The sequence below is a fragment of the Haliotis rufescens genome, unplaced genomic scaffold (genome assembly GCF_023055435.1).
Source record: "Haliotis rufescens isolate VD_foot unplaced genomic scaffold, xgHalRufe1.0.p SCAF_1, whole genome shotgun sequence".
In the NCBI taxonomy this organism is placed as follows: domain Eukaryota; kingdom Metazoa; phylum Mollusca; class Gastropoda; order Lepetellida; family Haliotidae; genus Haliotis; species Haliotis rufescens.
The window spans coordinates 35,245,879-35,306,826 of NW_025963779.1; the positions used below are offsets into that span (position 1 = coordinate 35,245,879).

At 38.1% G+C, this 60,948-nt stretch overlaps 1 protein-coding gene and 1 pseudogene across 8 annotated transcripts; one reads left to right on the plus strand and one right to left on the minus strand.

The window, feature by feature from the left end:
• Positions 1-1,434: 1,434 nt before the first annotated feature.
• On the minus strand, positions 1,435-6,276 carry LOC124139520 (annotated as a pseudogene).
• Positions 6,277-13,788: 7,512 nt separating this feature from the next.
• Positions 13,789-59,363, plus strand: LOC124139494 (protein argonaute-2-like). Of its 8 annotated transcripts, none has more exons than XM_046506593.2 (23): positions 13,790-13,940; positions 18,757-18,789; positions 20,813-20,902; positions 24,115-24,162; positions 24,680-24,890; positions 26,053-26,173; positions 27,115-27,296; positions 27,580-27,716; positions 30,321-30,455; positions 30,943-31,042; positions 31,827-31,910; positions 32,506-32,569; positions 33,364-33,435; positions 35,537-35,584; positions 36,539-36,661; positions 37,888-38,021; positions 40,243-40,427; positions 41,218-41,377; positions 42,445-42,535; positions 45,268-45,462; positions 46,140-46,376; positions 47,449-47,648; positions 52,679-59,363. In XM_046506593.2, the coding sequence occupies exons 1-23, from the start codon at positions 13,919-13,921 to the stop codon at positions 52,785-52,787; spliced, it is 2,781 nt and encodes a 926-aa protein (XP_046362549.1). In that variant the 5' UTR covers positions 13,790-13,918; the 3' UTR covers positions 52,788-59,363. The 8 variants fall into 8 exon arrangements, with proteins under 8 accessions (XP_046362552.1, XP_046362549.1, XP_046362547.1 ...); XM_046506591.2 differs by lacking the exon at positions 42,445-42,535 and adding an exon at positions 42,986-43,076 and having other exon boundaries at positions 13,791-13,940; XM_046506592.2 differs by lacking the exons at positions 36,539-36,661; positions 42,445-42,535 and adding exons at positions 37,015-37,137; positions 42,986-43,076 and having other exon boundaries at positions 13,791-13,940.
• Positions 59,364-60,948: the final 1,585 nt, after the last annotated feature.

Genomic DNA, 60,948 nt, shown 5'->3' on the forward strand with positions numbered 1-60,948 from the left:
GGTGTGGGTTAAAGGGGGCGTTAGTTTGAGATCAAATTGTTTTCAACGTTTAGGAGCTCAATCATAAACAGGTGCTCAATTGTTTAAGCTATATAGAAACAAGAAAACAGGGTTATTATTTTTTAGGAACTCCAAAACATCAAAAGGCACCAGTTCATCATGTGTTTAATACATATGCAAAGTTTCATAATAAAATATTAAATGCTTCTGAGTAATGCTTCGGAAATGAAACGTGACGGATGGACAGACGGACAGACAGACCCCATTCCTGTATCCCCCTCCCACTTCGTGGCGGGTATAATAATTAACTGTATTCTTGGGACACAATATTGCCCGCAAGAAAAGGTCACATTATGTTTCCTACAAACCATGGCATAGGTAAAAAGAAATCAGTTAAAAAAAAAAGGAGTCTGATTTGTTTTTTAGAAAAAAATCCCCCATTTGGAGAAAAATACACACACAAACACTTTGGTAATTACAAATATACTCAATTGAAATTAAAGAACACCCATGACAGATTTACTATGAATGGGAAAGAATCAGGTGTTCTCTTATTTCTTTTGAGTAGTATATATTGTGTCATCTGATGGGTAAATGACAGGAACTCGATCCAGTAACACTCCTTGTTCTGGCACACAAGATTTAGTCAGACTTAGTCACAATTGCAAGACAGTGCATAAAAAATATTCTTTTATTACATGGTTATAGTTTTCATGTCATAAAACACCCTGATATAAAATATGATATTCAACAACAGCAACAAATGTTCAGTCAATATCCAAATACAATTGTATCCATAAACAACAAACAATATCACAGTTGGACACAGCAAGGAAATTGTGCAATGAAGTATATTGGGCCTTCTTTCAGAATTTTGCCCACATGACACTGATAGGTTTTTCGTTTGGTTATTGTAGGTGCTCCGGCTTCTACTGGCATAGCTCTAATACACTAAAAGGTGTATGACAAACGTATATGTCTTGCTTGATGGCATGCTAATATACATTTATAAGCTATATCCAGTGATGTTTAGGTCACTCTGCTGAAAATAGACCTTTCTTTGCCGTTCAGGAAAGGAGCGAGGTTGGCCGATTGATATTTACGTATCACTATTAATGAAAGTAAAAGTAACTGAAATGCACATAAAATATACATCACAAAATCTTATTCCTTTAACCATAGTTTACACATGCTTCCTCCATCACTCAACCCCACTTGCAGAACAATAATGTCAGTGGTCTGGGCCAGACAAACCCGTGATTGACATGATGAGAAACAATTCACACCATCGGGGACACACTGACACGCTATCAATCAAGTCACCGAGCCTGAGCAATAAATTCATTTAATCACTTCTTAGGACCAGCATAGGTTTAAATTCTAAACTGGAATCCCCAGAGTCATATCACAGAAAGTTCTTTATCAAATGAAGATCTACCACAATCTTGGCAGCAAGCTTTTGAAAGTTGTAACCGTCCCCTTCACATCAGATGAGAATGTCCAGGGTTTCTTGTCACTATTTGAACCTTCCTGGGATGGAGCCTTATCAGTTTTGTCCTTCGTTTTCCCAGTTTCAGATGAATACCAGGACTGGAACCAGTAGCCAGACTTCGGCACCAATTCTTCACTCAGCCAATCCAGTGCCTTAAGCAAGTCACCTTGACCCTCAGGCGTCACTGCTGAACATCCAAATATGTTCATTTCTGAAAAAGAAATGTCACTTTTCCATCAATATTGACCAAAATATGATATTCAGTCAGCATGGACATGATTGTCATTGTTGTCATGAGCACTATTTGTCATAAGCATTTAAGACATTACAAGTTTGTTTGCTTCTTAATAATGGTTATTCCAGTTAGATTTCTAGGGCCCCAAGTACCCGTGGATACTTGTACATTATACGAGAGACAAGATGGACACTGAGAAGGCAGAATATTCAATTTTAAACATTTAACGGCTCAGTGTAGATCATATTTAGCACTACATTGATTAATTGCAGATCTACATACATGTAGATAATTTTTATATATACACATCCAAATTTATTTATTTTTTTATTGATTGCTATATCGTTATACTTTTATGTCAATACTAATATTTCAGATCAATGACCACCCTAGATTCTGGGGAAGAATCGGTTCACAGTGCCAAAAGCTTGTCTCCCTTGGGTCACCAGAGTCGAAAATTCACATTTTGACAGCATATATGAGTAAAACTTAATTTCTCAGTTAGTGTGCACATGTTTTAGCAAAGCGATGAACATGTGTGCATTTAATACATACTTCCCCCAATTTCTAATATATAGCGACATTCTAATGAAGACGTCTCAGAGCTATGATGTCAGCTAACAAGGTCACAATGCAGCAAAGTCATAGTAAACGGAACACTGGCACTGTTTTCATTCATGGCCCATGACATCATACTGCTTGTATCACAACCAACAGACTTAGACAACACCCCACACTGCTTGTAAGGTAACCACCAGGCTTAGACCCATGACATCACCCCACACTGCAACATAACCATCAGGCTTAGACCCATGACATCACCCCACACTGCAACATAACCATCAGGCTTAGACCCATGACATCACCCCACACTGCAACATAACCATCAGGCTTAGACCCATGACATCACCCCACACTGCAACATAACCATCAGGCTTAGACCAATGACATCACCCCACACTGCAAGATAACCACCAGGCTTAGACCAATGACATCACCCCACACTGCAAGATAACCACCAGGCTTAGACCAATGACATCACCCCACACTGCAAAATAACCACCAGGCTTAGACCAATGCCATCACCCCACACTGCAAGATAACCATCAGGCTTAGACCCATGACATCACCCCACACTGCAAGATAACCACCAGGCTTAGACCAATGACATCACCCCACACTGCAAGATAACCATCAGGCTTAGACCCATGACATCACCCCACACTGCAAGATAACCACCAGGCTTAGACCAATGACATCACCCCACACTGCAAGATAACCATCAGGCTTAGACCCATGACATCACCCCACACTGCAAGATAACCACCAGGCTTAGACCAATGACATCACCCCACACTGCAAGATAACCATCAGGCTTAGACCCATGACATCACCCCACACTGCAAGATAACCACCAGGCTTAGACCAATGACATCACCCAACACTGCAAGATAACCACCAGGCTTAGACCAATGACATCACCCCACACTGCAAGATAACCACCAGGCTTAGACCAATGACATCACCCCACACTGCAAGATAACCACCAGGCTTAGACCAATGACATCACCCCACACTGCAAGATAACCATCAGGCTTAGACCCATGACATCACCCCACACTGCAAGATAACCATCAGGCTTAGACCCATGACATCACCCCACACTGCTTGTAAGATAACCATCAGACTTAGATCCCTGACATAAGCTCATACTGCTTATATGACAATGGACAGACAGACCCATTCTAGACCAATGACATCAGCTCACACTGCTGGTAAGATAACAATCAGGCTTAGAGCCATGACATCACCCCACACTGCTTCTATGACAATGAGCAGACTTAGATCCCTGACATAAGCTCATACTGCTTATATGACAATGGACAGACAGACCCATGACATCAGCTCATTCTGTTAATATCACAACCAACAGAGACCCATGACATAAGCTAAGCTGACATCGCCTGCAGATCTTGAATAAAACTAAAACAGAAACACACTCACTTTTCCCAGAATGTCTTTGCTCACATAATTCGTCGTAGTTCATTTTTTCCTTGATTTCCTCCACACTCATGGCCGAGCCCATGCCGGGCTTGTTGGCCAGGAGCAGAATCACAGTCTCTCCCTGATCTCTTCACCTCATCAGCCATCTCTTCAAGCCTGTCCTGATCAGTGCTGTCTATGACAAACATGAGTGCTGATGCTCCTGGGAAGTAGTGTCGGTACAAGCTCCGCTGGAAAAGAGGAAATGAGGAGGATTGAACAAACAACTGCTTCTTTGGTATCTTCAGACAAGGACAATACTTGATTAGGAGTGAATATTGGTCTGGAAATCACTATTGCGATAACCATTGATATTGAAAGAAACTATTGCGATAACTATTGATATTGCAAGCAATATTGATAGTTTTCAGTGTATCATTCTAGATGGATTTAAGTGTTGAATTAAACCTTGGGACTGTAGTTTCCTTTGAATGTGATAACCATAACAACAAATAAAAAGTAAAGTTTGAGATATGAATGATTTGTTTTTTCTTTACCCTAATAATTTAATAAAAAGAAACTTCAACATTATCATGTGTAAATTACTAGCACTCATAATCAAAAGAAAAACAAATTTGAACAGCATTGCATGTACAATCAAAACTATCAATATGTCTAACTGAAATCGATACTATTCATCGGAAACTGATTTAACAATAGATTTATTTCCTTACCAATAGCAATTTATCGATATTTCGATTTATCGTGGCACCCCTATCCTTGATACTGTAAATCTGGACAGTTTTGCGAACAGGAAAGTATCTAAATAGTTTGGGCCAGGGCTGCGGTAAAAACAATTCCAAATCAGACATTTTGTTCCCAACTCTTGAGACCTGCAGTGGGTACCTGAGTAGGGACAGGTAATAGGGGGTTGGGTACCTAGGTAGTAAATCTGGACTCGTCCAGCCCTATCAGAAATCAGTAACCTTAACAGTGAAACCATCAAGTCTTTCACTTTAGGCAAGGAAAAAAACAACTGCCTTGTCAAAATGGATTACAGTGAAAACCTAATTCATTCAACAATCTACACATTCCTGAAAAGCAAACTTTTTACTCTTTTTACATGGTAAATGTGTTTGACAATTGTCCAGAGCGATGTTATTAAAACTACTTACAGCTTTGTCCCTCCCGCCAACATCCCACGCTGCGATACTGATATTCTTATGTGTAATATGCTCCACATTAAAACCTGAAATAAAACACAGCGTATAAATTTGCATGGTTACGTCATGGGTTCTTACATGACATGCAAAGATTAGCACTAATACCTATCATCACTGATCATGTCAACATACAATATGTACAAGATAACATGGGCGTCACAATAGAACATGCTGTGTAGATGCTCTGTTAGGATCTGCTTTTCTGACCCAGAGTCATCATCACCCGTGAAGATTCGAATTGGTCTTCAGCAACCCATGCTTGTTGTCAGAGGCGACTGAAGGGATTGGGTAATCAGACTCGCTGACTTGGTTGCTGCATGTCATCGTGTCCCAATTGCGTGGATCGATGCTCATGATATCAATCACTGGATTGTCAGGTCCAGACTGGATGATTTACAGACCACCATATAGATAGAATATATCCGAGTGTAGCATTAAACACCAAAAATTAACATGATTAAACCAAACTCAGTCTCCAACATAACCAAAGTCATAACGTATCTACATAGCGTTATCATGATTATATTTACACAATAAACATAAATTGTACTTGCCTACTGTTAGAGTGTTGATATTCTGAGACAAAAGTCAAGTTAAAAGTTGAGTTAATCAATATCAAAGCTGCTACTTACCTATGAAAATAATATACAAACAAGACAAAAACTGAGCAGGGCTCACTAATACCCTCGACTTCGATACCAACATATTTCTGAGTTCAAAACATGAAATCAAACTTTGCACTGCACCTCTCCTATTGGCATAGAAACTGTATCCCCAACTGAAAAGAATCCATGAAGTATTTTTTAAGTTATAGCTTGCATAAATGTAAAAGTAAAAAAAAAATTCTAATTTCAAAACATGCAAACACTGGTAAAGAATCATACTTTTTTCAGAAAATACACATATCAAAATTAAACTTTGCACTGCATCTCTTCTATTAGTATGGAAACTGCTCCCTAAATTTGAAAATAATCCATGCAACAGTTTTCTAGTTATGGATCACATAAATGTGCAAGTAAAAAAATGAATTAAAAGCTGCACCTCTCCTATAGGTATAAAAAGTGTTCACCAAATTTGAAAAAAATCTATGAAGTAGTTTTCAAGTTATCATGGTTATAGGTCACACACAAAAATGTCCTCAGAAGGAGGGAGGAAATTCCTTGATATAACAATATACCCCCGCCCTTTTAGGTCAGGGCACAAAAATATCCAAACAAACAGACATACCAATTGTAGGAATGGTTGTCACCACTTCTCCTTGCGTTAGGACGTACAGAATGGTTGTTTTTCCAGCAGCATCAAGACCTAATGCAAGAAAGAAGATTGTGTTGAACATGTTAAAGATGACAGACCGAAGCAGATATGCATGGAATGCACTTTTCTATTCTACAGCCTCATGTTGAACTTCAATGAGGTGACTTCTAGTTCTATTTGTAACCATGATAATGTCCCCAGCTTTGAAGAATTCCAAGGGAACATGGTTATACAGTAGTGAAAAGCAGCCAATTAGAGGTTGGCTTAAATTAAATTAGCAATCCTACCCTTATTCTGTTCACATCTGTGACAAGAAGGGATAGGGATTAGCTGAGTTTGGTAAAATGTATGGTATTCAAATGCAGTGGGGAGAAATCATTGCCTGTACCTGACATGAGTGATGAGGTTCAACAGTAGCCTAGTCAATATGTTATTGTCTTGCATGTTAATTGGGTCGGAACAGAGCTCTCAGCTAGTCAGACACAATCACGGGCGGCTCTGGCTATTGTTCACCCAGCCCTTATTGGAGGGCGTAGCTCATTTAAAAAACTTACCCTCAGATTCAGCTCATAAAGTGCAAGTATCATCATGGTTAGGTACAACTTTGCAGAACTGGATACATTTTGTAACACTGGAAATTCAAATATCGCATTGGCACGTAAATAAGGTTAATTTGCTCCTTAGCCCTGGCTATCAATTTTAAAAAATCAACGTAGGCAGGGGCTTTATATATACATGCTCGATGTACAAAGGAAATACAGTAGGGTAACGCAAATATTAGCACTATGATAATGAACATTAAAATCAGCACACTAACCATTCCAACTTATCTTGATTTTTTTTCGTGTTATTTCTGAAGTATTCCGTGTATAATGTTGACTATACCAATAACTTTGATTTTCGTAAAACTATGAGCAGAGATTATAATGTCTCGGGTTCTGGCCGACGATGTAATGAAGTGGACTGAGGTGGTGAAGATGGCTTTTAAACGGCTTATTCGCTGTAAAAGATAGCATCAGTATTAGATGTTTCGTCGAGGGAGCAAGAAGAAGATCATCGCTCGGCTGTGGTGTGACAAAATGAGCTAATTAGCAAATGACAAAGATATCGGAATATATTGAATACACGAGTTGCTAAATACAATATTCTAACGCTGTTACTTTATATACATTGGATGTAACAATGAATGCTTTTGGCGGCATGGCCGAGTAGGATACTAACAGTTGATTACAATTATGATTTAGACTCTACGATCTCGTTACCTATTCTATTGATTAGTTTACCATAGAGGAAACAGATAGATAAAGGTAATACCTGTAAACGATATAATTGCATCAATATTAACTGATGTTCAGTGGAGGGATCATTTGAAAGTGTCCACGTCACACCCCAAGTATACTAAATTTCTGGCAAGTGAGTGAGTGAGTATGGTTTTACGAAGCCTTTAGCAATATTCCAGAACTATCACGGCGGGGGATTCCACAAATGGGCTTCACACATTATACCCATGTCTGGAATCGAACCCGGGTCTTCAGCGCGAGGCGCGAACGCTTTAACCACTAAGCTACCCGAACACCCCAAATAAGACAACCAGAAGTAGGAGTGAGAGAAAAAAAGAAATAAGAGATACGTCGTATTAAACAACTTTAAATATATCCGGCGGCAATAAAATACATTTAATGGTCTCTGCTATGAGCAAACGCGCTTATTACTGTCGGTGGAAGCGTTTGAGTAGAGTTCTGTTATAACGCGAGAGGGAATCAAAACAGTGCAGAACTTTCCCGTCGACTAGGTGTACCTGTTATCGTCATCGTCTTAACAGCACGCGGTCACTCGCTCTGCTTTAGTTATACAAATTACATTTTTTATTATCTATGGTGTCGCACCCAATTAGTTTTTTCACAAAAAGTTAATAAGAAATGCTTTAACCAATTTGTCGTTTCCAACCAATGTAAACCAATATTCCCCAAATATGGTCTCTAGATCTTCCCATAAGAGATTACTAGGCGAGTGTCTGTCAGATATCATTTATCTAACAATGATTATCCATAACCATTTACTTTGGATTTCACGATATATTCAGGTTATACAATATTTGTAAAATAGATAAAATTAGGTTTTAGAATTGTATTTTGGGGGATGACAAAACTAAATCATCGTGGTTGAAGTTTTGTTTACACGCGTGTCTCTTCTGAAGTTGTATTTTAGCAAGGTGCTTATATGGTGTTTTCAATATTTTCTAACACGAGTCAGTTTTGTTATTAATGTTCGTATAAATATTTCTCTCTTCTAATGAAAACAAGGGGGCACGGGTGGCCCAGTCGTCTAAGGCGCCGCGATTCGCTGTGAAGAGTTGCGTCCCTTGGGCACGCCGGAAACCTATTTTTATGGGTTCGAATCCCGATTCGCCCCGATTATGTTTCTAGGTTTGTCAGCACCATACCCGTGCTCGTGGGTTTCAGCGAAGTGGTAAACGTCTGAGACCTGCATCACTTTGGGCTTTCCTCCCACATTAAGCAACGACACTTAAAAGCGCGTTAAACCCAACTCACCCACTCTAATGAAAACACGCGAGTGAGTAAATATGGTTTTGGACCCCTCTTAGCACTTTTCCAGCAATATCACGGTGGGGGACACCAGAAATGGGCTTCACATATTGTACCCATATGGGGAATCGAAACCGGGTTTTCGGCTTGACGAGCGGACGAACTACCCCATCTGCTCTGTTACTATAATATGATGTCGTCCGTGTGGCGTTGTGAATGAATACGTAGATGATTGCATGTGATGTGTCCTTACATATCTATGAACGTGTATATTTATTTTGAAGTTTATGTTTCAGAGTGTTTGTTCTGACTTCCGTTCAAATAATCCTCATTACACTACGACATGTGTGTTATCTGTGCACTAGACCGGACACGAACAATATATTTTAAAAACTTAACAGACGCTACTTGCATACATATAATTTTAAGGGGAAATTAATTTATTCACTTCCAAGAGTTGCACCTGGGATGAATCATTATATACCCACATAACATTGACTAACTTGTCATGTATTGCACGTGCATTGGTTAAACCATTCGTTGCGTCTAGGCGGATGGTTTTGGAGCTCTTTCCATCACCATCAATTAATTTTGCACTTTTCACCGTATGTAAATGTCGTCCATTATCCAGTTTCATAAAAGCTACCCAATCAGTGTGACATAGGCAACATTTTCTTCAACTGTGAATCACATTGTCTATATACTCAGACCTATTGCCTCTTGTTGGCATATGTTCATGTGCCATGTTCATGTCAACTATGTCAGCGAGCCTGACCACCCGATCCCGTTAGTCGCCTCATACGACAAGCATGGTCGCCTTTTACTGCAAGCATGGGTTGCTGAAGACCTATTCTACCCCGGATCTTCACGGGTCGACACCCTACATACCTAGGTGACCCTTTAATAATGAGGCTGAGGATGTATTGTCATTTTGAGGCATAATCTAAACTTTGATGCCCTCTTTGTATACATTATTATGCATTTATTAAGTTTTCTTCAGTTTTTATCAAGACCGCCTCCAATGTCTAGTGGTACGAGGGCTGGCTAAAAAGTTCTAAGCCTAACTGTGAAAGACCCGTACCAAGCCGATGGTTTTCATTTTTTTCTCTACATAGTCCCCTTCCAGGTTTAAACACTTTTGCCAGCGATGCTGCAAGGCCTGGATGCCGGTCAAGAAGAAATTTTCTTCAGCCACCCTAAAACAGTCATTCACAGCGGAAATGACGTCATCATTACTAGGAAAATGGCGACCGGCTAGTTCCTTTTTCATTTTTGGAAACAGGTGAAAGTCTGACGGGGCCAAATCGGGTGAATAAGGGGGATGGTCAATGAGTTCGAAGCCACATTCATGGATCGCTAACATGGCAACCACCGATTTGTGAACAGGAGCATTGTCTTGTTGGAACAGGATTCCTTTAGTGAGCATTCCCCGTCGCTTAGCTTTGATAGCTTCACGCAACTGCCTCAGTAGGTCAGCATAATATCTTCCATTGATAGTCTGGCCTTTTTCAAGATAGTCAATCAGCAGAATACCCTTGGAATCCCAAGAGACTGAAACCATCACCTTTCCAGCAGAAGGAACCGACTTGGCTTTTGGGGGGGCTGGTGATTCCGGATGATTCCATTGTTTAGACTGAATTTTGGTTTCTGGTTGAAAGTGAGGTCTCATCCATGGTTACAAATCGGGCCAAAAAATCATCGGGATCTGCTTCAAAACGGCATAAATTGTCACGGGTCGTCAGGAATCTGACACGTTTCTGATCCGCTGTCAAGTGCTTTGGCACCCATCTTGCAGAGACTTTTGTCATTCCCAAAACGTTGGTGATAATGTGCTCAACCCTGTCATGAGAGATGCCCACAACATTGGCAATATGTCGAGTGGTCAATCGTCGATCAACCATCACCATGTCATGCACCCGGGTAATGTTTTCCGGAATGGTTGCTGTTGAAGGCCTTCCTGGACGCGGGTCATCGTCAAGGCTCTCTCTGCCACGCTTGAATTCCGCAATCCACTTCTTTACAGTGGGGGGCGGTCGGGTAGCCGAAGACCCGGGTTCGATTCCCGACATGGGTACAATGTGTGAAGACCATTTCTGGTGTCCCCCGTCGTGATATTGCTGGAATATTGCTAAAAGCGGCGTTAAACCAAACTCACTCACTCACTTTACAGTGGAAAAGGAAGGGGCATCATCCCCTAAAGTGGAGACCATGTCAGCATGTATCTGTGTTGCCCTTTCAGTTGCAGGTACTTGATGACTGCCATATAGCCAGTTTGGTCCATTTCTGGTGATTTCAATGGGTAGGTTCACAAGATGGTCTGGTACAAAGACAGTTATAACACTACAGTTGCAGTTCTTATGTCTATGATTCATTAAATGATTGTACTTGTTGGTGGCAAAAGTTTGTTTCAATCCGATTGAGATATCCCACTTAGGCTTAGAGCTTTTCAGCCAGCCCTCGTAGGGCGTCCGCCCGGAGAGGGGAAGGTCCAGGGTTCGATCCCCGTGTCATACCAAATGACGTTAAAATATGGTACTTATGGTTACCCTGTCTGGCGCTCGGCGTTAAGGGGCTCAAACAAGGACTGGTTGGCTCGGAGTCAGTATACTGTGTCTGAGTGTGGGTATTCATGTCAAACTGCGGCATGGTATATCAGTGGGCAAGCACTATAAAATTAGTCCGGACTAGTAGACAAGCAGACACACACACACACACACACACACACACGCACGCACGCACGCGCGCGCATGCAAATCGTTATATAAATGCAACAAGCATGAAATACTCATATCCTCCGCCAATATTACATCTCCAGTTGTGCGCAATGCATAAGCTCCTGTGAACTATGTTCACTGGACCTTTTTGTAAATGACCTAATTGCAGCACTAAAAAGTTATTACTTGTGTTGTTTTGCAATCTGCAGTTTATGATAGAATATGTAACTGTATTAGTAATGAGTTTTTTTATTACTTAAACAATAATCAGAGAAGTAAGGGAGTTCATACTTTACTTAGAGATCAATGAGAACAGGGTCACCATTAGGTGTACTGAGAAGTACAGCACCAATCATCTGATGATCTGAGTAGTAGACTGGAGTCTGGAATGCTACAGCACTGGCATGATCAGTAAACAACAAACATAATGGCTGGTTCGGGGGCACCTGTTCATATTACCGTATTAAAAAAAGCTGTATCCGCCCATGTGTCATACCAAAGGGCGTTAAAAGATCGTACTTGTTGTTACCCTGTCCGGCGCTCGGTATTAAAGGGCTAAAACAAGGACTAGTCGACTCGGAGTCAGTATACTGTGTCTGAGTGGGGTATTCATGTTAAACTGCGGCATGGTATCTCAGTGTGCTAACACTATAAATCGGCATCAGTCTGGACTGCTACAAGCACACACACACACACACACACACACACACACACACACACACACACAACAACAACAACAACAACACACACACACGTCGCTATATAAGTGCAATTATCTTTGACGCGACGTTAAACCCAATTTCACTTCACCTCACCGTTTTCGGTTGTCAGTTATATGCATACTACCGACAGAAAATTGTGTTTGTTGTTTAACGTAATATTTGGGATAACACTTTCCCGTCCGAAGTCAGCGATCTAACCCACTCAGCCACCGAGGCTTCCACAAAAATGAAAGTCCGACAACTTGTAGTCTAGATCTCGCACTTTGTGTACCCCTCCGACAAGTGTAAATTGGCACGGATCCAGTGACCGAAAGCTAGGAACACACAATGCCATTTAGAAAATGGTCAAATGTAACAAATGTTATATTTGGGATAACACTTTCTGAGTAAAGTACAGATTCTCGCACTTTTTGGGGTTATCGAACCTAATATCACCGGATGATATGCATCAGCGAGACTGACCACCTGAACCCGTTAGCCGCCTCATATATACGACATGCATGGATTGGTGAAGGCCAATTCCAACCCGAACCATGGAGTGTAAATAAGTTCACCAGCTTTTACTATTGTGTATAGTGGATAGAGCGTCTGCCTTGACTGCGGAAGGTCGGTAGTTCGATCCCCTGCCGCGTCATACCATTAGTGGTTAAAAGATTGTACTTGTTGTTACCCTGCCTGGCGTACAGCATTGAGGGGATACAGCTGGTACTGGTCGACGCCGCACTCAACAATATTCCAGATATATAAAAGAAGTCTGTTCATGTTCATGAAGTCACTAAAGCCTAACATCTAAACAATTTACACGACGCCCCGGCTATTCAAATATATGATAGATTGTTTTGTTTGTTTGTTGTTTAACACCGCACCTAGCAATATTCCAGCTAAATGACGGCGGTCTGTAATAATCGAGTCTGGACCAGACAACCCAGTGATTAATATCATGAGCATCGATACACGCAATTGGGATCGAAGATATATGCATCAACCAAGTCAGCGAGTCTGACCATCCGATTCCGTAGGTCGCGTCTTACGACAAGCATAGTCGCCTTTTACAGTTAGCATGGGTTACTGAAGACCTATTCTACCCCGGATCTTCACGTGTCAAATATATGGTCGATGAAATATCAATCAATTAAAAGTTTAAAATGACTTTATTTTCAAGAGAAAAGTTTATTTTGATTTTAAAAATAAGGTCGGTTGGGGGAAAATTGTTTTCTAATTCTTATCGTATTCGATTATCAACTCCACGAAATGAGCACGTAGCCTCGGGGGCGACTTAAATAGATAACGATTCAGTTCGCTAATCATATATTATGTCATGAACATGTGTCATCATTGTAGTCATTAGGATATCCGTGACCGCCCGTTAAAATGGGCAGGGGAGCTAAACCCCTTTCTGTAGAAATTCAAAGAAATATAAGATCCTGCTAACACAGGATTTTACTTCATAAATCAATATTTAGGGGTAGTTTTCTTTCGTATTCCTTAGCAATGATGATTTCATTATTTGTTTATTCTGCCCAGTAATCACACGTGGTCAGCGCTTGGGGGTACTCAAGGTATTAGTCACGCCTGTGTTATTCGAGTTGTAAACGCGGAAGCGCTTGCCACGAGCTCAAAACGAGGCTCGTGACCTCTCAGAATCTCGCACTCGTCCCGCCGCCATGTTGTTTCTATTCCGGTGTTGGTGAGGTGATATCTGAGATAATTAACAACGATACACGGCGAACTGGGTCATAGCATGCAAAGATGTTTCCCATACCACCACAGGGTAAGCTCTCAGATATGTTGTAACGTATGAAAAGTATTCAATAAATGAATATGGAGCAGAATTAATGTTTTTCGCGTCCTCGTTTTCCCACCACTGTCGGAAAACACAAACGATTAGGCTACTCCTCATATTTCTTTATGGTTCGCATATCGACTGCTACACATCTGTGCTAGTTGTGTATTATTCATGGACCATTACACTTATCAATAACGATATTAATGCAAATTTTAAATTCGTTTAAAGTCAGATAAACAGTCCTTTTTCCGAAACGTGCTCATACATGAACCTAGTGGCATGCATCATCACATTCGCAACAAAGGTGTGGGTGCCGATGCTGAACGCTGAACTTTGAAGTAAATATATAAAGCGAACCGTCTGCCACAAGTGAAACGACGAATATTGCTTTTGCAGTTGAACTAGCAACGAATACAAAATGCCAAACCAATCAACGACGGTGAAATCGTGGCCCTTTTTGCAGGCGTTTAGAGGGGGTGGACTAGGACTAAGGTGGTAGTCTTTAGAAGTCAGTACTGTGTTCTCCGTGTCCCAACACTGAACTCATGAATATTTAACATAGGTATGATGGGGATATATGTTTCTACTTCAGCTGAGGTTCTCACCTTTTTTCACAAAAAAGCTGGGCTGGAAATAACTGTAATTGTTCATGTCAAATGTTGAAGGTATGGCAATTTTCCACACGTTTCCGAATTTCTTTGTGGGAATGGTCTTCCACTAAGCAAGGTCATGGCAAGTACTTCCTCATGCAGAACCAAATAGTAATAACTAATGTTATGGCCTGGCAGAAGTGACTATCATTTCACTCACCAGCTAAATAACTTCTTTTTTTTAAAATTGCCTGCCATAGGCACTTTGTTTGGAATCCTGGTGAAATCCCTTCGGGGATCATCTTGTAGATTTGAATAAACTATTGTGGGAATATTCCAATGATTGGTGACTAATACTCACTTTAGCTAAATAACTTCTTTTTTTCAAGATTGCCTGCCATATGTACTTTGTTTGGAATCCTGGTGAAATCCCTTCAGGGATCATCTTGTAGATTTAAATAAACTATTGTGGGAATATTCCAATGATTGGTGACTAATCTCTTACCCAGTATCAATGCAATGAGAGAAAAATAGTAACTGTCAGAGATAATTACAACCAATTGCCCACACTGGTTGATTGTATCTAGACACATTTACATTTGAAATTTTCTTGTCATTCATGTTGCATTGATCATCTTGGGTAAAACAGAAAGACATCCATCTTTGGTGTACAATTATGATAAGGAAAATATTGTTAATAAGATGTTGAAAAGGGTGCAGCTCCTGTTGCTATCTCGGTAGCCTAAGGCTAGTCACATGCTGTTGGGTACTATCCAGATTTCTATCCAATTTCATCACACAATTGTGTGTTACATTCATCCTTCAACTTCGCACAATTTCCATCAATCACATTTCCATAGATGGCGTTTCATGTTACATTTCAAAGAAACAATATTTCATTCTTATTCTAAGACCATCATATAGCAACATGTTAATGCATTTTGGTATTTATCATGTTGATAGAGCCAGTGAAATGTAACAGGGTCTAGTTGTACAGGTCAAACTGATATCCAGCCGATACTAGTTCATTAAGTACCCAGCTGTCTTGCACTGCAGTCCTTACCTCATACTTGTTTTCCATATACTGTTTGTATTTTTGTATGAGATGGCTATGGGAAGCTTAAAACATTTTGCAATTCCAATTGCCAAGACTGATACCCCCTTTTTTATAACTTTGTAGGAACAGTTACATTTCACAACTATTTATCAAACTTAGGTTCAATTCTTTTTCAAGGAAATTAAGTTTTCCTTCACACGTTTGTCTTTTGTAGTCTCGTGGGCACTACATTTTTTTATGTTGAATGTTTATGTGCAGTCCTGTCAAAAGAAATTGACTTATGGAAAGGAAATGAGTGCAATTTCAGAAACAATGAGTGATTCAAAAGCCATCTGACATATTCAAATCTCGGTAGACTTTGCTCGCTATAATTAGGAACTGCATCAAATCAGAGGAGATCCTGTGATCAGAAAGATGCGGGTATGCAGACTCCTATACTCGACTTCCTTCATGGACATCTATCCAAAACATTCCTATTTCAACAACCCTGTGGTAGCATTTTCAACATATGAATGGCAGAGTAATGGCTAGAGGTTTGTTTAATCAACACAATTTTTTATTTTAAATGTGATTAAAGGAACATCATGCATCATGATGGTGCACATGTATGAAATAAGTAGTCCCATTTTTTTCGATGCAAATGCATATAGTTAAACATTTTTTGGCCTGCATGGTAAACTATTTTTAACAATTTCTCGCATTTTCATTCCATGTGATAATCATGCCGAAGACCCGGGTTCGATTCCCAACATGGGCACAATGTGTGAAGCCCATTTCTGGTGTCCCCCGCCGTGATATTGCTGGAATATTGCTAAAAGCGGCGTAAAACCATACTCACTCACTCACTCCATGTGATAAATGTCTTTGACAGCCTAAAGTGTATCTTGTGTAATGCATTACATTCTTTTAAACTGTTGATTAAGCTGAAACCTAATAATTTTGTTCTCTTTCTAACGTAAATTCTTGTATGTATTCTAACAAAACTCTCAACATAGTGCATGGGTTGAAATCAGGTTAGATATTCAGAAAATAAGTTATTTGCTGTTGCATTTAGCAATGCATGTCTTTAGAACAGACATTGTGTAATTTGTTTTCACAGCCACCCTTTTCAACATCTTCAAGGAACATTTTTCTATATCCTCACTGACACACTTATATATGACATCTTTCTATAAAATCAAATAAATATTTGCTTTGGCCTGGACATTATCACTGATTATCATGATGTATTAGTGTCCTATTTATACCAACGGCATGCTCCAACTAGTCCTGGCATATCTAACACTTTTTAATCCAGATTAAGATGATACCAGCACAATGTGCATGATTATTGTCTTAAGTATGGTGTCTTGTGTCAAAGTGACAGTAACATATCATCAGATGACATTGTGCTGCTGTCCTTATCAAAGAGCTGTGATGTGGTTGCTGACTATGAGTATGATACTTGTTACTGCAGGTATGCAACTTTAAATGCAATGTTTTCATGCCCAACATCTTGCCTTTGCTATATAAGTACAATAATCTTGGATGGGACATTAAACCCCATTTCACCTCTTGATAAAACCATGAAGATCTCAACCATAGAGTAAGGATTCTCATGTGAAAACAAACTAGGTGCTACAGTTGTGTAGCACACGAAAATGGCGTGTACACTGCACCTCTTTTTCAGACGCAAATGCAATACACAAATCTTTCTTTAGTTTATGCAATGAAATGTTTGCTTTACCGACTCAGAACTTATCTTATATTATTCTTATATATTATTGACTCTGTAATCTTTCTGTTGAAAACTCATGGGAACTGATTTCTACCCCTGCACTGTTTACTTTTCAGCTTCTTCTGTAGTAAAACCATGTCTGCTTGTCATGCTTTTTCATTGATGCTTGTCTCTAATAAAATCTGATGTATATATACCATGTATACTGTTGGTGACTACCAGTGTCCACTATGAAATAAAACATGATTGTTATCCATTTGTTTTAGGCTTGAGATTTAATTTTTTAAGCAAAAATATAATTTCATTTGAAATGAATGTTTTTAGTTTCATCAATGTCCAGGTACAGTCAAGTTGGTTTTTTATCTAAAGAACTTATGTATCAACCACGTACGCTCTATGCAGAACCTTTTCACATACTAGCCCAACATGTCCTTCAAAATTATTTTCACTAAATTTTTCACAACGTTAAACAGGTTTGTCCCATTTCCACAAAGTTATTTTACTGCAAGGATGGTCACAACTCTTATACTTAATGCCGGCAGTCATAGTGCTATGGCCACTTTGTGGAATTGGTGTTGAAGTCAAACAGAAATATTTGTGAGAACATCACATCATCATGTACGTTTGTCGTTTTGTCATCTTATTCTATTTACATATCACTTGTATCCATCTCACATCATTCTTCACATCCACGTTCACATTACTGTTCACACTTTGGTTGACTCTGACACTTTAGTTGACTGCGAAAGTTGAAATCAAAAGTTAACATGATTTTAGTTCATGTGGATGAAATTTGATTTGTACAATCAAATGATTGTGTTACACACGTAGGCATCACTTAGGTAAATTCTTTGGGACTGTGTGATGTTAGATGTAAAGTATAAGTTGTTGTGTAATGCTGATAGACCAGTGGATTAAACATGTTAAAGAGACATTTTGAGACAAATGTTGCATATAGTTGATTCAGTAATATTATGTTTTCATACATTTCACCATCATTGTATGCTTACTGCTGAAACTGCATCACCCCCAACCACTGCTCTTTCACTGATACCAGTAGGCTTTAGCCAGGAGAGTTGCAGACATATTAATGCTTCTTCAGCTTGCATTGGCATGTGTAAGTGTGCTTTAGGCTTCGGACATCTAACTGTAGTGTTAATTTTGAAGTAGTAATAAATCAATCACTAATGTCATGTGACTTCACTGCATGGCAGAACTCATGAAAGTTTTTAGAGTTACTTCCCTTGTTACCTTCTTGACCTATTTGACCACTTTTTCTGAACTCTGAAAACTATTCATGGAACTAATTATAGACTGAAATAACGAATGGAAGGCAATTAACCATTATACAGGCCCTGGGACTTTCATGAAGACAACATCCCCCTTCTCTATCAAATCGAACAAAGTTTGATTCTCTTTATTTTTATTTTTTTAAAGGTGTTTCTCCTTTTCTGAGTCCACAGCTCAACGGTAGGTATCTGTTTTGTTCATTGAAAAATTTGGGTCAATTACCTCAGTTAGTTTAGTGTGTGTATGTGAAGTTTGTAGCACATGTAATTGTGACATTTTTTTACAAAGAATCTGAAAGAATATAGATGGTTATATAGTATGAACTATTATGATATTATGAGTTCTGCCATTTTGTGGTGGTCCACCACTTAATTGGTTCCAAATGTGTTTAATGAAATGCATGATGTCAATATGTTTTATTCAATTCACTTTAGTTGCCATGTTTGGTTCATTCATTGTTGCTTTTAGTTGTTGCATTAACTGTTTGATTGAGACTTGCTTATCTGTGTTGTTTGTCAACTGGCATATTTTACTTGTACTAGCTTCCTACTTAGAAGACCTTTTGAGAGTGACTTTGCCAACAAGCTTGCCTGCACAATGTTACCATCAACATAATGGTATCACAGTATCACTAAGCTTGGTCCTATTATTCAGTTGGAGGATTTGTTTATTTTGCAGTCAAACAGATAACCATGGGCCTGTGTCATTGACCCCCCCAGAAAAATACAGATGGCAGCAGTAGAAGTCCACTAGTCCTTATTGTGATAACATATAGCAAAACCGTTATACTTGGCAAAATTTTACTGGTCCTTATGATACCTGAACTACTGGGCAGTTCTGCAAGGACTATAGTACGAGTGCCAATTTCTATTGCTGAGATGGTCCTCCATTTCTCAACCGTTGGTCTACTGCCCATGTTTCCGAACACTGGCTCATAATTTTTCTAGTTAATCAGTCAATTTACCTGTAGATGTCTACATCAGTCTCAAGTCCTTCTGGGGGCACGGGTGGCCCAGTTGTCTAAGGTGCCGCGATTCGCTGTGCAGAGTTGCGTCTCTTGGGAACGCCAGAAACCTGTGATTGTGGGTTCGAATCCCGATTCGCCCCAATTATGTTTTCAGGTTTGTCGGCACCATACCCGTACTCGTGGGTTTCACTGAAGTGGTAAATGTCTGAGATCGTATCACTTCGGGCTTTCCTCCCACATTAAGCTGACACGCCGTGATATAACTGGAATAATGTTAACGTGTTGTTAAACCCAACTCGCTCAACTCCTTCTTTGAAGATTATATTTTGAGATTCATTTCAGCATGTTCAGCTTCAGGTGCTCAACATCACTTTTGTGATTGTCTGTGTAACTGTTCTGGGCCCTGTTCCGCACAGCGAATGTAGCGCTACTACTGTCATAGGTCTATGTTAAAGTAAGTTAGATCATCTTAGCACTACGATTGCTTTGTGATCAAGGCCCGAGTGTTTTACATTTCCTCAGTTCATTAGCAGTTGAAAGCAGACGTGAGAAGATGGAGGGCGAAGGAAACTTTTTTAACTGGCAAAATGGACCCTGCAAAGTGGACGAAAGTTAGGCAACATTGACCTGTTGAAAAAGATATTGTTATGCAGAACAGTGATTTGAAAATAAAATTCTGTTGACTTGCATTTGAAATTCTTTTAAATCTGTTTTTGCACACTGTTTTGTTTTGCATGTTTGCATGCAGTTGAGTGTTCATATACATGTAGTTCATGTGTAGTCCAGCCTCCATTGTTAAGAATATTTAAACATTTGGTATCACATAATGCCATCCTGTGGATCATTACATAATTTCATATCATTAAATTCATACTTTAAACTTAAATTTGCAGCTACAGTTTGTTCGAATGACATGAATGGAATCCATGAGATGATTATCATTATGGATTTTGTTTTTCATATATTTAATATCATAATCATGGAAAATGCTTGTCTATAAAAAACAAAAAACATTTCCACCCATCTTCAACTGAAGCTTGGTCATGTTGGTGAATTTTGTTTACTAACTGCACCATTTTGCCACACACAAAAAAGACAATTGAGCAAAACTGATTCATTTTACAAGTCTTGCACATGTGTGTTCGAAGCACCCAGTAACATTAACCCAAATTGATTTTTTGCGTTTTGATTTTCCAAATTTGAAATACAAGTAGGTGTGAACTTTGCTACTTTCAGTTCAATCGTCTCTCTCATCTACGCCAATACCCCACCCAGATCATCCAGACCCATTGGATGTTAAAGGAAATTGGAATCCAACACATCTAGGTACAAACAATATTATGCACTCTGCACAGCCAACATGTGTGCTGGTTTAGTTTGCTCTGTTTTCAAAATCCCAATAAGGGGTGTAACACAAATGTTCTGTTTTCTGTTATTGTTTTGGAACATTTTGTCATTTGTTAAAACAATAATTTATATTGAATACATTAGTGCAAGAAGATAAATGTCATATATTTGTATAGTCTATGCCAAATGATTAGGTCTAACATGTTTACTAGCCTGAGCTTATGTTTTGACGTAAACTTCAACCAAGCTTAATCCTAACTATCTGGATTATTTTTCCAAATTTAACAACTCAAAAGAAATTTTGCTGGGTCCAGAGTGGGAATATAGTAGTTATACATTTTGATATGGTAGCATTTCAGGGGTATGTTTGTCACCCTTTAAGAGATTTTGTGTGTGATATTTTCAATAAAATACAATTGTAAGTCTTTGCAGTTCAATACAAAGACCATTTCTGAAATGAATGTTATTCCAAATTTATGAATGTTACCAATCCAGAAGTGTTGGTCAGTGATTTCAGCACAGAAGAATGCTGTAGAATTTTATGTAAATTTGGCATGTCTGTTGGAGTTGGAAGAATCCTTGTTAAGGATGGGCATACTTCATCCTTTTGACTTGAGCAACTAGTCCTTTTGAATATGATGTATGTATTTGAATTTTTTTATATGCTTAATATGGATTCCTGTTGCAGGAGTAACTGATGAACCTGTCTTTGGGCCATGGCTATTGATCTTTTCCCTTCACCTTTTCAGTTTAAAAGAAATTTTGGACCAGCAGCAGACGAATTCATTTCACCATTTAACATGTCGTTATATAAGTGACCAAATGCACACCATTGTATTGACTAATAACATTCATGATTGAGCTTGAACTAAATATACACAAAGAAAAAAGTTAAGCACCTGCTGTATGTTTTACAATGACTTGTTGTACGAGCATTGTCATTGAAACCCTGATCACATAACCTTGGGAAAACGAATGTGGTTTGCAAGAAGACACCTCTGACAATTAGAAAACGTAAAAGGTTTATCTTGCTTTGAGATTTTGATCATAACAAAAACTCCGAGGCACTGTATATGTGCAAAACACTAGACAGGATAAGTATGGAGATGCAGAGTCAGGAACGCAATTCCACATTGATGATGGGAGATGTCATTTTCAGTCCAAATTTACGTTCATGACACAAATCATCAATAGCCACCACAGGCCCGGATGATGGCTTCCAGCCTTCTTATTATCCATTCAGTAAGTCTCCTTATCGGCTGAATGCACAACTACAGCTATTCCTAATGAAGATTTGCCTCCAGTTGGGCCTGAGTCTGTACATGACACTCCAAGATGTCCCAAATATGGTCCAGTGGGTTCAGGACTCAAGGCAAGTCACAGCAGTGTTGCCACAGCATCATCAGCTGTTATTCCTCGGGAACGATCTGGCCCAGCATTGTCACCCATGTGCACAGGTCGGGTGGCAAGTGAGTGGTTGTCGAAATGCGGGACAACAACTGGTTGCAGGACATTATGAATGCCCTATCACCTTTGTAGTTTCCCTGGATGGTGACAAGATCCATCTTACAATCCTGTGACAGGCAACTCCAAATTTTACCAAACCTCCACCATACAGAGTCTTAGGTCTTGTGTACCTGGGTGTGTAAGCCATATTTTATGCCTCCAAACCCTCAGTCATGCATCAGTGACCTGGAGCAGGAACCTGCTCTTATCAGACCAATGTTCTCTTCGCCAAGTCTTCAGACACCAAGCTCTCGAGGCCAAACACCATGCTGAACAAATTCTCCAATGATGATCGGCTAGGAAGGGGCGTTTGATTACCCTTCTGGACTTCATTCGTGCCGATTTTAGTAGTTTCCTCACTGTTCTGGTTGACATCCATCTATTGGTTAACCATTGACGCTTCAGAACAAGATATGTTGCAAATGACGACGTTCTAGCTGAAGCAGGGCCATGTCTTTGAACTTTTACGTCACAGGTAATTCTTCAACAATGCAAGACAGTGATGGTAAGTACCCACAAGTTGGTGTACAGAGGCTGCATTTTGAAAAATGCATTGGTGGTATGGTGCACATGCATGCTTTGCTGCTATGTGACGTCGGTCACCATTGTACTGTCCTATCATTTCAACAGAACACCATTCTTGACATAATCATCCTGACATTTGCAGTTGTGATGGGGGCTATTTTAGTTTTATTTCCAGGGGTGGTTAACTTTTTTCTTTGTGTATATGTCAATTGTTAAGCAACTAGTCTCCTGGAAAACAGGTTGTTTAAGGTTATGATTAGTGATTGTAAATAAGAATTTTAAATACCTTTCCCTTGATAACTTGAATCTTGAGATGTGTTTTGACAATGTATCAAAGGCTACCTGATGTAAGAAACAAGGTTCAAAATTGGTACATGGCTTTTTTCGAATAAGAGAACAATATCTGTCCTATGTTCTCATAAAATGCAAAAATAAGTACATTGATTTTGCATCCATAGTATATGTGTTAAGAAGTCTGTTAGACATGTTAGAGGATATAAATATGACCAGTTTACAATCTTGATTTTGATCTGTGGGATGAAGTCTTCCTGTTTGCTCACAGGATCAAGGCCACAGGTTGTTAGAATACAGGGCTCATTTTCATGAACATAAGAGCAATTATCAACTTTCAGATGTCTCTGATCAGCATGAATCAGAAACTATTGAAAGTATACAAGACATAGATTTTGTGTAACATTTAAGGCTAAAGTCTTATTGATAAATTGCCTCATCTTTGCAAGACAGATGAAAGAAAGTCAAGGGTCTGTATCAGTTCTTCATTGTAAATCATCACTTTCCAAGCTGATAATGGGAAAGCTGACCATCTGCTAGAACTCAAAGCTCCATCCATATGCATTACATACTGTAGACTAAAATGACATTTTAAAAGTGGGACTATGTTCCATGATCCAGATGTTGTAATTACTGCCATGTGTGAAACTTAGGAATTGTCTGTATGTGATCACTGCCTCTTCTCCCTTAGAGTTTGCTTTCATAAGACCAGCTCAACAATCTTCGTTTCATGCCCCTAGGTAGGTTTTACTGTACAGTGTTTTGTTCCTCTTTCAGACCTATTTGGCTGTCCCTGGATGTGAGGTGGAACTCAGTGGTAGATCTAGTGGTGTGTGGGACATGAGTTGATCACTTCTTGTCTGTTGCAGGTCAGCCTGGACCACCTATCCAGTTCCCTTTCCCACCCATGCAAGAGCGTAAGTTATTTACGCTGTACTGACATGCAGTATACATTAAGGAACTTCAGTGCTTGATATTATAAGTGACAAGTTGACCCTTTAGAACATTTACGCATTGATTATGATTTTGAAAGTAGATACAAAAAAGACAAGCAAGCCATTATTTTTTGTTTATAAGATTGGGGTAAACTGCATGGGTTGAAGAAAAGTCCACAATCAGGTCTTGAGCGATACAACTGGAACATTGCCAACTGCTGCATAAAAGAACATTTGTTCATTTTATGCTTGTGGCTGAAGTAACATTATTATATTGGAGAAACTACCAGTCCTCACCACTTTTCAAAAGTCTCCCAACCAGCATAGTAATTGATGTGTTGAACCCTGAAATGTTAACTCTTTACTTTGTGTTATTCTGCTATTTTGTGCCTTTTTCATGCTTATAGAGAAACAGCATTCTGTGAAATAATTGCTTAGATGAAGCTGTGCAGGTATTGTCAAGCTGTGCTCATTGTAACACTGATGCCTTTGCTTGCAGCCATCTTACCGCCAGGGCAGCAGCTTCCACCACCTGTCGCTCAGCCTCCTATAACATCAGACTTCATATGCCCACCACGACCAGGCGTAGGGTCTGAGGGTCGTGCCATCCTTCTGAGAGCTAACCACTTCCAGGTTCGAGTACCGAAGGGCTTCATCCATCACTATGACGTCTCAATCACACCAGACAAATGTCCACGAAGGGTCAATAGGTATGGAGATGAAATGACAAAGGGACCTTATGTAATGGTCTGTTTCGTTCTGCATCTTAAACGTATTCTGAAAATTTTACGTACTTGTTCCCACCAAGGATGACACCCCAGTTTGTTCAAGAGGTTCACATCCGAAAAACAGCGGCAGCCATTTGAAATAAATCATTTTGACCATTACTCTGCCAATTTTTTCCTGAACTAAATAATTTGGTTCACGTGTTGTTGGTTGTGGGGCTTAACATATGTTCCATTTTTGCAATGTTTTATAGTTTGACATAGATTTGACCTTTGCACTTGGATCATACTGAAAGCTGAACATCTCATGGCCTTTTCTCGACCATTTTTTTGGGGGGGAATAAAAGTGGTACTTGTGTATTTATTAGTGGGGCTCAACATACCGTATTCGACCCATTAAGCGCCCAGGGCGCTTAAAAAAAGACAGAAGGGGTGGGCGCTTATTGGGACCAACTCAGAGTCAAATTGGCGTAAATTCATCAGTAAGCTGTACCATATTTTCTTGAGAATAGTGCGCACTTTTTTTCCAAAAAACACAGCTGTGTACAGGAATTAATGAGCTTTGATGTTTTTTCCCCCTGGGGCACTATTTTTATATTGTTAGGTGTGTCATATAACTTGTTGCAAGTTGTTTGAAAATATTTTGTAGTTGTATGATGACCTCTGATATTTCTGTCCTTCACTCATAATCATTAATTCAATAGCTCTGTGTTGTTACCGTTTCATGGATTTTATAACACGAATGAAAATGTTATGTAAACAAATTTCACAAAAAACACAGTTGGTTGCAAAATATGCCCATTTCAACCACAGAATATATTTTTGTACATGTATAATGTTTGTGAACATGTAATAAAAAATTAAGAATATAAATGAGTTGGCTTAATCAATGCCTATTGACCGAACAAAAGTCATCTCTTAATTCCAGATCACTGCTGACAGTTTCATCTAGACAGCGTCTGGTAAAATCCAATATTGGCAAACTTTGGCCAATATAATTGGTTCTAGACTGCAAGTAAATAATTTTACTTGTCCAGCAGCTTTTTTCTGACAGGTAGCAAGTGAAGCATTATCTTACCACACCCCTTATAGTATTATCTACTTGCTAGCATGATTATCATGCAATACATGAGTGTGTATTTTACAGGGAGATTATTGATACCATGGTCCAGTGCTACAGTCAGAAGATCTTCCTCGGAGTCAAGCCAGTGTTTGATGGCAGAAAAAACCTTTACAGCAGAGATCCTTTGCCTATTGGCAGAGACAAGGTAAAAGCAGGCCATGTGTGTAACTGAGATGAACAATGTAGTGCTATACTGCATATTATCCTCTCTATTGAAAACAGACAATTCTAAGCACGCAAATGATCTGTACTTGTATATATATTCAGAGCTATAGATAAGCTTTGGTTAGTTGGGTATTTTACACAGTGGTTTGATTTTGTAGAGGGTATTCAAAAATTGTTTAATCACCTGATTCTGAACATTTGGGTATTTTAACTTGAAAACCTGTTTCGTTACAATCCCCTTAAATCATTTAAAACTATATGAATAGTAGTGTACTGGTGTGCATCTGCTTGTGACTCCCTCTCCGTGCAACTGTTTATGACACCACATGTACACCACACTAGGCATGATGTGCTTTTCAATTGGCATCTATCAGTATATTCGTCGCACAAGCTTTTCGAATTTAACTGTCGTTAAGTGAATTTTGTGGTGGGCTGATTCACAATCATTTTATCTAACAGTTGTAATATATGCAATTTTGTTTTTTTATCTAATGGTTGTTATATACTCAATAGTTTTGGTTTAATAAAAAAAATTATAGTTTCTATTGCATATTTGATATGCTGGGATTTCATTTGTCTGCGTGTTAGTTAATTTAATGCATGTTTACGCAAATATGCAGCTTTTGCGAGCTCTGTACATTTCTGCACTAATTATGTTCAGCTTCTACTCTCAAAATTTCATTTGAACCAGAACATGTTCAATATGATGAACAAATTATACTTTTGGCGCTAAGGGCTTTTAGGTTTCAAAACTCGACTTGTCACCTGCCTGACTGCTATGAGGGCAAATGTAATTTACCTGAAGCCTGATGTTATTTTCTTTCGCATTTGTCTCCTTCCTAACAGGAAAAAAACATTTTATGGCTCCTTAAGATTATATCAACTTTGAGGTGTGAATGAACACGCTGATATTTTTCACAGGTGGAGCTAGAAGTAACGCTTCCAGGTGAGGGTCGAGACCGTGTATTCAAGGTGGCCATCAAGTGGGTGGCCCAGGTGAGTCTCTACCTGCTGGAGGAGGCCTTGGAGGGACGCACACAACAGATACCCCTTGACGCCATACAGGCCCTCGACGTCGTCATGAGACACCTACCAAGCATGAAGTGAGTGCTGTGTTTAATGTTTTGGTGTATTTGAACATTTTGGAATACGATAGTATTAACTATATATAGCCAAAAAAATCGGGGAATATTAAAAATTCACTTTTGCTAGATGGGATTTCACATTTCATGAGCACATGAACATATTGGGTAGGTGGGTTGTTACTGCTTATTTGTGTAGTCAGCAATATGCTTCTGAGAGCTACAGCAAGACTTGAAGGTTGTTGTTTTTTATTTGGATTAGAATTACTACTGAAAGTGAGAATGTTTTGTTTCTGTCCCACAGATATACACCTGTAGGAAGGTCATTCTTCTCCCCACCAGAAGGGTATGAACACCCTCTGGGTGGTGGTCGGGAAGTGTGGTTTGGCTTCCATCAGAGTGTAAGGCCATCACACTGGAAGATGATGCTCAATATAGATGGTATGTTGGCGGGGAATGCATTTTGTGATGTCAGGAATATCCTTAAAGTCTCATTCCAACACGTCAGCTTTTATTGTTTCATCTGATGTTTAGCACATACACCAAACTCTGTTAATATTACATGAAAGATAATGTGATAATTTTTTACTTGTCCTTCATTACTTCTTAATGCTTACCTTGCGACAAAGACGACAGTGGTTTACGATGGTCCTGGGTGAGAAAAAAGTGTTGTTTCTATCTCAAGTCTGCAGGACCCATCACCACTGTCATGTGACAGATCGTGACATCACAACCAATTCACATACCTGATTGTCATCCTACAGGGATGTTTTGCTTCGTTTTGCTCCTCAAACTTTGGCTTAATATGGTGATTAGCTTTCTGCTACTACACTAAATTTTGTCTGCGATGGGTGATGTATTCCATTTCATATTATGTTCACTTTAATGTGTATTAATATGCTGGTGTTTTCCACGTGAAAGAGTGTCTTTTTCCCCTGCCACGTGGCTCGTTTCCACAATTTTAAATACGAGTTACATTGTTTACTTCCATGTGGAGGTAGTCATTATTGTTTGCAATTCTCGGCTAGGTATTAACATTTCATGTATATTTAAATACCTTTATCCATTGGCATTATATAGAGTTGCAATCTTGTAATTTGACACACTGTAAAAACTATTTCAAGTTTGCGTAACTTATGCTTGTGCGTTGCACTAATTGTCGTGGCAGAAAATCTTTTAAAGATCCTCTTCCACATTGCTTGAACTGCACTCAAGTATGCACTCCAAATTTTAAATGTAATTTTTGCTCTCCTGGGTGCATCAATATTGACATCTTCAGGGCTTCCAGCGTATCCTGCGATGTCATCTACACAGCCTTACGCTGTACCACCAACCTACCTGGTAGTTCAACCTATGAACACAAGGAGAATAGTTGGATGCAGAACTTCATGCAATCCCTGTTGCAGCAGTCCATAGCACAAATGTACCAGGCGCCTGCGCCAGCAACGATGCTTATGCCTCAGACAACCCAAGCGCTTGTGCTTACGCCTACACCTGTCGTACACCAGACACCATCTACATCTGGTATGCCATTAGCTTGCGCCAACACCACTGCTCATACATGGATGACATTGCACAGCTCACCCTCACCAGGCGCTTCATCTAAGCACTCTTCGAGAGTAAGAGCTACGCACAGCAGCGGAAGTCGTTCACCTACGAGGAGAGCGCATCACCACCATTCTGATTCTTCAGAGCTATCAGGCAGCGAGGAATGAGATTCATCTGACAAATGGAACACCCACCCCAGCCAAGCACAGGTGCCTGAGTGGATGGCAGACCGCCTCAAGTCAGTAGCGCCTTCGCCTGAGCCGGGGTCTATAAGAGGGATACCATCTGATCGCAACCCCATCTATACCACTTGATCCTATGCTTAGGATATGGTAGGCACGGAGCAGTACACCTTGGGTTGTGCTTGGATTTCATAGTGAAAAATCAACTACCAGGCCAATCTGACCAGTCCTTCACCATTCCACTCTTCCCCCAATCTCTGATTGTGGATCGCAATATGGATGAAATAATGCCGATGCGACGTTAAATTTTAGGAGGGTGAACATCTTTTGTGCCCTCATAAGCCACCTCAAAACTAGGCATTCGTAGAAACATCTATTCATTTCCGTACTTGTCAACTTGTCATTTGAAGGGTTTATAATTATTGAGGTTTTTGACATCTGAAGGTATACCCAATGCCATACCTACCGTCTGATAAAGATGCGTGACTAATGCAGGATACAAATATATTTTAGCAAAATCTAAAAAAAAATTTTACATTTGTAAATTTATCCTGCATTACTACGTCTAAGGACCCACCCATCCCAGACTTGCCTCCCCATCAGAAAAAAATATTTTGTTAGCTTGGGTGACGAGCAGGACTTGGTTGTGACGTCATGATCTGTCACATGACAGCGGCGATGGGTCCTGCAAAAAAGTAGACTTGGGATGGAAACAACGCTTTTTTCTCACCAAGGACCACCGCAAAGTGTTGTCTTCTTTTTTGTAATGTAAGCAATAGATGCATTAAGGAGTAATACTGGTTAAGTATGCAAATGTAAAAAATATTTAGATATTACTTATATTTTTGCACTTATCAACATTTTAATGTATAGAATAATCCTTTATTAAAGTCCACTTGCTCAAAATGTGGAAAATTCTAGATCTGAGGATTGCTCAAGTACCGGTATTTGGGCTTGTACTGCTTTCTATCCCTAATTTTAGGATGATATACAATTTCTGCATCTTTTAAAGGCTATTGTTATTTATTGAGCAGTGTCTAGAGAAAGTCTAGTGCTCCTTGTCATGATCCCAGTGTTAAGAGTTTATGGGAACCCTAGATTCAACTACTGTCTAATTTTGATGACTGCTTAGATATAAGCCCTATTATGGAAATAAAATCCAGGCTTTAGGTAATTTGGAAGAGGAAATGATTGACGTGTTATTTAGGCTATTAATAATAGCATCATAACAAACATTTAATGATGTTATTACTTGAAAAACCAACACTACAATATATGTGGACCAGTTTAACCATACTTGGTGATTGCTTTCCAGTGTCTGCTACTGCCTTCTACAAGGCTCAACCTGTCATTGAGTTCATGTGTGAAGTGCTCGACATTCAAGATATCGGAGAACAAAAAAGGCCCCTCACTGATTCACAACGTGTCAAATTCACCAAAGAAATCAAAGGTATCACTTTATCTTTGAAAAAGGGAATGCTAAAGCTCAATGTTCCCAACTCTTCAGTTCTGGTACGGATACTAATGTTATCAAACTCTTATAGCACCTACAGTTGGTTTTACTTATTTTGTTGGTCATTACCGGATGCCACGTTTACTAATACTGCAACTTGATTTCCACCATTCTATGCGAAACTTTTACCTTCAAATTACTGTTTGTTGATGCTGAAAGTTTTCGTCCCAATATTGTGCACCCCAGTTAATTTTGTTCTAGCATGTTTGAACGTAGATTGTTTGAACATTATTTTTCAGATTCTTTTTGTACATGAAGGCATGTTATGGTAAACTGAGATTTCTTAATTTTTTAATTTTTTTTGTTAGAGTAGCATTGATATGTTTTGTGAACCAGTAGCTGTAAGAATGTACTGTTAGGAACAATATATATCGTTTGTGTAAGTCTGAGATATATACCTGCAACTTACAATTGAAAACTGTTGGCTTTGGCACAGGTCTGAAGGTGGAGATCACCCACTGTGGTACCATGAGGAGGAAGTACAGAGTCTGTAATGTCACCAGAAGACCTGCTCAGACTCAGTCGTAAGTCGGAAGATTTACCAGGTCGGCAACTTGAGGAACTGAAATTCTGTTGGGCTCCTTTTTATTATAGGAATGTTCTGGAATCATTGTGATGATGCAATGTAATGATTTTTACATGATAATGTGTGAAGCCCTTTCTTGATGTTTTGCTAAGATATGGATGGAACATTGCTGAAAGTGACAAAGCTATTTTCATTCCTAGGGGATAAGGATGTTTATTCAGAACATTTTTCATTTAATTTTTTTTTTTTATAATTACTTCCTTAAATGTTATAGACTGGTAGGTAAGGTAATGTTTTATCAGGAATATAAATTCCACTCAGAATTACAGGCATTCTGTCACACTCTAATGGGACTGCTTCTTTTGTATTAAATAATGTAGTTATGTACCTTCAATTCAAATCTGAAATGAGCTGTGAACTAGCTGGATTTTACTCCTGGTGTCTATACTGATTGACATTCATCTGTACAGTTTAATAACATATTTTCCTGTATAGGTCATTGTCTTTTGTGCCCATAAGTAAAAAGTATTGTTTAATAAAATACACACGTACAGTAGCTTCTTGTAAGAATATTATTCAAGAATCAGTCAAATTGGAGGAAACTTTCATTCCCACTTTAATACTTTGAAACACTAAAGGGGAAATTTATTAAGCAGATGTGAGGTTAGCAGATACAGAATATTGTGCAGCAAGACCGGGTTAATAATGTGACATGATAATACTGGCAGTTGGATACAACGAGAGTGTAGGTGTACAGTGTGATGTGTGTGCTTGTATCCCAGGTTCCCCCTGCAGTTGGACTCTGGACAGACTATTGAGTGTACTGTGGCCAGGTACTTCATGGAGAGATACAAGATGAGACTGCAGTAAGTGGACATTACCAATAACATATCACTTTAACTTTGATCAGTTGTTCAAGGATTTACAACTAGTTGAACCATGTTTACCTTTGATGCTGTTTTTTGGGAATACATGGTTGTCTAATTGTCACAAGCTGTGAGGGATGGCACAGGGAATGACTAAACTATTCTGGGAGTTGCTGATTACTAACAGACTTTATCATCCAAAACTGGCACCCACAGGAGATATTGCTTGGGTGAGATCAAGCGATATCTACATTGTAGATATCGCTGCAATAAAATTGCATCACAATGCTTTGCAAACAATTGTGACATCATTGAAAATACTGAAAATGAGCATACTGAAAATGGGGATCAGATGCTCAGGCTCTTTCAGACCCTTAATTACAGGTCACAGGGATTAACTGAGACTGTGATGTTAAGAAACAAACACTATCAATACCACAATCCTTTTACCAGATATTTAAGACTATTTAACAGTAATATGTTAGGTAGAGTTGCAAGTTGTATGCATGGTTTTAATAATTTGAGTGTCAGCCTATGTGTTACTATAGAGATACATGCTCAATGAACATGTGTGAAATGTTTGTATTCATTGCAGGTACCCCCATTTACCTTGCCTGCAAGTAGGACAGGAACAGAAACACACCTACCTCCCTCTAGAAGTGAGTTAATCTGCTGTTCTGACTGTACAAACCAGGCCTGACTCTTTAAAGCTGAATAAAACATTACTTCTGTAGAACTAGATCTGACATGAAGATCAAGGTCACTTTTGAACACATTAATTCAAGACATGACAGTGTACTATGTTGCAATGTCTTTGGATCAAGTTTTTGGCCTCCCAAGTTTCTATATTCATCTATGAGATTTTCTTGTCTCTGATATTGGCAGTCATGTAGGTTGCTACTAATTCTGTTTCAGATTCGATTTGTTTTCGCTATGTGATGTTTTAATTGTCAAGGTAATTTTAGTCAGCCAGCATTATGTCTAAGAAAAATATATAACAAATCTCACATTCATAAAAAGATCACAGACTTTCTAAAAGGCATATGTCCATTGTGCTATAAACATACAGCAAAACAGGATTTGTCCACCCCTGTACAACTCCAAGCATACATTGATTGGTGAGATATAAATTGATATAAATTGAGGGGCGGTCGGGTAGCCTAGTGGTTAAAGCGTTGGCTCGTCACGCCGAAGACCCGGGTTCGATTCCCGACATGGGTACAATGTGTGAAGCCCATTTTTGGTGTCCCCCGCCGTGATATTGCTGAAATATTGCTAAAAGCAGCGTAAAACCATACTCACTCACTGATATAAATTGATCATGTTGGTCCCTGTCATGCAAGTAACAGGATAGTTATGATCCTGCAACATATATCTGATACTAATGTTTGTATGGCTGCTGTGACAACTGTCCCATTTGTATGTTTTTTTTCATGAAATCACTCTCTTCCAGGTATGCAATATCGTGGGTGGCCAGAGGTGTATCAAGAAACTGACTGATCTGCAGACTTCAACCATGATCAAGGTTTCTCAAATAAGTTGTTGTCTATCTACAGCATACACATGAGGCAATCAACCATCACTCGGTTACCAACCAGTGGTCATTTCATTATATCTTGACAAATGATTCTTATTTTTGACAACATAATGAAGTTTTAGAACTGTTTCAGGGTTTTCTTTGTGTGACCTCAATCCATCTGTGATTCCTTTCTGAAATAGTTTACCATGACCCTGTTTCCATTGTCATCAGAAAAGTACTATTTGTTGTTGCATGCTCTGTAGCCACCTTCCATAATCTCTACCCATTGGTTCTGATAACCTAGTCTGTGTGAGGCGTCCTGGGCAGCAGCAGCAGCATCATGCACAGAACATTAGAACTATTGCTGTGTGCCACTCCAGCAAGACACTTGATATTCACATAATTCCATCTCTAATAGTTGGAACAGGGCCTTGTAGCCTTTAGTGCAGCAAATTAGCATGTTTAGAGTGGACATACCCAATTTGAACATGCTGAACAAGAAATGTCTTCCCACGTGCCTCAGCTGGCATGCTGTTTGTAGCAATACCTTACTTGAACCTGATGCTAGCTCCACCCCTTCAAGGCCCTTGGATAGCCATCTTGCCCAAATTATTTTTCTTGGATAAGTATTTTTGTATAGTTTGTTTTGAGGTGTGTCAGTGATGCACATGCTTTGTGTGTCTGTTTTCGCTTCACAGCCTAGTGAGTTTCATTGCCTCATGCGTGTGTTGCTATAAATAGGAATGAGAGTGTCATGAAATCATTATCGTTGTGGCCGTATGTGCATTCTCATACCTTTGTTTTCATCTGCTTTATTTCCCTAATACTGCAGTTCTTAAGTTGGATTTTAAGGACCTTCAAATGTGCCAAATTGTTTAAACTCCATATTTTCTTGTTTACAGCTGTGTGTGGGGGGTGCTTTATACAAGCAGAGTTGTGATTAATCTTTTCTTAAAGGGAAGACATGACCTTAGAATGAAACCGGTCAAACGGTGACTTTTCAAAGTGTTCTGTATGCAAAAACTAGTGTAACTATAAATACAGCTGATATTGTAAACCATCATGTCTACCCATCTTTTGTGGCATTATCCTGTTAATTCACTTGTAGCGATACCGTCTAGTTTTGGACTGCACATTATATACAAAATAACAATTTATCCCCGAAACTTGCACCCAAGAATGGGGGCGTGTGTGTGCACATTATGCTAAGTGCGCACTATACACAAGAAAATATGGTATGCTTTGTACAATGAATTAATTTGTAATCTTAATTGAGATCATAAATTTTGTAAATTCGTTCCAACAACTGATGCTATGTTTCATTTTATCAAGAAACGTGGCTAGTTGTTGTGATTTATGAAATATTGACATCTGAATATTAATTAATAAGCCCTTAAATCTTCAATGTTTTTAGATTATAGTTTGTTATTGCTGTTTTCTGCTATACTATTAGTTCTATATGGACAGAAATCAAAGAGCTATGTGTTTCTTTGGATTTTGAAAGATTAATTTAAATAATATTTAATGCTATTTAAGAGTTGTTCTCAGACTTAGATTGTACATTTGAGGAAGAAGACAGTACCTTACTGTTTCTGTAAAAGAGTGCATTTTTCTTCTTGCCATCCTGTAATTTAACATTACCTGTTTAATGCCATACTCAACAATGCTCCAGGTATATGATGGTGACCTTAAAATAACAAAGTTTAGGCCAGACAAACCAATGATTGGTGTTATGAGCCATGATCTGGGGACCAATTGTAACCCATAATCCGAGTTAATTGACATTGTACTATGATGATCAGATACGATAAAAAGTAATATTTAGTGATAATGCAGGCAGGAACATATGATATAGAACTCATGTACAGATGGGAAATGAATAAGAGAACACTTAGTTTTAGACACAGTAATATGATATGCTGTCATGGAAACAATGCACACAATCACATCTCAACATTAGATTGTGACATGTTGAATTTGTTTTGGCGCTATTTCAAATGTACTGCCAGTAAAGCGAATTTCAATATATTGTTCATTGTTCCCTTCTTCGTTTCCATGAGTATCTCTGATATTATCTCTTCACTAACATGTTTGTGTTGCCCTTCAGGCTACAGCTCGGTCTGCACCCGACAGGGAGAAGGAAATCAACAGTCTTGTGAGTTATTCTAAATGCATACATTATGTAAAGTATATTCATATCATCAGAATTATCAGCACTGTAAGTGGATTTGTCTACAAGTGAATGTAAAATATATTAATATGATTAAGAATCAGTACATGAATCTGAGATACCTACTTCATACATTACAGTTATCTTTCTATGCTGAATTTACTGTCTAAAGGCAATATCTTGGCTTACTCTCTGAAAGATATGTTTGAAAAGCATAACATAGAATTGATGTTCCATCCAGTTTTCAATAAGGTTGAAATGAGTTCAATTTGATAAATCTTCACATTTTTGTGTCATGTTTCATTTCAGAATACCTTAGTATTTGTTTTAATTCTCATCTTTTTATATTTCTGGAATGAAAGTGTGTGTGAACTCTGCATCTCTTGTAATCTCATAAAATTGTGGTCAAGATTTCAACATGTGTCGGTATTTTATATCTTTTCATTAAAATCTACTGAAATGAATTCTCTGACAAGTTGAAATAATAATTGTCAAGAAACTCAAGTTTTCAAATGCTGCCTATGGCATTGGCCAAGTAATGTATGTGACAAGAATTATTTCTTGTCCACAGTTGTATTGAAAATTCATTAATTAGTAAAAACAAATCTTGGAGGAAAATGATTTCTTGTTTTTATTCTGCAGAGAGAGAGAGCATGATTGTCTACTGATTGTAATTTCCCTCTATCATGTTACTCATATCATATTCTTGCAGTGTTATCTAGAATTGAGCCTCTCAATTTCGACAGTAATGAACCTATCATTCAATATGTTTTCAAACCTCCAAACATTTTGATGACTATCTCTCAGAGCAAAATGAGACAAGTCGTAAAATATGTCCTGGAAAACAAGCAAGTGAATGCACAATTGGTGCTGGAGATATGAATTTATGCATTACCGAGCATGATAGAGGGAATGTATGTCTGACGGTGTTCCCACCAGGTTTATAAGGCGGACTTCAACAATGATCCCTACCTACAAACCTTTGGGGTCACAGTTCAATATGAAATGACCGACGTCAAAGGTCGCATCCTCACGCCTCCTAAGTTACAGTATGGCGGACGGGTAGGCCAAACCTTCTCCCTACATGCCTAACACGAACCATCAAGCACTTTATGCAAACGGGGTAAAACGTCAAAACTCAACTGTTGTCTTCATCATGATCCTATTCCACAAAGCCAACTTAGTGCCGCATCATTTCAGTGCCTATTCTTTAACATAGACTTAACTTGCTTGTAGCACTGAAACCACTTTGTGGAATATGGGTCCAGCAAATCATAGCTCCAAGGTTATGATTTATGAAGATCTGTTGGACATGAAGTTTGTGTAAAGTCCTTGTTGGTTGTTTATACAGGGCGTGTGTTGTCTAATGCCTCCCTATTTTTTTACCAAAATTATTACCCCATCTGATTGCTCAGGTTCGGAAAGCTAATTTCATGGCTGACACCTACCTTCAAACTTTCGGCATCAACATTAATCCCACCATGGTCGATGTTCAAGGGAGAGTACTCAATCCACCGAAATTACAATATGGAGGCCGGGTAAGGAGGACGACATCGATGACGAATGCTGGAGTCCGTCTTGACTTCTCTATCGCCAAGCATGCATGCCACAAGATACAGACTAGTGAAACAACCAACCAAACTGGATAAACAGTTATTGCTTGCACATGCCTACAGAATCCTATTAAATATGCTTTATAATTGAAAGTTAGAATCAAACCCAATGATTTACATTCCAGAATTTTCTGGACAGTTGGAGGCAATATAAAGACAATATATGCTTTATTTAGTTTGCATTGTATTTGCTTTATTAATAATTAATCATTTGCATGTATTTAATTTGATTAGTATTTATGCTGTTTAAAATAATGCTTTTAAATAAAAATAACATTTTGAGCTTAAAGTGAAAATTAGTTTTCTGTTAAATATTTTGTAGTTCTATTGATTAATGTAGTCAGTTGTCACATCATGTCAAGGTGGTTGGTGGAATTTGTGATAAGGCTAGAAAAGTGAAGCATAATCAAATATTTGTTTTTGGCACAGTTTTTTTGGCCTCCACTTGTAGCTTGATGCTGAGCTTTTTCTGGTGGAACCATAATTGCTATTTAGAAGTGATTGGAAGTTTGTGAAATATCTTTTGATCTTGAAAGTTTGAAATAGTATTTATTTCTGAATACAGTAGTCCTGCTAACTCAGAAATAATTTGACGTCAAAACTACCTACAGCCACCTTTACTGTTCCACTGTGTTAGTGTACAGTGTCTAACCCCCATGCTCTGTTGTTGCACAGACCAAGGCACAGGCCGTGCCAAACCAGGGAGTCTGGGACATGAGGGGCAAACAGTTCTACAGTGGCATTGAAATCAGGGTCTGGGCAATAGCTTGCTTTGCCCCTCAGAGAACTGTCCGAGAAGATGCCCTCAGGTAACATTTGCCAGGGGAACATTTGCGTATGAATTTGGGTTTTTTTGGGTTGTTTTTTTGTGTGAAGAATCTTTGGGTACCTCATATTTGATGAAGAGGACTTAATTTGTAATATGCATGTAAGCTTGCTTTATATATACCGTATATCGCTGTATATAAGGCGAGTTTTTCGTACCTCGAATTAGGGGGCTTTCAGGGGGGGGGGGGGGGGGGCGTCTTATACACAGGGTTGAAGAGTTTTGATGTTTTTCCTTCCAACACAGACATAACTGTGAGCATGTAACACAGGAAATACCATGTCAACAAATCCCTTACGAAACTAATCATGTAAATACACTGTCTGGTTATAAAAACAGTTCATTATATATCTGGACTTACCTTGTAATCTATTTTATTAATTTAATTCAAAATTTCATTCAATATTATTTATTTTCATTTCGACAAAATTGTATGTGAAGTGATCAGAAGATCGTACAACTCTTACAGCAACCACGATCATATTACAGCTATTGACACCTTGAAACAAAATTTAATGGATAAAGATTGGATAAATATATCATAAATGCCATACTTTGACTCGCTGAAAGTCATATTTGTTGTACTTGACAACAATTTGTCAACATAGTTTTCACTATCGCGAGCGCGGAAGCATCGGCGATGATTGGTCAAATTGTTCCATACAAAAAAAATATCCGGCAATGGTAGTCATCTGTACCAAGGTGCTACACTTATGGTTATTAATTTATTTCAAATATATATAGTAAAATACTACAAAAATTACATGATATTGGAATAAATTATTCCAAATAAAATAATAGTTTCAGATTCAATTCTTTCGATTATTGTATCAAAATTCTTTAAAGTTATATTATTGGGTAATTATTAACCAAACCACCAGTAGATTCTGAGAAATGTGTGTACAGCTGATTGCTACTTCTGGCTTAGAATATGAGAAAATACACACGGTAATCTTAATTTCTGCATATAAAACAATGCCTATCAGAACAGAAAATACAATTTAATAGGAAAATGATCATGTCTAGTGGTTTTTTTTATCTCAACTTTTAAATTTGTATTGACCAACAACACATTTTTATTGCAAATGCAGAGATTGCGTATTCTCTGGTGACATGCTTCATTCCGATTCGCTTTATAGACGGGGTATATAAATTAGTATCCATTTTAAAGGCTTGTACAGGGGCGGCGTCTTATACGAGGGGTTGCTTTAGACGGCGATATAAGGTATATATTATATTTCTGTTCAGGGACATCCATGCACTAATTCTTGAATATTTGCTTTGTGATTCACTAGGTGTGGTTAGAGGCAACTAATAGGATCAGTTGGTCAGACTCTCTGACTTGGTTGATGCATGTCACCATTTCCCGATTGCATGGATCATTGCTCATGATATCAATCACTGGATTGTCTGGTCCAAACGCGATTATTTACAGACTGCTGTCATAGCTGTAATATTGCTTAGTGATGCATTAAGCATTAAACTATGAATTTTCTCAAAAACTATTCAAGATAGAGAAATAAAAATTTACGCACTGATGTTACTGGTCACGATCTCAAATGAGTTCGATGTCATATATTACTTTTTACAGAGTTATGACCTTTGCTCCATGCATTTCAATATAGTGCATAGTGTATGCAATGGGGACATGTTTTCTCAGAAACTACTGAAGTTGCATGAATGAAAGTTTGCCTGCTTAGCTAAGACTAAGAGATACTTGTCAAGACTGAGTTCGAAAATTGGTCTCGTCAATTTTATTTTTTTTAACAGTTACAGCCCTTGATCCAAGATATTTTACTTGGTGCATAAAGTGTCTGCAATGGGGACTAGTTTTTTCAGAAACTACTGAAGTTAGCTTATCTAAGAGATACTGATCCAGCATTAGGAGTTTTTTTTCCAGAGAAGGGGGCTGTTTGTGTGTATTAATTTCACATTAGGCATGTTTTCTGATGACATAAAGCAGCCCAAGTGCCTATCTCTTCTTAAGGCTTTATAGGACTCTTCTAATCCAAATTTGAATATAGTCACAACTTTCACTGAAATTGTGTATTGTACACTTAGTATTGATCACATTTTAGTGTATTTGTTCAGGCCCTGTTAATTATTGACATTAGTTGATATGTCTACTGATTAATATTTTGATCTCTGTTTAGAAGTGTGCAAATACATAAACCTGAGTGATGTGGATATTTCTTATATTTCAGAAATTTCACATCTCAACTCCAGCGTATATCCAATGATGCAGGAATGCCTATCATGGGTCAGCCATGCTTCTGCAAGTACGCCACTGGTCCTGACCAGGTGGAACCCATGTTCCGATATCTGAAAAACACATACCAGGGATTGCAGCTCATAGTGGTCGTATTACCAGGCAAAACACCTGTATATGGTAAGTGAGGATGGAGATTTGAATTGATTACTTTTAGAATGACCCAGTTGTCTCAGGCATCGCAATTCGCTGTGCAGAGGCATGCCAGCACCATACCCCTACTCCTGTCTCAGATCTGCATCACTTCGGCCTTTCCTCCCACATCATGCTCACGTGGTATACATGAAATACTGTTCAAAGCTGTTAAACCAATCCCGCTAATTTCTGTTTTCTTTGTTTGATGTTAACGCCGCACACAGCAATATTCAAGCTATATGACGATGGTCTGTAAATATTCGAGTCTGGACCAGGCAATAGTGATTGATATCATGAGCATCGATCCATGCAATTGGGATACGATGACATGCATCAACCAAGTCAGCCAGCCTGACCACCCGACCCTGTTAGTCGCCTCTTAAGACAAGCATAGTCGCCTTTTATTGCAAGCATGTGTTGCTAAAGACCTATTCTACCCCGGATCTTCACAGGTCTCAACAAGCATATTTCCATTAACATCTGTTGATTAAGGCAGGTACAGTCTTTGAAGCCATTGTTTGGGAATGTAACCAAACAAGGTCAGAGATTGAAAACAATCACAGTGAAAATGTCACAGCTTTTTTTTGTGTTGCTAATCTTTGGGAAGCCAGATATTTAGATGTTTACTTTAGAGCACTGCTGTGGCTGTTCAGCAATGTTGCAAGAAGTAATAAATAAAGGCTATTCAGGGCAAGTATACAACTGCAGTAAATCTTTAATAGTGGCATGCTGGCTGTTCAGACATCAATCCTGTAACAATTGGCCCCCATTTCAGCTGAGGTAAAGCGTGTTGGAGACATCCTGTTTGGCCTGGCAACTCAGTGTGTGCAAGCCAAGAATGTCAACAAGACATCCCCCCAGACTCTGTCCAACCTCTGCCTCAAGATCAACGTCAAACTAGGCGGCATTAACAGTATCCTCCTGCCAAGTATTCGGTAAGTATAGACTTCCTACTTCCTCTTCCTACAATCAACTTGTCCTTAGTGGAAGATACACACATGTAATTCATGCAGTTTGTGGTATTTTTTTTATCATTTTCATTCTGACCAGTAATATATAGCTGAGGATAATTTGGTTGTATTCTGTGTACTGCTTCCCCTTTCACCGATAAACTTTGCATGGATATATATCGATCAAACAAAAGTAGACAATCGTCAGTTTTTCTATGATACTCATTGGAAGGGAAGCAGCACATTGATATTCATATGCTCTGAATTTCTGTCCAGTATTGAGTTTATATTTCCATATGAAAAAATATGTTACCTCCAAGAATGGTCTTGTGTGGTTGTGATGATAAATTTGTAAAAAAAAAATTGATGCTTGGACAGAAGTTCTTCTTTAAATGCTTAAATATTCATGCAGCATGGTGTAATCTCTGATCAATGCAGGCATGTCTGGATCACTCTTCTGAAGAAGTATCAAACATTATGCACTCTCCTTAAAAAAAAAAAATTCTTGTGAAAAGATATTATGAAAGTAGTTGTAAGTCGCAAACAAATGATAGGTCAAATTAAGTGATTAATAAAATGAATTTTTTCAGTGCATTGACACCATGATATAACTGCAATACTGTTCAAATCATCATCAAACCCAACTCTCACTTTTGTGTTATGAAGTTTGTGTAAATTAACCAGTTGAGTTCCACAATGTTTTATCAATGTTTACATACAATGTCGAAAAAGCTGGTAATGCTGAAATAAAGTTTTGTTCTTGTTCTATAATCTGTATTATGTCAAATGCAGCCTAATCCTTTGTTGATTTGTACTAAACTTCAGTGCTTTGTGAATGATGACATGTACATTTCCCAAACTGAACATGAAATGAGCATGCAGCTGTGAATGCCCAAGTATTGTCTGCCCCAACTCTCCACTGACAAACATTATCAAGCATACTTTCCAGTCACTAACCAGAAGTGTGTTGGACGTGGAACAACAACATGTTGTTAGCATCAAACACACTGCAGTTAATAACAACTACTTGTTTAAAGAGTGTTGTTTTGCAGACCCAAAGTATTTCTCCAGCCGGTTATTTTTGTTGGTGCCAGTGTGACACATCCCCCAGCGGGCGACCGAACACGTCCTTCCATTGCTGCAGTAAGTCTCATGACTTGCCTGCTTATCATCGGACATCAACTCTATCAATAACTGGCACTAGACACCATAACAATCTTCTCGGCTTGCATGAGGACTGTATTGGGAAACAAGACTTCAGGAAATTTAGGAAGAACATACCCCCTTTTCAGTGAGAACTCATGGATTTGTATATGCAGTATGCCTCAAAATTATGGTTTACCATCTTAATGGATTTTGGTATTCTCCCCTAAATAGAGATTTTTAAGGGGGATAGTCATTGCAAAGGATGTTGAATGTTTCCTCAAGTTTCACGTTTCAGCTTTAGGATAGGAAAAGTGTGAAATGAATTAATGTACATTCTACAGTCTGAAGAGCTGAGCCGAGAAGTGTCTGCAGTCTGTGTCGGTTTTGATATGAGGCTGGTGTCTGATGGCGATTAGTAGATTGCAATTATGCACCTCTTTGTTTCAGCCCTAGCGTGTTTCGGGAGCCAATCATTTTCCTGGGTGCTGATGTAACACACCCACCAGCAGGAGACTGTTCGAAACCTTCCATTGCTGCCGTAAGTCGTCCCCGTAGACTAGACATCTGCCAATGTTGTCAGGGTTTTGTACTAAACTTGTGTGTCCACTCTAATGGTGTTCCTAGTCAACTCACTTCAAGTTCTTATGTTGCAGGGAGTTGCATGTACTATTACTGTTTCATTTCAAAATGTTACAATATCTATTTCGAGGACAAGTCTCGATTCATTGACTGTTGATCTCTTTTCTCAACTAATCTTCCTGTTAGTCAGTTGTAGCATTAATGGTAACGTCTGTCAAGATCCCAGGTGTCAGATGTTCACAATTTCCCCACAGGTAAAACCTTCGACATGTTAATAATGAGATTGGCTGATCAACAAAGCTATCACCATGACTACATTTCTGCTTTAACTTTCATTATGTTTTCTTTACTTCTGGAGATATAAACAGAGAAGATAAAGATTTTGTCGGTATGGTTTTGTTGATTCTCTGCCAAGCCAACTAAACATATGAATTCTTACAAATTGGGTGGTACATCAAAAGATAGGCCTAAGTCTCATTGATACTCCATAATGAACCACCTCAGAACATTCAAATGAGGTCACCAGTAACAGTTTTGAACCCTCTCAGAATCCAGATCTATTGCACTCTGTTGCTTGACTAAATTGTATTTGGTGGTCAGTAGGGCTGCAACGAATACACTATGAGGCGAATACGATTCATATCATGAATATAGGGTAACGAATACGAATAATTATTCACAGATACAATAACAAGTCAGCAGTTGATCTTTAATTTATTACATTCAGTTAAAAATAACAGCATAAATTATTTCACATGGTTAGATAATTATTAATATATTATACATTTATATACTGCATTTATCCAGGTACTAGTATCTGCTCAAATACAACAATGACCGGTGACCATAATACTGTCAAATTATATATATGAGTGTTGTCTTTAAAGAAATCTCTGCATATAATATGTTCTTATGGATATTTTAGGTACAGGGTATGTAGATGCACATGATTGTATATTCGTAAACATTCGGTTCTAGTGACCACGAATAACAAATTCAATTCATGAATGGATACCGTTCAATTTACTTAATACGTGAGTGAATCGTAACAGCCCTAGTGGTCAGGCTCAGTGACTTGGTTATTTTCGGTCAATGTACCCAGATGGTGTAAGACTCATTTTCTCAGTCGCTGGTTAGGAAACAAAACAAAGATTCTGTCACAAATACTTGTCTTTCCTGGTGATAATACACTTGGGATCAACTGGTCACAATGGCAAATACTCTCATTAACAATCCTGTTTAGTCTGCATTAGACCCAGTTACATTTTGTAAGCCATTTTGATAGAAGATATTTCAGACTTTGAATATACACTAACACAAAACATTGTCTTTGTTAGTGTCTTCTTTACTAATACTAAGTGGCAGTATTGCACATGAATTTGGCATCTTTTTCACTTGAAAAGTAAATGGTATACACATTTTACCAGCCAGCATTTCCACAGAATTGTGATTGAATTTTGAACATGGATGCCTCAACAGCCATGATCAAATATTAAGTTATTTTTTATTCACGTGGAATATGGAATGTAATATGCACTGAGTATTTCTGTTGTGTAATAACTTGTTTAGTTTCTTGCATACTTTGAGGATTCAGTATCTTAATGAAAAAAATAATATTGAATGTGTTGCAGAGCTTTCAGGTGAGCTACAGGGCCTCATGTTGGACATGATTTTGCAGTTGATAGACTTTAATATGTTTTCAGGGTGATATATTCTATTGAGACATGCTTTGTAGCAAAATGGATTGTTTGTACTAACAAGTTGCATATGTTCACTTCCTTGTGTGGTGATTAATCCTATTGAGTCATACATTGTAACATAATAAATTGTTTCTACTAACAAGTTACATACATATGTACACTGCCTTATGCAGTGATAATCCAAGAGAGACATGTTCTTGGTAACAATGAATTGTTTGTACTGACATATAGATGTACACTGCCTCATGTGGTGATAAATCCTATTGAGACACAATCTTTTTAACACTATGATTTATGTTTCTACTATCATTCAGATTTTCACTGCTGGGAATGGTGATGAATCCCTTTGTGACAATATGCCATATAACACAATGAATTCTGTTTATACTGACACATTGATGTTCACTGTGAAACAGTTTTAACAAAATGCTGGTGTATTGGATGTTATAGGTAGTAGGGAGCCAAGATGCTCACCCTAGCAGGTACTCGGCAGCAGTTAGAGTGCAGCAGCATCGTCAGGAGATCATCCAGGAGCTGCCCACAATGGTGAAGGACCTCCTCATCCAGTTCTACAGGTCCACAAGGTTTAAGCCTACTCGGATTGTCTTCTACAGAGATGGCGTCAGTGAAGGCCAGTTCCAACAGGTTAGTTCAACAAAGATCAACTTAAGTCTGAAATCCATACAGTGAAACAAATGTTCTAAAAGGCTCGAAAACATAGTAATTGGTAATTGCTACCAATGGCGTGTTAAGTACTTTAGTATGATATTTTGACAAATGAACAATTTCTTCCATGGAAGGTTTCCATTCTAATGCATGTGTCATGTTAATCTCTGTTAGATTCTACATGGAAGGGGGAGTGTTAATCACATAGTTATGTCATTACTTCCGTATAATTATCTCATACACTTGATAAATAATGTGTCTGATTATGAGTGTAAATATAATCTCACAAGGTGGTGAGTTCATTATTTGGACAAACTCGTTTTCAAAATTAAGTATGAAACTCAATGGGGTCGTATCATGATCCACCTAATGTTAATGATTTAGGGAGTCAATAGTTTCAAATACCATTGTAAGTCAATACTCGGTCTCAATCAAGACTTCAACCTATAACCCTCTCAATTTTGAACACTTTCTACACATAAGGATAAGAAGGAAACGTAAATAAGGCCATTGAGGTTGGTGCCAAGTTTCTGGTATTCAAGTCTTGGCTTCTAGTCATAATCACTTGTGTTAAACACTGCAGATTTGGTTACGTAAGGGAAGCGTAACTATACCAATTTGATAGTCCCTTCTTGATGAATGTGTTGATTTTGCAGGTGCTAAGCCATGAACTGAGAGCAGTGCGAGAAGCATGCATGAAGCTGGAGGTGGGTTACCAGCCAGGCATCACCTTCATTGTGGTACAGAAACGCCACCACACCAGACTCTTCTGTGCTGACCGAAAGGACCAGACTGGGCGCAGTGGCAACATTCCTGCTGGAACAACTGTGGACGTGGGCATTACTCATCCTACAGAGTTTGACTTCTATCTGTGTAGTCATGCAGGTATCCAGGTATGTCCAGCTGATGGGTAACGATCTTGATGAGAAGGAAACTGTTGAATGTTTTTCAATGCAGATATTAGTATCTACTGACCCAAAAATTTGTTTGAGATAATTAGATTGCAATATGTCCCTTTTGTATGCTCAACCTCTTCTCAGCAACTTCTGAGTGGATCACGAGGAAACGTTGTTGTTTGTCATAAGGGGGTATGTTCAATGCCTCATTACTGCCAGGAAGATGACTGTTTTCTCCACCATGTGTATATTTAAAAATTGACTTAAGTAATGGGCACACTTGTAAATCTAGCATCAAAACCAAAAAATTTCAATCAATTTCTGTAATTAAATATGACATTAACCATTAACACAAAAACTGGACAACATATATAAAATCGGTGACATCGTTCACTGCAATAAAGCCAATCAGGAAGCAGTAGTTCGTTTTGTCAACAGGGGGCACGTGTGGCCCAGTCGTGTAAGGCGCCACGAGTCGCTGTGCAGAGTTATGTCCCTTGGGCACGCCAGAAACCTATGATTGTGGGTTCGAATTCCGGTTCCCCCACGATTATGTTTCTAGGTTTGTCAGCACCATACCCGTACTCGTGGGTTTCACCGAAGTTGTAAACATCTGAGACCTGCATCACTTTGGGCTTTCCTCCCACATTAAGGTGACACGCCGTGATATAACTGGAATACTTGCAGCGTTAAACAACTCACACACACACTCATTTGTGAACGTGGCCTCAATTGTTTGGGTGTAATCGAACAAACATTAAAATAATTGCATGTTTAGCCAATCCAATGCCACAGAATCACTGCAATATTTCTATTGGTAGTTTTGAAATTATTATTGGTCAGTTCCATGTGAACCAAGGTTGTTTTAAAATGGTCATGCACTTGAACATTAATTAAATATGAAAAATGGACGCAGAAGATATTCAAGCATGTTCTGATTTTCAAACAGTAATAAGACTTCAGTTAGAGATGTTTTGTATTCTAATGTCACAGGTTGGAAATAGCATTTTCAGAAGTGTGTTCTGTTTCTTATTTCAATTTTAACATGGGACTTGTTCTTCCTACCTAGGGTACAAGTCGACCGTCCCACTACCATGTATTGTGGGATGACAACCACTTCTCTGCGGATGAACTGCAGATTCTGACGTACCAGCTGTGCCACACCTACGTGCGGTGTACTCGTAGTGTGTCCATCCCTGCACCTGCCTACTATGCACATCTTGTTGCCTTCCGTGCCAGATACCACCTTGTGGAGAAGGAACATGACAGGTACATTATACACATATGTATTTACACTTGCACTACACACAGGTTTCCGTAGTGTCTTGTGGGCAAGTTGAATTACGAGTAAATGGGTTTTGTCTATTCAGGATAGTTGTCATTCTCAGGGTTCAGAAATTTCCGGCAGTATTAGCCATAATAAGCATGCGGTACATAGTAAATTGACAAAAAGGGGCGCTTATTAATACCATAAACAGTGAGTTAAAGTTGTTGCCACATCAAACGGTAGGGAAAGAAATTAGTTCAAATGTTGATGATTCTAAAACTGTTTCGATAATAAATACTTGTCAATTATGTATGCCTTCTACACCGCTGTTTTTAAGCATGATCTTCACTGTACCGTATATCGCTGTGTATAAGGCGAGTTTTTCGTACCTAAAATGAGGGGGCTAAGAAGGGGGGTCGTCTTATACACGGAGTCGAAGATCTCACATTTTTTTCCACTGGCGATGTCAACCGGCGTCCGATAGCCAGCCCAGCATTTGACAATAAAACTTTGCATTTCGTCCTAAATAACTATTCCAATAACTATTTCCATACATAAACATGATTTGTATCTCTTTTCCTTGAATAAAGTTTAATAATTTCTGCAAATAAAGTTGAAATGACCCTCGCCTCGATGCAGATTGTCAAACCACCTGACACGGTAAAACAATCAACATCCGTGAGTAGAGAGCCGGAAGTACCGGTAAGCATTTGCATATTGCACATGTGACCTAACATGTGAATACCGGTGAAGCTGAAATCAATTCCCGCTGTTTTTACAGTTGTATTAACAAGTGTTGGAGACGGTGTGTACAAGTGATTGTGGAATAAACACGCTGAATGTGAAGCAAACATCAGCCTAGTTAGTTACAACATAGTTAATTGGCGATTAAATTACTCACCATTGTCTCTTATATGTTATTACTTCATAAATGAATTTTATTTTATGGGCACCAATTTGGTATCGTACCGTGTAAACACAAAATGGCGACGTGTGCTGGACTTACACACGCGACCTATCATTGTAGAAAAAAACATCAACGCAAGATAAACATATTTTTATTGCATATATAAGGTTTGTGTGCGCACTTGTGATGTCCGTGTGCGAAATACGCTACAGTCGGAAAGCGCACGTTAAATCTTCTATATCAGTCAGACTTGTGATGTGTTTCAATCCAGGTCGCCTTATACGCGGAGTAAAGGATTTTGGGTTGATTTTTAAGGTGTGTACAGGGGGTTCCTCTTATACATGGGATCGCCTTATACACAGCGATATACGGTACACTAAATGTTAGTAAATGTTGATTTTTGCCTTGTCGTTAAGGTTCTTGTTAGTCACAGCTATATTGCATGAAGCCTGTGCAATGATATGTCTGGAATATTGCTCAAAGCAGCATTAAACCACAATTTACATTCCATGTCAGTTGCACACATCATTATCTGATTAATATTTTCCATTTTTGTACAGAAATAGGTCTTGTAGGTGAGGAATGATATTTTCAGAATTGCACATACAGATAGGGCCTGATCCACATGGAATCGCATTCTTATTGCTACAACTACACTTACAAACACTAGGTGACTGTGGTTCTAGCATTAAGATCTCCATGTATTATTAGGGCTCAGTGCTTCCAATCACTTCTTAAAACATTTCCTCCTTATACCAGAAAACTAATATGGACACAAATGTTTTACATTTTTGTAGCTCACCTGACTAAAAGTCACATGAGCTTATGTCATGGCCTGTTTGCCAAGTGTCCGGTGTAAACATCTTCTACTCTAGGCTTATGAAGCTGAAAGTTCACATGCTTCCACACACCAATGATGACACCACAATTTCTTTAAGAGGTTTGAAATTTTTTTTGTCAATATGACATATTAAAAAGACTATTTATGACCATTACTCAGTCATTTGTGTTGAAAATGTTACAAGATTTGGTGTAGTTGGTAGTGAGTCTCAACATATATATGTTCCATTTTGGGGGTGCTGTTTTTATTTTGTTTTGTTTTTTAACTTTGCACTTCTACCATGCAGAAAGCTGAACATTCTCTTGGCCATTACTCAGCCATTGTTTCTCAAAATAGAATAACATTTGGTACAAGTTAGGTAGTAGCGGGACTCAACATGCATGTTACATTTGTTTGCAATATTTTAAATGTTCACCTTTTATTGACCATGCTCTTAAATTCTCTCAAAATGCATATTTACCTATGTACACTACTCTTCAACTGCCAGACTGAGGGAGCTGAAAATTGGCATGCTTGTTTCTCCTTATGATGACATATTTAGTTCAGTTTGTTAAACTTTAGTGTTACTAATATTCAAATATCAGTGGTGAGAGCAACCTTTGTCCAGTGACTGACTTGGGTTTTAAAAGTGTTGACTACATATCCAGGTGAGCTTCAGCATTAGGGCACTATTTTTCTTTTTGTTCAACAAATGTTTTTTTAACACATTGAATTTTTAACTTTATGTACAACAGTTTATCAATCAGAAAAAGGTTTTCCATTAACACTGGAAAATCAGTTGGTTTTTTTGCCAGCTGTAGATTATGGTTGTTAAGAACAGTGTGTAAGTGTCATGATGAAGTCATTTCCTCATGAGGCTAAATATGTGGTGTCAAGTTGACACTTTTAAAGGTATAGACCATGACTTGCAGAAGAAAAACAATTTATACAGTACTTGATTTATTAAAGGAAGACTAGATACTTATAAAAATAGGTGAATGTTGTATGATTTTAGATATGTTCAGAATAGTTAGGGGAGAACTTAATCATTATAAACAGCAACTTGACTTTGTTCAAATCATTTCCACAATCTTAGGATCTAACAAAATAGAAACAAAGGGTTTGCACCACGTTCTTTGACAGAATCACTCATTTTCTAGCAAATATTCATTTCACACAATTACATAGTAGCATGCAACCTCGAGGTATCGCAGTACTTATTATGTCAGCTAAACGCAACAAAATGCACTTACTAACCTTTATGATTATTGGTGTTCTCTATTATCAGATGTCATTTATTTTATTTAACTATGCATATTTTACTGAAAAAAGTTCATTATTTACATTAGTTGTGCCGAGTAAAAGCCTGCTTCGCGCTCAGTTTGACAAGGGGGAGAACTCCATTGTATTGCGGTACAGGGAAAAGTTGTGCATGAAGGTCCGAATTGGACAAAAACCAGGACATAATTTTATCAACCGCTAAGTATGATAATGCCAGACTTCAGTGATTTGTCCAGACAAGTGCAAAGAACAGCACAAGTAAAATTCTGAATGTGCTATCAATAATAGGTATTCAATGCATATTTACTGAAAAGTAAAAAATAATATATTTAAAAAAAATAACAACAAAATATCAGAAATGATATTTTAAGATTTTTGTTTAAAAAGTTGGATGGCAATAATTTGTCCCCCCAAAAAATGTTAACAGTTAACCTGAGGATATAAAACGCACTCCTAGTATGCCAAAAGTATGTATCTATCATTTGGCTGCTCGTGAAGAACGTATTTCTAAGTATGGCATTATGGCCCTTTTGATCTCCTAATAGATACTAGAGCGGGGAAAAAATGTGCAGACTATGTAATTTCCATTACCTTTTTGGTCCCCATGAATATGCAGATGATCTAGTTCAGGTCGAGAAATATTACTTGGGAAGCTACAGGTCATATCGTTGTCCATTGACAAATGGGGGTAAGGCAATATTAAAAAGATGCCAGAAGTAAGTATCGACAAGTTAATAAGCCTTACTAACAGCAGACAGAACATTCTGAGGAAATTGAATTTGTTTATGAAGTGAGCACTTCATGGTTACTGAATTGCATTTATAGACAGCTGCTAAGAGGCTTAAACTACTGGAAATCACAAATGCTGCGATACCACGGGCTCTGAGTATACATGTATTAGTTGACACCTAAACAATCACTTGAAATTCATTTATTTGATATTTTCAACATTTGTGTTTGAGGGTTGCAACATCTTCTTGCATATAAGAATTATTATGGACATTCTTATATTGAATATTTTTCATTCTTTCATAGTCATAAGTTTTCAAATTATTACACTACCTACAAGACATATCATCACATCAATATGATCAACGTTATGGCTCATCTCACCTTGTTGGGTCCGAGGCAGAAATGTTAAGTTGACACAAATAGAAATCCTGTTTCCACAATGAACGAATATAGGACCACTTCCGTGGTGTAGAGTCTAAGGTTCTATCCCCTGGCTACATCACACCAAAAAGTGATAAAAGATGACACATATTGTTTTCCTGCCTGGCATTTTGGATTAATGGGATAAAACAAGAACTGGCTGGCTCAGTGTTGGTACACAGTGTCCAAGGGGAATGACACTATAAAAGAGCCACAAGTGCATGCACATTGCAATATACAGTATTCGACGTATTAAGTGCCCCGCTCTAATAAGCGCCCACGGCGATATTTGCAAATATATTGGTTCGTGAACAATCCCAATCAGCACACCTTCCGATTGATCAATGTCCACAAGACTTATTTAATCGTGTATAATACGCACTCGTGTGTTATATGCCCCCTTAATTATGGGCAATTAAATTCTGGAAAAACATGTCGTATGTAAACTTTTCAGGCTGTCGGCATAAACCAAGAATTTTACAATCTTTCAACTTTTTTTTTCACCAAAATAATATTCTTATAAAAGCCCTCTATTTCTATTTTTGAGAGCGCCCTGGGCGCTTATTACGCCAAATACAGTAAATGAAATAATCTAGAATTCATTGTTATATCACTTTCTTCTCCCCTCCATGTATAGATTTTTGGATGTGTAAACTGAAATACAGGGATATGACTGAAATACTGTTCAAAGCACCTTTCCACCGAATTCACTCATTCCTCCAGGCATAGTGTACATTGATCAATGATGTCACTGTGAATACTACTTGTGCCCTGAATATACTCCACTAAAGTCTTATGTAAATCCTGACACTGCCATAAGTTGAATTTTGGGGTTTCTGATTGAACAACCGCAATACATTTGTTTCTTACAGCGGTGAAGGGAGTAGACACTCGGACAACAGTGAGGACCGAAATCCAGCATCAATGGCTCGTGCTGTGACAGTGCATCCCGATACTTGCAAGGTTATGTACTTTGCTTGAAGATTAAGAAGAGTCACACAAGAGGAGACAACTCTTACCATTCTTTTCTAGGCTGTGAACTATGTCTGGGACTGGTGTTTCTATGTTATTTGTGTAAGATATTTATACGTCAACTCGAGCAGAAATGACTAGGATAGAGAACGCTGGCATAGAAATCTAAGTCATGTGTACATATTGTTACCATGGTTACTTGTATAAATTGTGCCACAGTCCTCATGTCGTGCTCAATGGATGGACTTTATATATAATGAAATGTTGAACTTCCGTGTGATGCACACATATTTAATATTGTGATGATATGATGATTATTATATTTTAAGGCCGGGAATTGTTTTAACAAAGTGTCATGACCATGTTTGTTACAAAGGTTTTATTTCTATAATTGTGTTGTCATATTCAGTTCTGTTCCCTGAACTCTTCTGTTGTCAACATGAAACCAATTTTGGGTTAGCGTGAAATCTGTCTCTCTCTTCATGCGTTATCTCCAATGTAACTTAAAAACTGCTTGTTCACAAAACATAGGTATCAATACTTTAACCATTCATTCATATTTACCACATTCAGTTCCCAGTTAAGATCATTTGTTTCTCAACATCAAGTATTTGCCGCCTCATCCTACATAATACTCGACTGCATATTTATATTAAGTATTAATCAAATATAATATCATAACACCCAGACTGGCTACGACTTGAATTATGTTCCTAGCTTTGTACGTAGAACCATATCACTTCTTTGTACTGGTTATCACCACAGTATTTTTCTATCCGTGACCATAATGTAGCCTTTACGAATGGCATTTCTGCCAACAATGCAAGATTTCATATCAGTGTTTGTCAAAATAGAATACCAGTTAGCCAAGGTTGTGACAGCAGCTGGTATCTCAACAACCACGTTGTTTTTCACGTCACTTACAATTTATGTACTTTTTGTTGAACATATGAACCTTAACCAAGATCACAATTTGGTTTCATCCCACCCAAAAGCCAAACCCAACCATTGCATCCACCGTGCAGTTACCTCCCCTTGCATTTATGTTTCCAGTTTACTTTCAGATTTCATAATGCAGTTCCCTTAACCTTTGTAATGCAGGTGAAGCTTCTTCAACACTCTGTACCTAATCAAAACCTTTTTCTCCACGAAAATCTGTCAGTATGGGGGAAGTAACTGCCACTTAATTATGAGCAATACAGCAAATTTATTGAACAAAAGTGACCCACATTACAAGGGTATTTTTAAGGTCCTTTATTTTAGAATCCAAGCATGACCAAAACAATGTCCTGTTTGAAGTGGACAAGATTTCTCATCGACCAGCCTTTTAACTTGTGTATTCCACTTGATTGTTTGATATGTATGTAGAACTGTTTTGTTTTATTGAAATCCCATAGAACATTTGACAAATATTTCATATACTTATTTGTACCTGTGGTGAATGTTTGTGTGTTTTGACATTTTGGTAAAACAGAACAAAACAAGATCAAGTAATAACATTTATTGACATCCTGACTAGGTCACCACTGCTGGATGCAAAATTAACAAATAGAAGTCAGCTGAGTTTCTTTTTATCGTTATTTTAAAAGATTGGAGTTATCAAGACGAGTGTGTAGTTTCATTATGATCATTTTTTTTCAATCTGTACATAGGAAATGGTGTAAGATCTAATACCTTGATAATCTCCTTTTATCAATGTTGGCAAAAATAGTCTCTAGTCACAAGCCGACAGAGTTACCCCCCTTTCTCTAGGTGATGGAAGTGATTTTGGTGCTGTAGTGTTCACATCTCTGTAGGAGTTTTACCATTTATCAAGCTGTAGACAAACGATGTCTTTGCTAACATTTAGCATTGTTAATGATTGATTATTCTGGTACAATCAGTTGAATTTGCTCAGTTTCTTTTCCTTTTTCAACCAAATTTTGTATAGTACCAATGGTTATGCACCCTAAGGTATGCTAAATTTTGTTTCACAATTCAGGTTGCATTTTTATTTTCATCAACACATATCCATTTAGTCCCTAATGAGTACCATTTGCCTGTGGGTAGGTATGTATTTTCTTTTCCACCTATCTCATGTATATCCTAGATTATCAAAGATGTTACTGAATTCTGTCACCATGCACAATTGTACATTTGCTTTGTAAATTAAAGATGAATTATATTATATTCAGCAGATAAGTGCTACGATTTTCTTGCATGAAATATTTGGTATATGCATATCATAATGATGCTTGGCTAGTATGATTAGTTTTCTGCAATAGCAAGGCTGTGATTTTGAGGCTGGTTATAGAACTCTTCAAGTCATCTTAGTTAAACCAACTGCATATTAGACCCATGCTAAACACAATATTCTGTCAGTCAACTGAGTTGTTTCCAAAGTCAGTTTTCTACTTAAAATGATTCTTAATTGAAATGAGACTAACCATTATACTTAGGTCACTTTGTAAAACTGGTACATCAGAGACTTACATGTCAAATACAACTCTCTACAACCTTGTTTTGAGAATTGTCCTCTTGTCAAAATATTTCACACCAGATCAGGTGTGCTTGTAGCAACTTCATTCATACATAATCAACTTGAAATCGCAATTTTGATTGTATCACTCAAAGCCATACATGATTTTGCACCTTCAAACTAGCTAACAAGTCCCTGTGACATGATTAGTGCAATGACAATTCCAGTAGCCATTCCTCCATGACCATTGTGAGGAACATGACAATTTGGATCTCACCAAAGCAATGCAGGCTTTGTCTGGGATTGTCTTTGATTATTCTTCAACGAACTGATACTAAATGACTGCTTATTGCTATTGGTTTAAATACCCAATGGTTATTATTATAACATATTATTCATCTCAAGTAGTTATGTAAACCTCCTGAATGACTATTCTTTTACAAGTAGACAAAAGAACTGCTTATTACTGCTGTGGGTTTAAAGAACCTGCGACCATTGTTCCATATTGACCTGAAGTAGTAGTGTTCATAAGTTTCCTTAAACTGATGAATTGTTTGATAGGCATTTGTTAGATTGGTAAGTTATGATATGATTTTTGTCAAAATTCCATTGCAAAATGTTGAAGATGTGGGTTATTTAGTCCCCAAATGTGTCTACTTGGTAAGGTTTGAGTTTCCATATTACTAGTATTAGTCACTTCTGATTTATCCGACATTGTGCTCCAAGTTATTCCTTTGGAAAGGGTTGCTGTGTAATGTGTAACCTGTATCTATATATATTTTTTTCAGTTCGTTTTAAGTTCACATCACTTAACATGCTAACTTTTTATGGTTTTGTCAACTTCTTGTCAACACCTGCATATTTTCTAGTCACTCATTTAGTTGGCCTAATACTGCTGGTCACATGACTGAGATATGCATCACATGACTAGTGGACATTGCAAGGGCATCTATGCAATAATCAGTGCCAGATTGAGTCGTCTCTTTTCATTAATGTACTCAAGTTCTTCCAGAATGTCACAATAGTGATATATGGCAAGCGGGGAACAAGAGGTACCATATATCCGATAAAATTTGAGTCATTGTGAACATACATGCGCTCTGTTCATTAAATACATCACTCACCCATGTAGCAATGCACTTAAGTCAATTTCTGCCATTCTGAGATACAAGTACTGTAGGCATTATGATACCTAATGATGTAAGCTGCACTTTTTGTACACAGATCAATTTGTTAATAGTACCTGTTGAAGTTCTAGTGGTACTGATTTAAGATGTTGTTCGGTTGTATATGTTCATTTATGGACTGTTTTGTGTTGGTGTATAGACTATTTGTAAGTTTGATTTATATCTGCATCAGTGAATCAAACATTAAGGAATCCCAGTCTGTCAAAGGGAGGTAATTCAGATGACATAAGAACATCAGGATAATCATGACGGAAGCATTTCTCTCTGACCATTCCTTGATTTGTTTTTGTTGTGTGTTGTCTTGTGCAATATAAACTGGCCAGATATTTGAACATATCAGTCACATGACACCAAACTGACCAATCAAATATGATTACCAAGACAAAAAAACAGCCAATGAAATTGACATGTCCCATGGGCCATTTTGTATAGTGGCATTGCTCCCAGTTAGTCTTACAGTGCCTTTTGCTGTGTATAGCCCAACTTTAAGAAATTATTTAGTGTAATCTGCATCCATCCCATGTTTTAATCCACCTGATACTAATCTATTTGTCATGTCCCAAGGAATCTCTGTACCACCGCTTATGACAAGAGAATGCCTCTGAAATCCACCCCCCCTCTTTTCCCAGGATTGTTTGAAGGTTATGGCTCTGAAACTTATTTGATATTGGAAAGGTTTGTTAAATGTTGATGTACATAGATTAGACTATTTTTTTAAGAAATGATTGATAAATTGCTTTCAAACCCAAATTTCTAGGAGGGTATAATCTGTTGCTATTGTTGTTTAATGTTCAGAAATGAAATCATAGCTGATTTAGATTAATTGTGTACTTTTATTTTGAGGAGACAACCACAAAATGATATATTTTTGTGATTGTAGATTTAGGCAAGAACCATTTCATTTTCATGGCAAACACGAATGGTCATGGTTTCATAGCTGAAAATCTCTGGGGGAAATAAGCATGTGAATAAGATTGAACAAATATGTCGTGTTAAAAAAAATGTTATCCCTTAAGGGTATCTTCCAGATTGCAGTTGACATGTTCATGGTGGCATTTAACATTTAGTCTGTCTGGCTTGCAATGTTTAGAGATATGTAATTCATACAGTACTATGCAAAAATGGCTCAAAAATGACAAGCATAGATCTGACAGCCTCAACTCTTATCAAGATCAAGCTATTTGACTGAGTGTGTTTTTCACGAGTAATTTGGTAATTATGAAGGTGAACAATTTCAAGCAATATTGCCAGAACATGCTTGCATGTAATCTTAATATTGATAAAAATGGGTAATTGCACATATCTCCAGATCATTTGTACATATTTATATACAAGGAAATTAATTCTATGGGTGTGACTTGTGCTGTTGAGATCAGCCCCATATCTTATCTCATATCAGATCATGTAGACTGCGTGGCAGCTGATGGCCCCCTCTGATGTCAAGTACAATGAATGGTATGCAATCACAGCTGATGTTAAGATAACAGGAGTTCAAGGTGTCATTTAATCTGGTTTAATCCTTTTTGGGAGCTGTACTTGCCAATCTTGTGCCCCACTTAACACATTTCCTCATTTGAAGTTGCTGAGAAGTTAATCTGCTTTTAAAGGAAGTATTTTAATACCCATTTTTTAGTCAAAATTTTACTCCTAAAAAAAGGACAAATTCCATATGACCAAAAACATTGTGGCCAAGTTAGCCTTTGTAAAACTTGAATATATTTATATATACATAATACATATGAAAGTATTGTTTGAATGCCCTTCTGTGTCTTGTCCAAGTATGTATAAACTATACTTAAAGCATTGAATGTAAACATTGTACAGAAACATCACTAAAGTCAAGTTGCACACTTTTGTGAATAACTAGCCTTATAATCTAGACCTGTTCAGAGATTTCTTCACCTTTTCATGCCTATGTAGGCATCACCATGTATAATTTTGTGATGCCTTACTTCTAAAATATCAAAATGTGAAGTGAACCAGTCATTTCATATGGCTTGCCTTTGTTTTTCAGTTTTGAGCAAGTTTAAGATTATAAGAGCTTGAAGCAAATGAATGACATCTGGACTTAGCAATATGTTTGTGTCGGGAGAAGGTTGTGTAGTGAAAGCCAGTTGTTATTCTCACATTGTTTGGAAGATTTTGATTGGTTGTGAGGACAGCTACGCATATCATTAGGGATGTCTGGGTTTACAATAGGTGCATGGTGAAATACGGTCAACAGTTCTCCCCTCTGCTGATCATTTTACAAAATCTCTCTGCTGTTCTAATGTGTTATTGTATATGTAGTTAATATAAGTGCAAAAGCTCAACCGTTTCATTCTTTGATTATTTTAGTACAGTCCTGTTATCAAAGGCATTTCATATGTAAATGTACAATAAACTATGTTTAAGATGTATTTTGGGAATTCCAAAAGGGAGAATATTGCTAACAATTTTGCATTTTTAATTAATAATCTTTATCACCAAGCTCTGGAATTTTCACCTGTGCCTGTTGAATGCCCCCTGAAAGGTCTGCTCACATTCCAAGTAGACGTAGGGCCTATTACAACAATCAAGCTTTTTCTATCTTTATACCAGCGTAACATTGCGCTTTTGAAAATTAAGCAAACCGAGGGTCCCAATTTGTTCCGTTTATACAGATCTCCTTTGTATGTTTTTATGTAGCTTTGATATTTTATCAAGTGCTTCACAAGATGGTTTTGACTGTTTTATGTTAGTCTTTAATACAGTCCAGTCTTGGTGCTGCCTCTCATTGCTGACAACAGTGCCATGTGACATGCTTGTTGCCATGGCAAAAAAAATATTTAATTGCTTAATGGCACTGTCACGTTATCCATTGCGGTATCTTGTGACTGTTGCTATGACGATAATGTAGATTTGTGTGCTTCTTACTCCACCCGAAGCTTTTATTCATTGTCAATAAATGTTTATAAACTATGATCTTGTTTGTCCTTGTCATGTTAAGGATTCTGGTTGGACTAGGTGCATTCTATGCTCACCCTCATTTTAGGTTTGTTGCAAAATGTGACATGACTGCAGCCTGAAAATTATCAGTTTCGGCCGTACAATCCAACAATTGATCAAGCAACAGTCTACCTGTCAATGACAAGCATGAGGACCAGTTAACCTGATAAACTGTTCAAGGCAGCACTGATCCTTGACCAAAGCACAACAACTTCATGTTCTCAGTTGAATCCCACTGGCCTCCAACCTTAAGGAAGTTACGCTTCTAGTCTGATGCATTCAGGGTCAGTTGGCTTCATTAACTTCTCAGCAATGAAATAGTGAAGTAGCATGACATCACTGCCAGATTCCAAAATGGATTTCACCCAATGCTTGACGAGATGGTCTGTCGCTTTTTTTTCTTTTCAATATCATGACAGGGGGACACCAGAAAATGGCCTTGTACCTGGGTCTTCGGAGTGACATGCCAACGCTTTAACCACTAGGCTACCCCACTGCCCCTGACCAGATGGGTTGGTTTTTTTTATAATACTTGGGTCTACTGCCATTCCTCCAGCTATCTGGCTAAGAAGTCATGTTTACATCCTGTATATTGATCTTGACCCTCAATTTCAGCCTATTAGATGCTAGATCATTTCCATGTGAAAACATTGGTGCTTATACCGCCACATTAAGCATAACAACTTTTTAGTAATTCCAGTGATAGTGACCTTTAATGAAAATTCACCCAAAGTATATTATGTATGAAGCTCCAAACAAACATAAGTAAAGAAACAAGGACCCTGGAGTCTTAATTGTTGAAGTGGTTCATAAGACAAGGGTCAATATTCAAAGAACCTTGTTTTGATAGCTATATTTCTTTGAAGAAATATAGCTAACTGTAAGAACATGGTGAGCTGCCCTACATGCTGCACATTAAAGGCGTTTGCATTCAGTTTATGCCAAGGTTAATGAATCACCTGTTAAAGAATCAACACGCCAATCTAGTAAGCAGGTTGCCTTTTGGTAAACCCATCAGCCAATGTAATTCGGTGCAGGTCCTGGTATCTTTATCATGCCCATTGATAATGCAGCTTGTAAAATAAGATTTTGGGATACCATAAATGCTGACATCCTCCATTAACATGATTAAGACAACACCATAATGGTCACAAGAATGATTTATTTGTACACATAAATTAAGTCCCCATAATCGTCTCAAGAGTGCATGATACAGTAAAGTTTTATGGAACCATTGTTGAAAATGTTGACAACTGTTGACAAAATGGCTTGTGTTGAATCTGTTGTAAAAGTCTACAAAGAAAATTAAATCTGACAAAATGTCATCTCTCCACATCCATTGTTTCCGCTTGAGGTGACTCTGAAAGAAAAAATAGGACACAACTCAGACAGATAAACCAAAAAAGTGAATAAACCTCTTCTTCCTTGTAGTAAGGAACTCCCTCTACATCAAATGTACCACTGCAGGTTTTGCCTCTTAGTTACATCCTTATCAGAATTAAGATAACACAGAATCATTGAGTGAATGACGGTTGAACACCTGCTTTGAACAGTACTT

Excerpts from the sequence above, each read along its gene's own strand:
- LOC124139494 (XM_046506593.2), top strand. The coding sequence starts at position 13,919 with ATGTTTCCCATACCACCACAGG. Across the intron at positions 32,570-33,363 it reads ACACCTACCTCCCTCTAGAA|GTATGCAATATCGTGGGTGG; the intron begins GTGAGTTAATCT and ends ACTCTCTTCCAG. Across the intron at positions 45,463-46,139 it reads GTGAAGGCCAGTTCCAACAG|GTGCTAAGCCATGAACTGAG; the intron begins GTTAGTTCAACA and ends TTGATTTTGCAG.